The sequence below is a fragment of the Heliconius melpomene genome, chromosome 16 (genome assembly GCF_056956725.1).
Source record: "Heliconius melpomene rosina isolate 202511_hmr_F chromosome 16, ASM5695672v1, whole genome shotgun sequence".
NCBI lineage: Eukaryota > Metazoa > Arthropoda > Insecta > Lepidoptera > Nymphalidae > Heliconius > Heliconius melpomene.
In genome coordinates this window covers 10,636,831-10,708,919 of record NC_140404.1, presented here as the reverse complement: position 1 = coordinate 10,708,919, position 72,089 = coordinate 10,636,831, and the positions used below count along the sequence as shown (strand labels likewise).

The following is a 72,089-nucleotide window of genomic DNA, read 5'->3' as shown; positions in this document are numbered from 1 at the left end:
CGTGTAAAATAACACACGGTGCTGCTCGCCAGTTCTGAAACCCAGAACTTGGCACGCGCTACGCGCGTTTTAAATAGAAACGTATGAAATGTTTAAAATGTTGATATCTCTATTCTATATGATATAATCTATACTAATATAATAAAGCGGAAGAGTTTGTTTGTTTGTTTGTTTGTTTGTTTGTTTGTTTGTTTGAACGCTAAGATCTCTGGATCTACTGGTACGATTTTCATTGTTTTTGTTTTGTATGAAAGCTGCATTCTTCAGAAGTGCTATAGGCTATATAACATTACATTACACATATATACTAATATATTTTAAAGTACTTTCTAATTTGACATGCAATTTATTCTGCCATGTTAATAACAACCGTCGTTGCTACGCGACCGCTACCGCGACGTTTTGATATTCATCCTTATGAAAATAAATATAATAGTCACTTTTAGCAGATTGAAATTTTTTTTTTTATTTTTATTCTAGATTGAAATTATAGTTTACTGTATAACACACTAATAAATAATTAAGGAGATGTCACTGATTCCAAATGACCTAGCCACCTAGCGGGCGGCATAGTATGACCGACGCGAACGGGCAGATAACGTTGACGGTTTTATAAATTTTCATACATTTTCAAACTTTATTTGTTGTTTATAATTAATTTAAAATACACTTTGATTCTCTGCTTATTTTATTTGATATTGCCCGCTAAAATTATCCTGCTTAATAGAGAGAAATGTTTAGTTATTTCGTAGAGTCGATATCTATGTACGCACGAACGGAAAACTTTAGGTGCTTTTTCTAATATTAAGAATACCTATCCTTTAGTTACTTTTAATCCTTTTGTTAGTTCATTTCAATAACTCAGATAATTTTTTCTAATAATGTGTATCTACTTATTATTCTTTTTGATTATTTGAGCTTATATTTTCTTACTAATTCTATTGAGAATTGAAAATAATTTCATAAATATATTTAATAAATATTCTTATAGTTGATGCAGGCGTAGCCGCGTCCGGGTCCACTAGTAATATAATAAAGCGGAAGAGTTTGTTTGTTTGTTTGTTTGTTTGTTTGTTTGTTTGTTTGTTTGAACGCTAAGATCTCTGGATCTACTGGTCCGATTTACATTGTTTTTGTTTTGTATGAAAGCTGCATTCTTCAGAAGTGCTATAGGCTATATAATATTACATTACACATATATACTAATAAATTAAAATACTTTCTAATTTGACATGCAATTTATTTTGCCATGTTAATAACAACCGTCGTCGCTACGCGACCACGTTCGTTACCGCGTCATTTTGATATTCATCCTTATGAAAATAAATATAATAGTCACTTTTAGCATTTCATCTAGATTGAAATTATATTTCTATAGAAATTATATTCTTATTTTCAAGCAGGCGTAGCCGCGTCCGGGTCCGCTAGTGATATATAAAGAAATTGTAACCGATCGCTGTCTGTACGTAGAAGATAAATGAGAAAACTTAATTTTGGTGGGATTTTATTAATGAAATAGAACCCAAAATACTCTTTTTGTCTTTGAGTTTGTGCACGGTAATCTCAAAAGTAGCTTAACCGAATAAAGTGCAGTTAAACATTTAGTGTTTGTTTTTTTTTAACCGACTTCTGTAAAAAAAGGAGGTTATCAATTCGACTGTATTTTTTTTTTTTTTTTTTTTTTAATGTTTGTTACCTCATAACTTTTGACTGGGTGAACCGATTTTGAAATTTTTTTTTTATTTGAAAGGTGAAACTTCCCGAATGGTCCCATTTTTTTTTGGTCCATGTCTGACAATGGTATCCATGAGAAAATCACATAAGTCTTAAATTTGCATTAGGTATGTGCGCGACAAATAGCCGAATAACTCAATGTCACGCTAACCGATTTTGATGATTCTTTTATTTGAAAGGATACACTTCAAGGATAATTTGGTGAAAGTTTGGTTAGGTTCCGATTATGGAATCCGGTGAAAATTGAGAAAGTTTGTTTTTTTTTGGTAAAAAATTGATTATATTATAATAGTTACAAGCAAAAACTTTTTAAATTGATGTCAGAGGTGAGATTCCTGATCGTTGCATTTCTTTTCAACCAATCTCAAAAAAGAGAATGTTCTCATTTTCAACCAACTTCAAAAAAGAGAGGTTTCGAATTCACCCGAATACTTTTTATGTATGTTCTTGTCAATATACCAAAATGTAACTTTGCACAAAAATAATAGCTAATTAAATGAAGTTTTACATAGAATAATCACAACCACTCGTTGACAACCACTACCACCACCATCACCACTCGTTCAAGAAGCATCATTTTAAGATCTACCCATCACTAAAAATCGTAAAATAAATTAATTTTTAACAAAAAGAAAAACCGACTTCTAACAACGAACTAAAAAGTGAAAAATAATTATATAAAGATTTTGTAATTTTGAAGTCGGTGTCAAACTAATGCTACAACACCCTTACTACAATATCTAATTACGAAGCCTGTTTGTTTTACTTGGCACCGACTTGAAAATTACAAAATCTTTATATAATTATTTTTCACTTTTTAGTTCGTTGTTAGAAGTCGGTTTTTCTTTTTGTTAAAAATTAATTTATTAATCGATTCACTAATAAAAAAACATTTTATCGATATAAATTATTTTTTGACAAAATTCTTACAAGATAATTGTGTTATTGAATTGGCTGAAACTTTAGTTTTCAATATATATGGTTATCATCCATGTAAAATAATAATGATTATCAGAATACGAAAGTAAATCAAATTAGTAAACTAAAAAATAATAGTAGTGTAAGCGGGCGAAGCCGCCAGCGAGTGGCTAGCTGTTTATAATTTCTTACTTGTATTTATTTTTTCTTTCTTTTAATTAATTATACATATTAGTGTAATCTAATAAATAAATGTGTAGTGAAAGAATTACTTAAAACATTTTTCATCCATTACTAAAATTTAATAAATTATACATATTTGATACTTATTAAAAAAAGCAAAATAAGAATCCGTTGCCATATGCATTTTATACTAGCACCTAACGCTCTTTCTAACACTTATTATAATATTTGGCAAATATTCAAATGCGTGTACTACTGAACTATAACGACCTACACTTGGCCTTTCCTTTCTTATTTACAACTAGCTTTTGATTAAGATTTTGGCAGCGAGGTTACTGGGCCTAATAGAGCCTGTTTTTAAGGCTATTCCAAGCAAGGTTTTTATATTTCAACGATACTTATCTTTATAATGATGGATTATTGTAGCGTGTTTCACGTGTTTTGTCGTGTTAAGCATAGTTTACTTCCTTCTGGCCAATTTACATATATTGTTGTTTTTGTTGATGCAGAGAGTCAAGCCATTTATAACAAGATTCTAGACAGTGCATATGGAAAGGTTATACAAAAAAATATAATAAAAGACTATTTGGATTTTTTAAGATTTTTATTGGATTAGGATTATTGAACCACGTAATTTTTAATTAGGATTTAAAGTTTGGGAATTCTTCCTGTTGTTTTTTTTCCTCGCACTAATATAATCCCTAGGTTTGCCAGGGACAGTGTTTTAAAGCTGAATTAATTATAAAGACCAATTATTATTTTTTGATTATGCAAGTATCTCCAAACCCGGCGTTGAGTTCCGTCACTCCACATACATTGCTTTGAAAATTTCGGCGGAACGGATTTCGGTGGGGAACGGAGTGTTTTAACACTAGGTTCCCTCTGATTAACCTGCTGTAAGCGGGATACAGTGTAAAGTCGATTTAATTTAATTTTTTAGGTATCTCGTCGTCTTGTCCGTCGTCGTCTTGTCTATATCTACTCCAAGGTTCGCTGGTAGTGTATCCTCAGGCTGACGTTTACATTTCATTTTGGAATAAGTAATTTGATTAATTAAGCTTATATATAATTTGTTTAATTAATAAAAGCTAAATGAAGTTTTTTTTTTAGTAATTCCGCGGGAAGTGGCTAGCGGAAGTATCTTAACGGGAACAGAGTATCTTAACACTAGGTTCCATGGTTCCTTCTGTCATCCTGTTCTTTTATTTAGATATATATTTCTTAAAGCCCGAGTATTGAACCAAAACCACAGCCGTCGTATTTACTTACAGACAGATTCTGAGCCATTGAACTATGGGGACCTTAAAAAATATATCGACATAAATGAAGGATACCTATAAAAATATCTTATAATACCGTTAAATCCGTTCGGATTTTTAAAAAAACATAGTTAATGTATAGACAAAACAATATGACATTGATAAAAACTGACATGATGACCCGCCGCGCCGGTACGGTGACATTAGAATAAAATATAAATATCTCGCCTTATTCGAACCTGTTACCTCTCTATACTTATTTATTAGGTCTCGTGTGTATAAAGCCACGAAATTAATGTTAGAATTGAAATAATTTTATTCCATTTGCTTACAATATAAATAAATAAGTAAGACGAAATGAATGAAAATATTATTAAATAATAATTAATTCCCTCGAATGGTGATTGCGACCCGTACCGTTACAGTGACACTCTTGTACCACTGCGCCATGAGGGTCTTAACTCTTAATCGTACCATCGATAATGAAAGAACTGTTGAATTTCTTGCCGGCTCTTAACGGAACTGCCTTCCGAGCTGGTAGTAGATTTATGTTCATTTAACCGTGCTTATTATAATATTTTTTAATAAATCATACTTTAAAATTTGAATTTGTTACCAATTGACTAAAAAAGCAAAGATTTTCTTTTATTTTCTAGAAACAGTAGAGATCTATAAATCTTTATATAATAAATCACAATCGCTAATTTCATAGCCATATTTTTATAATATTGGCCAGTGTCGCCCAAACCCAGTGCATACGCGACTCTACGTCTCTAATACTATTTATATACAAACAGACCGAGAAACGTATTTAGTGTTATCAAGAATGTGAATGTGACATGTGCTTTACTGGATTATAATATATAAGGTAATTTTATTTAAATTTATTTTTCGATTTATTCTCCTGAGTGGGGATCGAACCCACAGTTCGTTATGATCTCGATGCATCACGGTAGCCTAATTTAATAATTTACTGAAAAATATATTGGTTTAATTTTTTTAGTAGTGTTAGGACACTCCGTTTCAATTAAGGCACTTCCGATCTTCTCTTTCCGTAGCATTCTGGAGGTATTTATATGAATATTAAAATATTTTTTTCAGAAATTATACTTTCTTATTCTACATATTATGTTATACCTTATTTGAATAACTATAATTATACTCACTTACGCGAGTTAATAATAATCAATAATTAGATCAATAATTTTAACGTTTTCTTAGTAAATTGAAAACAGAAATTATTTGTTTTTTAATAATTAATTTTTAAAATTGAAATTATTCAAATTACACATTTAATTTAGATATTATTATTTTTCTGATACTTTAATATTGAAAAAGGAAACAGATGGGTAACGGATAACATTTTCGAACCTATAACCAATTACGTTTCAGTAAGATATTACGCTACGGTGGCGTCCAATTTAATGATATAATTTATTACAATTTATTATATTTGTCGTTGTTGTTGAGTGGCGGAAATTAACGAAGCAAAGCACATCGTTAATTTCCGCCACTCAACACGTAATGTTTTCAGAATTCGGCGGAAAGTATTCTAATGGAAACGCAGTATCATAGCACCGGATTGCAAGGTTCCCTCTGCCTCCCCTACTAAATGCATACAGCGTGAAATTTATAAAAAAAAATATTATGCATTTATTTAAAATTATGGATATAATAGAAGGCCGACATGTATATGACGAAAGTACATTACATTCGATACAGACTAGTTTGTGTAATACATATTATATTATGCTAATTTTGAAATAATGTGAACTCGATATCGATTAACTATCTAATGACCTCAAAAACAAAAGGTCTAACATATGTACATATATATTTACTTAAATAAATTTCCATGGTAGAATAGAAATGTATATTGTACCGTATAAAGTAAAAAAAATCGGTCAAGTGCGAGTCGAAATCAGCCACCGAGGCTTACGTACGTTAGGATGGTAGGTCAACGGGAAGTACTGTGTAGAACTTATAAAAGTTGACACACTTAAGTTTGAGGGCATATGCAAGTGCATATATTTGTAAATACTTATTTTGTATGAATTAAATTACAAATATAGTTTTTAATATTTTTTTTCTAATGCTTTACACCTAGTAACTTGACAGCCTCACATACTTCTAAAAAATATTAACAAACTTTTCCACTCGCAGTTTTCGCACAACTCCCGAATAACTATTTCAAAATAATAATAATAATAATAATAGAAAATCCATCAAGAAGAATGCCAAAGGAAATAAAATACTTCGCACGCTAGATAGGTAAAGTTAACGTCCCAAAAAATTATGGCCATACCGTACCTTTACCTACTTGAGGTAAAAACGGTTTTTATGAAAACTTATTGTACACGTGCGCCGTTCGTGCTGAGATTTGGAACTAAATTGGGGTTAACAAAAAATAATGATGTATTTTTGGTGGGTATTTACATTTTTATAAGAATATTAGTAACCTGCTCATGTAATAAACATATTTATGTATGTATATTATGTATTTATGTAAAATAATATCCCATCAAAGCAGGGACACAAGCACGACTGTGAGCTCGACAGGTTGTGGGTTCGATTCCCACTTGGGAAAGGAAATGTTTCATATTTTCACTGCCTTTCTCTGGTAACGAGGCAAAACGCGGCAATACTTCCGGGATTGAGCAAGGAGCAGTGTGAAACAGGAGAGACAGTACGAAGTGTATTAATACGAGGGAACGTAACAACGTTCCCTTTGGCTACTCTTCTATGTGCGGGATGATGCTAAACAAAAGTGCATGGTTTATTTTAGGCAGTGACTGTAAACAATGTAGGTTCGATTCCCGCTCGAGGTAATTAATTATTTTCTTTTCCCTGCTCTGCCAAGATATTTTAAGATTCGATCCGGTGAGTTTTGACGCTAGGTTGCTTAATGCGAGATAAGACGTGAAAATATTATTAGATACATACACACTTCTTAAATAGTTGACTAAAACGTACGATTTTTTCTTTACAATTTTTACTTGTAAATCTATTTATATTAATCTTGTAGAAATTTATGTATGGAAATATGAAATAGAAGAATTTCTTGTTTTGTATCTGTAACCACACTCGGCACTTTCCTTTGATTAAAGGAAATCATGCTCCATTCTTTCATCCATACTGAATGTTAAAAAAGTAAAATAAATGATTGATTTTAAAATTTTCATTAATTAAATGGTATGTTGTAGTAAAAGGTATACTTTCTTTTAGGATAATAAATGTTATATTTATTTATGTTAGTTATTTATTCTAATAACTGCCAATTCATCTTCGAATCAACCATACCATCTTCCGTCCTTTGCACGACAACGACTAATGTCATTATCTACTTACATTGGCCTGATTAGAATTCCAAAAGGCAAATGAGATCTGACGTCCACCTCTAATCAAGGATTCTAGGAGCGGATTAAAATCTGATGAAATTTCCGTTAGGTCATCAACGGAAACCTATGAATATTTGTCGTTTAAGCTGAACGGTGATTGATGAAGATTAATTTGTGTGTATGTGATTTGAATGTATTAAATATTGTATAGCAATTTATAGCTCTACCAAGGGTATGTAGATGAGACGTAATGTTAAAACACTCCGTTCCCCATGCACCGACCAATTTTTAAGAATTTACTCTCTCTCTCATTTTCTCTCTTACAAGAGAGAAAATAATTCATTTCGCCGCTTGAGAATTGAACCCACAACCGTCTCTTTAACAGTGTTGTGTTACTGAGCCACGGCTTCATGGCCAATGTTTGTTAATATGACTAGTATAACATGGCTAGATCATGTTATGCCGGCGTACCTCAATGAGGCAAATTCTACGATGATGACGACATACTTACTTGGAATTTGAAAATTCTGATGAAAAAAGGAAGACAGACCGTCTACCCTGCCCTGTTATATGGAGGATATCGCATAAATCCGAAAAAAAAACCCTCTTTTCAAAAAGTTGGTTAAAATAAAGGTAGTACAGAGTTAAAACCATCAATCTGTCTCCATATAACCGGGTTTCAGGTGCGGCTTAATGAAGCCCGCGATAATTATCCGACAAGTGATTTGTTCCCGTTTTAATATGGGAAACAAATAGAAATACGTACGTTGGAACATTAACTTTAATGGCATGTAATATTACGAATTTATTTTATTTTAGTTGCATTATAAATGTATATTTATGTTATTTTATTTTTTCTTATCATTTTTCATGTGGAATGTGATGGTGTATGTGTCTATTAAGTCTAAATACGATTAACTTACATTATAAGGGAAAATCCGAAAAGGAAAAAAACAGAATCCATATTAAGTACTTTGCAAAAGAAGTGAGAACTTACAGTGCAAGTAGAAGGAAAGACCGTAAAATAATTGAAATTATTTTTATATTACAGAAAAAACTTTTGCAAACTTATAAATGTAGTTCATTTGAAGTAAAATAAGTATATATGTAAGCTTACTTAAGTTGGTCAGGTTCTATAGTGTCCTACAATCCTGTAATTGGTACGATGGCTGGCTCGATGAGCGAATCCTTCTCGCACTTGGCCGGTTTTTCTTAATAGAACAGTTATTTTAGAATAACCATAACATACATATATTATTAATGTAGTCACATAAATTATCTAACTTTATTCCCACCAGTCAAAAAACACTTTATCTATCTATATAATGTGTTCTACACTTTCTAAACATATCTTAAAGACAAGTCTACCTAAATAAAATATTCCACACTATATTTCCCCACAATACCAAACACACTCCACCAAGAAACAAAACGAATGTCGGCAAAACGTAGAAAATTTGGCCAAATTGAATAACAAGCGACGTCAGTTGTCACTTGTCAGTTGAACGGCGCGCCGCTTGAAGATGTCGAAAAATGTATGGAATTTTTCATTGAGTTCGAGTGGAATACAATTTTTATATGTAATGAGATAAATCACATCTTCCCACATCCTTTTATGTCAATCCTAGATAGGAACTGGTAAATCGCTGTGTTCAAGGTTCAAATCTGTTTGTTTGTATTGTTTTTTATTGTCTAAACGACACTTATCGACGATTCCTTTGCCTAAGGTTTGCGTCCTAAGTATAGACTGCAGGGGCTTCTGTACAATGCTTTAACTTACGCTTTTACAACTCGAGATAAATATAGTTAATCAATTAAATAAACAGTGTATATATTATATTCACCGTAAACCGTTACCCATTTGACCATTAGAGGATCAACTAAACTAAAATATATCTAAAACAAAATCTCTCAGCGGCGTTGAGACACTCAACACCGAACTTGAGGAATAAGTGTCTCAATAGGTACGAAGTGTCTAATTACACTAAGTTCCCAAATTCTCTCTATCTACCCTGCTATATGCGTGATACAACTTGAATATAAAAAATCTATTACTAGAATAGCATCTATTTATAGGTGCATGTGCCTGTGTGCACTCCCTCAACACTAAGTCTCCACGACAGACATCACTAACCTCATGATTTTTTATCAAATCTATTATCTTCATCTTTTTTAACCTTTAAAATGTCCGATATGATATCACCAGTAACCGGTTAAATTCAGTTTATGATCGATCTTAGAGTCTTCTTAAAATAATCTAGCTATCAGACTGCTGATTTATTGATTATTTGAAGAGGGCATGCAGGAAAAGCGTGATTATCACTAATCGGGTTACAGTTACACTAAAAAAATCTATTTTTGAAATGGATTTTTTTTGAATGCAGCAGAGGTAACCTAGTGTTAAGACACTCTATCCCCCATTTTTCGCCGCAATGTTCTGGAGGCATATGTTGAGTGGCGAAACTCAACGCCGCGCTTTGCTTCGACACCAGAGCGAAGTAGGAATCGAACTCACAACCTGTCGCATTTATAATCACACTTTGTTCCCCTGCACCATGACAGACCTCACTGGTATACTAATCATAATTCCTTTTTCAGATGTGGAGAAACATACTGGTGCTATTGCTAATAGCACATATTAACGCAGTCTTTAGCTTTCCAAGTCAATCTAAAACGTCCAAAAACTTGATCCCAGTGACTCACACCCACGAATCAACAGTTCACCATTCTATACCAACAAACAGAAAGAAGAAAGGACCCAACATACCTTTGTCTTTACAAACACAATATCAAATTTTAGTACCAAATTTACATGTTATACCCTTATCGAATGTCATTCCTGTACTAATACCTCACAATGCTCCAGTCCACGATTTGACAGTTATTCCCCTACATAAAGTGAGTGAGCCCATGATATCCTATAGGGTCCACAATGATGAGGAGGATAGGTATAGGAACCCTTTAGGAGGATATGGCGTTGGATGGCAGTTCGGAGGTCATGGTGCTGGCCATGGATACCATTATTCTTATGGTTAAAATAAGTCAATAAATTATTTTTGTATAGTTAATTTGTAATTTTATTTGTTAACCTTTGGTTTTATCAGTGAGTAATTTTTATCAGTGGCACTAATTAAGCATATGCTATTTGACCTTCAGCCTTCAGCATAGCTAATGTTTATTTTTTTTTTAAATTCACGCTGTATCCTACGCATAGTAGAGTAGGCAAAAGGAATATGAGAACCTAGTGACGAGATACTCCTTTCCCTTTATGACACTTCTGTTCCCCACTTTAAGCTTCGCCTCGTTACCAGGGCAAGAAAATTAAATATTTAAAAAAATAATTAACATTTCCTGTAGCAGGAATCGAACCCACAACCAGTCGTGTTTACAGTCACACATTTCTGCTCCTGCTTAACAACTGGCCAATTCAATGAAAATAAGTATAAAAGTGCATTTAATGGCTACGTTCTATATTTTATAAAAAAATATTTACATGTAGGTATATATTTAAAAAAAGATTTTTCATAATCTACTTTTAACGTGAGATGTTCATATGAGCCCGGAGTGACAAGATGCGTCGCAAATATAAAGCGCTTTTACGTCTTCACTAATGCACTTTTCTTTAAAGGCTTGTGCATATTATGAAGCGATACGAGTATTTTGTTTTAGTTTCACGTTTTATCCCGCATATAGTATGGTAGGCAGAAGGAACTATTGGGAACCTAATGTTAAGTCACTTCGTTTCCCATTAAGACCTTCAGTTTATATTAGATATTTCATTTCTCAGAGTGGGAAATGAACCTACCACATTCATGTTTAGAGTTCCTTTGAGCCATCGGGACACAACGAATCTAAATCCAAATGGGGATTATATATAAACCATTTAATTCCATGTTTTTAACAAAATTCTATATTTTTTTAGCTTCATACTTTATCTCTCACATAGCAATGTCGGCAGAGGAAGTCTAGTGTTAAGACACTCCGTTCCCCACATTCCGATTTCCTTTCCCTTCCTATCCTGCCACATGCGGGATAAAGCGGGAAAAGCTTTTTTTACAAATCATAATGTGTCCAAACCCTAAATCTGCAGTCTTCTCAGTACAGTCATGTACATACACGATACAGCTGAGACATGCTTAGGAATTCTTTTGATTAAATTTTCAACGTTAAATCTCTTTCTAGAAGACAACAGACATTTCGTTGCGCTTTAAAATATTCTGTCTTTTAGCTTCGGTCAATATCTGTCGAGAATTAAAATGTACGATTTGGGACTTGCCTGTCTTAAATTTTTAAGAACAAAAGCTTGGTTTACTTGTTGGAATGTAATTTTAAAATGTTTCAAACAGTTTCGTTTCATTTTAAACTTGCTTTGAAAGTCTTGGGATATATACGTCGTGGGATCAAGCTTAATATATTCTTAAAAATAAATAAAATATATCAGCTTCACACTGTATTCCGCAGGGAAAGCAGAGGGAATTTAGTAAGACACTCTGTTCCTAATTTTCCACCGAATTCTGGTGACAGGTTTCCGATGCTTCAAAGGGCACGGCAAGGTCATTAGCTTTGTGAATATGTTAATACATATTGTAATATATAATTACTTTGCGGTCACTCCCAACATAACTATATACAGTTTCAATAATTTGCTGAATTCTATATTATTATACTAAACGCTTACGAATGCAAGAATTAAAAGCTATAATTAATTATTTATTGGTCATTTTAATTACATATACGCTGATTCGATTTAGAATTACATACATATATTAGTAAATGGTATGCTAATTTAATAAAACTAAAAAAAATGTTTCGTTGAACTCACTAATCTCAGGAACTCTTGGAAAGAAAAAAAAAATTGTGCTGGATGGTTCATGTGAACTAAACCATGTTGTGGATTTCAATTCTTTACCCTATAAAATACATCATTTCGATATAACCCACTGTACTCCATGGTTGAGCCACTGCGCCACGAGGACCTCTAATAAGAACCATTTTTTTAAATAACCAAATTAAAACTATTTTCTATTAGTACAGTTTTATTAATAGTAAGTACTGCCTTTTTGTTTCTGTGTTAATTCAGTCCATTTATCGAGTAAGGTTATAAAGGCATTACATTAATCGTTCCCCTCCAGTAACCCGCTGTACCTTCAGAATTACCTCAGGCACTTACAATATATCACAATTCTATTAGTTATATCCTTTTGACTACGGCGCGGCGGCCGAACCACAGGTAAAAATGTTGTCATTAATATTTTAATAAGAAAAAAGAAATAAAAAATTATATAAATTCAGAAGATCATACAAAATAAATATTTTTTTCATATTAAATATTCCTTTCTATATATAGATAGATACGAAATCCATACATAAAGATAAAAGAAAATATTTAATCGACACCGTTTCAAAGTACCGTTGCATTACACTATAAATACACGAGCAAACGTAGTAACAGCTCTGTCGCTTAAGAGAATACACATTTCTGTCTTTTTTTAATAATTATTGTGTGAAATAATAGATTAATATATTATTATTATTATTAATAGGGTTTTATCATTGTTATATTAGTGTGTGTATTTATAGTGAATGTGAACTATATACATAATATTTGTGAGAGAAAGTCGATCTATTCGATAAAATATGTCATTTTTAGGGTTTAACATGTAAGTTGCATTTTATTTTTTAGTAATATAAGGTTTAAGTTTCATAAATATATTAAATAAAAAATTGTAATAATTCAATATATAATATAACACATACGACATTTTAAAACTAAAACTTTTTATACAAGTTTATTCGAAATAGTATTATTGTCTTTTTACGAGTGTTTCTCATAAAAATGTTTATATATAATTTTTTTGGACTTGTAAAGTTTATTCAACCAATAAACATAATATTGGACGGAGTGAATGATCACTAGATTATACATTTGGCTCAGACACTGTCTCCAGCCTACAAAATAGAAGACATAGGTATCGGTATATAAGAAGAAAACTCAAAATGTTATTATAATTACAAATATTTCGTAACACTAAAGATTATTGACCGACATCTAATCTAGAATAAGTCAAGGGTGGATGATAAGTTGTTATCAATATAAACTATATTCACGTTTAAATACACTAAGGTCATTTGTAGTAAAAACATAATATTGCAAGTTACAAAGAAGATTAAGTCCTAAATTACTTTGTTCTCTTACACATTTCTTATAAAGATATAAGAACATTTTCCACTGAAATATTTAATATAATAATTTTCATTTCTTCGCTCTAGTGAGGCAAAGCGCGGCTTTAAGTTCCGTCACTCAACACGCAATGCCTTCAGAATTAAATTACTTAATACAAGGTTCCCTCTGCTTACACTACAACGTATAATCATTTTCAACAAGTCATTTTGGAAACCTACAACCATCCCACTCGGCGTAATGAATTATTATTATTTCCTCGCTCCTGTAACAAGTCAAAACGCGATATTAAGTTCTGCTACTCAACACACAATGTCTCGAAAATTGTATGAAAAGTGGGGAATGAAATGTCTTAACAGTAGTATTACGCAAAGGAAATATTTTTTTAAATACTCAACAGAAAAGAATTAAAAAAAATAAGCAAAAAAACACAAAACTAGTGTTGCCCAAATGCAAGAACAAGACGAGACTTAGCCAGTCTTGGTCTTGCGCCAATACACCTGGTCTTGGTCTTGGTCTTGGTTTTGCGCTCCCAGTCTTGGTCTTGGTCTTGGTCTTGGTCTTGCAGCAAGAGTCTTGCAAGTCTTGCAATTACCTATTAGTCTATTACTATTTATTAAAGTTTACTTTAAATCTTAAAAAACGTATTAGAATTGGAACATTGTGAGCTTGAATTAACATAGCCATAGTAAAGATCAAGCAGATTAATAACTGAAGATTTGATAAGAAACTAACTACTCAGTGAAATAGCGCTAAGTCCTAGCTGCAAGACGCAAGAGCCTTGCAGGCTATGTCTTGTTCTTGCTCAAATCTTGCAAGGTCAGTCTTGGTCTTGGTCTTGCTAAAAATACGCGGTCTTGTTCTTGGTCTTGGTCTTGCAAAAACGCAAGAACAAGACCAAGACTGCAAGACCAAGACTGAATTTGGGCAACACTACACAAAACTCATTATATCCTCATTAAGTTACACGCTATTATCATAGAAATAAAAATAAAAGGGAACTCTGCAGTTTTGTCGTCTGATTGCAGGCGAGCTACGATTGTCACATTCTTTATTGCGCTGACCTGCATCCGATGCGAGGCTCCTGACGGTAAGTACTCTTGTACTGTTGACATGGCAATTTAGTTTAGTTTAGTTTAGTAGATATGTGTGTTAAAATTGTAAGTGACAGACTAAAATTAATAGTCGTAGTAGTAGTAAATGTAAACCTGAGAGTTTCGAGTTCGATTATAACTCGAGGAAATGAATTGTTTTCTTTTTCTTATTCTTGTAAAAAGACACGGCGTTTAAGACTTATTGTCTCAAAATTTCGTATTTCAAAATTTGAAAAGTGATTTGAAAAGTGAGTGATACAGTGTGCAGCTAATAAAACCTTAATTCAATTCAATTTTAGCTATTTTGTTGTAAATGTATTACAAAAAAGTATTTAAAAAAAACTTCGCTTCGATGAACTAAAAATAAATAATATATACTTATTTACTTTTAATTAATGCTAATATGTCACATTTACTTGTTGACGCTACTAGCTTGTTCGAAAATATCAAGTTCAGACTTTAAAGCGAACAAAACTAGTGATTTTAAAAGTATAGTACGCGTCGTTTATTCGCACTTTTTACTGCTCTCACTTTTAGCAGATACCTAATAAACACACTATCTTTACTATATTAGATTTTGCATTTATTTCAAGAATATCTTTAATAAGTAATTTATATCTGACATATAATAAAAAAATATTTTTTTTAGCTCCAAGCTGTCAGCCTGAATATAGCACGGTAGGCAGAGGGTACTTGGGAACCTGGTGTTAAGACACTCCGTTCCCATTTACATTTTTCCGTTACCCCCTTTCCGGGCGAATCAGTGATTTAACAATAATCTTGGAATTTTCTGATTATATTCCGGAAAAACTGGTGATGCGTTTCGTTTTTAAATACATTTAACACATACATCACAATTAGATAAGACTTCGTTCGATTGTTAAATATAGCGGTAAGATATATCGTTCCTCATTTTCCGCCTTTCAAGACTGCGTGGTGAGTAGCAGATCTCAACGCTGCACATTGTATTGTTACCAAGCATCGAACCCATAACCGCCATGTTTTCGCGCTGAATCACGACCTCAATATTTTTACTTCTTTCATAATATTTTTTTTATTTACCCCCAAATGTAAACGTGGCAATCATTTACGTATTTATACGAGTACGCTACAGCGACCATTATTTTTTTTAATTCTTTTATTAATAAAAAGAAACCTTAACCCTTTCAACATTTATATTTTCATAGTATAATTTTCATGAAATGAAAAAGTAATAATTTAGACGATCATAATATAAAATGGAGCTCAAGTCTCGTAAATTTCCAAAAGGCTTTTATTTAGTAGGTACTTGAATGTTTCTTTATATACCGTATTTTATGCTAAGCGCCCAATATAATTGTTAATTACTTATATTATATATCTAAATATTATTTTAAAGCATATAATCATGAATTCTTAAATAGCGTAAATAATTCGGTTTTTAATAACGTAAAAATATATTAAATCTGGTTGTTATTAATATTTATGGTGAAATTAATGATTAGTTTTCATTGCCTTGCTCTAGTAAGTATATCAAAATAATGAAAATATCATAATTTTATCTGCTGTTAAGAATTCTGAATATATTCCGATATATTTTTTATTTTTCCGCTATGGCCAAAATAAGTTATTTCTGTTTAGAAAGTAGATAAGAACATTTTCTTAGCTTTACGCGATATCTTGGTAAGCACATATCTGGATAGGCAGTGGGAATCTGGAAACCTAGTGTTATGATACTCCATTTCCTTTAAGACACTTCCGTTTTCCATTTATCGAAAAATTAAATTAAAAAAATTAAAGTATCTACACTATTTTTAATCTTAATGTAAATAATTTTGTATTTTAGGTTACATTGTAGATGAAGTCACAGGAATAGGCTACAAAATCATCTATCAATCACAAACGTGGTTGGTTGCGAAAGAAAGATGCGAAAGAGACGGTGCCACCCTTGCTGTACCTAAGTCTTTGGTAAGTTTTACTGAGAAATAATTCCATATTGAATATGTAAAATGGCTTAATTTTTTTTAAAATATAAAGAGCTAAATTCCATTTGAGGCCTTCGTGGTGCTGGCGACGATTGACGAGCTCGTAAACGCGACAGTTGTGGGTTCGATTTGCATTTGTGGGAGAGAATTATTTGACATATTCATTTTCTCGCTTTGATAATAAGACAGCGTAGTGATGAGTCCGCCACTTAACCCTAGGGGGGTTGTTTTATGGATATCAAATGAAAGGATATCAAAGAAATATAATTTAGGTACCATTAAAAATTTAGAAAGTGTTTCTATAAAATATATATTTTTTTAATTCATTTATGTCAAATATTTCAGTGACACTATACAAAAGTATAGAAACTAATGTTATATATTATTTTTATAGGAAGAATTCAAGTTCATGCAGAAGCTAGTGCGCGCGATGCACTTGCCTAGCATAGATAGCGATTTCAAACTGATTGTATGGTTGGGCATAAACAACTTGGACAACTATAAAGTATGGAGAAATATTTATGGTACGCACTTCACATTATTATTTTTTTATTTATTTTATATTATAGGCATTGCATATACTTATTATTAATTATTTGTTCACAGTTTAGTTTTTTTTTTCTTTAATGTGTAGAATTAGTTGAAACAGCCAAAGTAAAAATTTCGAGTCATTGTTGATTGACGGAACCTAACGAATCGAATACACATTTACATCTGTTCTTTTATGTTCTTTTCGAGTTCGAAAGTCCATTTATCGATGAATGCTATAGGTTTTATTAGGTAGGTATATCACGTCAGTTTCGGCGGAATAAAAAGTGTGAGGTTCTCCTGGTCAAAAGTTCTGAGGTAACAAACATAAAAAAATACAGTCGAATTGACAACCTCCTCCATACGGTACTTCCGTAGTAGTTCCGTAGTTAAAAAATATATTAAATACAAATTTACTTCGAAAATATATATATCAACAATCATTTTTAACTTAAAAAGTTAAAAGATTTCCCTGGATAATAACAAATCATTTTAATATCGCAACCGCCGTAGCAGCAGGTGGCAGATACACTTCAATTACAAAGTAATTTTTATTTGAACAACTTGTGCATAATTAATCAAATGTTACGACAGTAGTATTTTAGATGTAAATAAATATCTTAAAATTGTGTATTTTTTGTACTGAGATATGAGAATATTAAGAAAAGGAATGAGATGGTTGGAGAGTTCTATAAACAGAACAATCTTCTCTTCTTTTCCTTCTAATAGCTTATTAGTCATGTTCATTTAATTTGAATGGTTGTAGGTTCGATCCCCACTCGAGGAAGTGAAATATTTATTTACGTTTATATTTCCATTTCTTCGCTCTAGTGTCTAGACAAAGCGCGGCGTTGAGTTCAGCCACTCAACATGCAATGTCTCCAGAATTTTTACGTTTATCCAAACGAGGAAAGATCGTCTCGAAAGCAGGCGGAAAATGGGAGCAGAGTGTCTTACCTTAAGACTAGATTTTCTCAATTACGCAAATACAATTTTAGTATTATACTATGTACACTGTACATAGGTAACATATATGTATCAAAATAATAAAATATTTTGTATATTTTACACATATAAATAATAATTAATATCTATGATTTACAACCGATACGCCCCGAGCTCTTTTAAATTAAAGTGATTTATTTATTGTCTGGCACATTTTCAATGGTCCCTTCGGACTTCGCCGGTATCTGGTAAGCGGGCGCTATTTGTTATAATTACGTTAATTATGTTTTATATGATATGAGAATCTTTCACTTGGGGAATAATGAGGATAGGTTTGGCTCAGGGGTCCAACGTGTGGCTGTAGACGCGGCTGGTTGTAGGTTCAATTCTCATTCGAGGAAATGAAATGTTATCAAAAAACTAGCTATTTATTATCAAAAAGGAAAATAATAATTTCAATTGGTTAACTAAGTAAATTATTTTCAGGTGAAAATATAGACGAGACAGGATTTCACGAATGGAGTAATGGAAGCGGACACGGTTACAGGTAACCTAATATTAAGTTTGTCTACATAGATTATGAAAATTTATTTATTGATATCAAGATTGCTTACATAAAAAGAAGAGGTAAAATATATATATTTTTTTAATTTCGTGACGCTATGCCCACAGACTATTAAATGTTGAACCAAAAACACACACAAATTATTTTTGTTAATTATATTAAAGGCGTCGTGGCCACCACTCGGAGAAATTATTTATTTAATACAGGCTACACTCCCTAAGAATCATGAAGATAATTCCAAATTTCAACTTTCTAAGTCCAGTAGTAGCGTCTGTGCATTCTCTGTCTTCCACTCGACAAAGAGAGTTTTATATATAAGTACTAATATTTGGCTGTTTCACTTATATTTATAGTGATGAGCCTGCAGAACCACATTGCGCCGGAATGAGTGCCGTCAACTGGCTCCGAGATTTCTGGTGTCATCGACGACAGCCATATATCTGTCAGCTTAAATTAAAAATTGAATAATTTTAATTTAACCATGTATGTTATTAATTATATTTTAATGTAAGATAAGTTATTTATAAAAATAAATATTTTATAATTGGTAATCTAATTAACTTTTTTATTCATTCTTGAAACTTAAGATAATTTCATTATATTTTACTTCAATGTTATAATATATCAGATACATATTTTACTTTTCCTATATAAATATTACTAAATTGTGATGTAGATACATACATACGAAAGTATAAAAATAAATAAAATCAGTATCATCTTACTGCACGCGACAGTCGTGGGTTTTATTTGCAATGGAGAAATTAATTATTTTCATTTTCTCGCAATGGTTACAAGACATACGCGCCGTTGAGTTCCGCGACTGAACACGCCAGGTCTCGGAGACTGAGCATATGGAAAACAAAGTGTTTTAAAAGCATAAAGAAAAATAGGAACATATATTATTAAGTGGAAATATAATATCTATATAACACTGTGAAACTTTATAAAATAACATTTCTGAGTTAACTTCAAATTTTGGAATAATATTCAAGAGTACCGCACAATGTCAGTGCGAAAATTGTTAAGTGTTTTAGAACGAGTTTCTCTCTATCAATTTAAATTTCACGTCTTTGTGCCTTAAATTTTGCTTTTAGTTATAACAATAAATTTTGTTTGAAATTATTACTCATCAACTATATTTAATTACTAGTGACTCACTTGCGGCGTCGCCTGCTTGGAATACACAATTATTTAATTAACAACCTGGATTATTTTCTTTTAATAATATCAGTTTAAAGACAATATCTGTTCAATAAAAAAGTTTCAGCTAGTTCGAGAAAGCAGTTATTATACACCAATTTCGTCGAACTATATTTTATATTGATATAACTTAATATAATATTGTTAGAAAACGGAAGCGGTAAACGTTTTTAAAATAAACACGTAATACAAATAAAATAAAAATACATACCGTCTATATGTTTCCAACGTACTCGGACAGAGGTTCCACGTAATTACAATAAGTGACATGTATCACTCAATAACAACACTACACACTAGATACCTTCCAATCAGGACTTCCGCCTACAAGCAACTGTTCCCGTTTGACACAATTCCACTGCTTTTATTGTCTTCACTTAAATCTACCCATTTTTACACGAATATGCTAACAATATAATAACTTCTTCATTTGTGAGTCAATTGAAATAAACACTAAAAATTAAGGGAAGTTTTCCATAAAACAATAGTGAAAACTACATTTTACCGCCATTTCTTAGATTGGCGTGCACAAGCCCACAGATAAACAGACAAAAATCCTGTCAAGCCTGTTCAGAAGATACTAATAATAATGCGCTCGCAAGCGTGTAAATAGTATAGCATTTGTGAAGGATTGGAGCTCATAGACGCTTGCCGAAACTTGGCAAATGTGTAAATGTACCACAAAACTTGAACTAAACAACTTAAAAATAACAACGCTACCAAATGCGAAATATTTCAACAGTCCTAAATATTTCAATATAAATTTCCAAAAACACAAAATCCAATAATACCCGAGATATCAAAATACGTCTTCAAAGATTATGCTAAAACCGCCATATAAATCGTAAAGTATTTGGGCTCATAAAACTTGGAAGATTTAAGATGAAGTTTTAATTCAATCACACTGTATCAGCCACTCATCGTCTTATAACTTCTCGTTTTCAGGTAACATTTAAGTTGAACAAATTGTGAATTTTATTAACGAATTCTAGGGTAGTACCTACTTAACTACATATTAAAGAAAATATTTAATTTGTTCTAATGTGTAATTTAATTTTCGTAATATTAAATGTTTAGGTATACTTAATTTATTTTGGAGAAGTCTTCAAGGCTACTAGAAAATTTATTTTTAAAATATTTTCAGTGTTTAATAATAATAAAAAAAACGTTTTCATTAATTTTAGAGCATTTGATTTTTTTTTATTAATTCCTTGGCGTTATAAACACTATTTTTAAGCTGCACGCAATATTCCGCATATACTTAACAGAAATATTCTGTATTAATTTTAATTTATTTATTACATTGTAATACAACGGGATAAAGCTAGAGCCATCTATCGCTCAATAGCAATAGCAGTTAGACCATTCGACATTTGTTTCTAAAATATTATAAAGTAAATAAAGCATATCGTAATAACTATAAACAAGATATTCTACTAAAAAAGCCTCAAAGAATCTAAAATAAACTTTTTTAGAAAAGAAAAGAATTTTGATTTTTAACAAGTGAGTGAACTTTGTTAATGAACGACAACATCTTACGTCACACCAAATGTCAAAATACTTATTTTAGGTTATGTTATGATCAACATTACTTATTAGATTATTTTGAAAGTTTTTAACTTAAATAAAAACAAACAATTTCAAGGTATGTATATTATTATTCATAAGTGTTTGAATTCTTCAATATTTATTTCATTTTGATTTATTTATATAACCTTTTTTCATATTTTGGTTTCAGATGAATTTGCTTAGAAAAGGAATGTCTATGTTAACTATCGGACTTAAATCTCAATGTTCATCATATAGCGGTAAATAATATTATTTCTTTTTATGATAATTGAATAAGTCATTGTTAATTTCTTTATTCAATCATAGTGAAATTAGTCATAATATTTTACCATTCGCTCATATAAATTAATGGTTATGAATTATATTATTTATTTCTTTTTTCCTGTTACGCCGTATGAAGTTGACATATATTTTATTATGAGTATTGTTGTAGCTCTTTGTATAACATACTTTTCTTGTTACAATTCAGTTATCTAACATAAAAGATACTTGTCTTACAGTTTTATAACTAATTAATACTGAAAGGAGGCTGTGGTACATTGGCATGGATTCTGACTGGAAATCCAATTGTGTTATATTTCTCATAGGAATAAATTATTGTCATTATCTGTGCTGTTAAAAAGGCTGTTAAAAATAGCAAAGCAAAACATTGAGTTCCACTTCCACAAAATTCTGACACTCAACATGCAATGTCTTGAAAATTGGGTGGATAGTAGGAAGTTAAAAAAAGTGTTTGTATGTTATTATTGTTACTCCGCCAGTTGCATAGGGGTTCAAAATATTTTGTACTTTCAGTATTTTTTAAAGAATACTATCTTTAGATTTCAATCTAAATATAAGAATGTTTACATAGGTGTGGTAAGTAAATAATAACTGAAATAGAATGCTGAAATCTAGCTTTTGACTAATACTACTGTTAATCTTCCGACTGTAAGAAAGTAAAAACAATCCTAAACATCATAATATTGAAGGACTATAATGAATTTGTGTAAAACCTTTATATTTTAAAAAAATAAATGCATCTATACAAGCACTATACAAGACTTGGGAAAAAAGACAGAAAGATCTAGCGAAACACTCGATTTAAAACAGAACATCAATTACACATCCACACATGTGATAACACCTCCACATGTTCATGTAAAGCACTTGATCATACCTTTACACATTTTTTAAGTCTTTTTTTATGTAATTATTGGTAAAGTTTTTGTTTCTTTTGAAAATCTTTTTTTTCCACTGCAATATTTAACTCCATGACCATTCAGTTCTTAGTTAACAGAAGTGTCTTAATGGGTATGTAATATCTTAACATTAGGTTCCCCGTTTTCCTCTACATACCCTGCTATGTGTAGGATACAGCGTCAAGTAAAAGAAAAGATATCATCAATGACTTGCTCACAAATGACTGAATTAATTTTCGTTAGCTATTTTTTATTACTAGTAGTAACTTGTTTTTTTTAATGTTCATATGTAATAAAAATATTTAACGCATGTACATTATTGTGTATTGTACATAACTCTGCTTTGATTAGCTTATAATATATCCAAAAGTGACTTCTCCTGTATTTCAACAAAGAAATTAAATATATTATAACAATAACCTACACCCACATCTCACATATCATCTTATTTCTACATCTTATATTTCACAATAATTAGCGTCTCCAAATCCAAACAAAATAAATCCACCAGTAAATAGAAAACTCTATGTATGTATATAACTGTCAATTTGGTCAACATGTCATCTCCATCGACATCTGCATCAAATTTGGCAGCTGCGTACCAAATGTAAACTAAAATATTCTTTTGGGGTAAGAAAATAAAGAATATATTTGTTTGTTGAAATATTTTAATAATATTTGCTAGGGATTGCGATCGCGCCTGTCTTTTGCGTGGAACCCTTCCGCGTGGACCGGGATTATGTCCACTGGTCGTACAGTCAGCAAAATATTTAGTTTTTTGGTAATATTTTTCTTAATTATTAATTCTCTTAAATATTTGTTCAGTTACTATAGTTAGAACAAATCAATTGGTTCGTTTATTGTTTTTCACCAATTTCTGTAACTTATTTTTGACAAAATCCTTTCAGGATTTCAGCTTTAAGGAAGTTTTCCAATATTCTTATATTAATTCTCAAAACAATCTTCCAAAATAATATTATATTAATATTTATCAAAAACGTATTGTATGTTCGTCACACCTAATAGTATTAAAGAAATACGAGACTTAAATATTAAAATTATTGATGATTTTTACGATATTCCTAATAACAACTATTTTACAATAATTGTAACATTTTTTGTTAATAAATTATTATTCTATATTTTATTTTATCGCCTATTACGAAATAAAATATTAAAAACAAAACACACAACTTACGTTTTTGCGGCCACTACGTCGAAAATCCGTAAACAAGGGTTGAAAACGTGGCATGAGTCAGCGCTGACCACTGATGAAGATCTCATTCACACCCATCCTTTGTGCATATTGTCGCACTTTGCGTTACTTGCAAAAATATATTATTATATATGTACAAAACCACTGGACAAAGGCTTGGCCATTTCATTTTGAGATAAGCTAACAGAATGCTTGGAATTTCTTTCATTAAATTGACGTTGTGGTTTATTATGAAAAGTTATATTTTGTATTCGAAAAAAATCATATTCTTTCCAATATTTGAATTGTATGAAGTTTTTAATTTATATCGGCTGGCTGCTTTGGAAGCTATTAGGGTTTTGAAATAACTCAATATTTATTATTAAGTTTTTAGTTGAAGCTTTAGTGCAGGGGCAGTTTGGTACTGTAAAAAGCGACCGTTTTAAGACCATTTCTTTTTCGGAGGAATTAATTATTCAATGCCTCTAGGTTCCTTCTGCCTACCCCGCAATATGACTGCATACAGCGTAAAGCTAAAAAAGTTTTTAGTCATTTATAATTAAGTTGACCTAGACTTCTATCGATACCGTTATGTCGCAGAGGAACACCGTCGAACTGTAAAGGCGAATGTTATGAGTTTGGTGTCCACTCGTAGTAACGATTATATTTAATTTATTTCCATTTCTCCGTTCTGGTTCATAGATCAATGTCTGATCAATGAAAAGCTCAATTGAATGAAGTGTTTTGACACTAGGCACATAGCAGAGTATCTAGGGGATGACGTAAAACTGAAACACGCTCAACACGGAATCTCTCGAAATCTCTGCTTTAAAATCATAAATTGTAAAGAGTGACTTATTTCTACGCTGTCTCGGTCGACCCTACTATATGCAGATAAACTGTAAAAGTGGAAAAAAATATTAATATCCGACATAAGGAAAAACATATTAATCATTTACTTCTATTATAACGTAATATGTTATTGCTAACAGTTACATTTCTCCGCGTGGGACCTCCCCTGATCAAACTTTCTCATAGAAAGTATCAATTGTGTCAGTTTTGATCGCTTGGCCAGAGAAGCTTAATGGTTTTTTCTAAGTTTAAGACGCGGAAGCTTATTTCATGCTTAGCCTACTGAAAACTGGAAACCGGAAATATTTCTTTAATAATAGATCTTTTTCATTGCGTATAATCGTTTTACCAAAAAAGGTTTAGCAGTTCAACTTTTTTCAGTTTTTTTTTTATCATCATATCCCGAACATAGCAGAAGAAACAGAGAATCTAGAAACTTAGTGAATCTAGCAAATTGCTAAAACCTTCACATTGTACTGAAAGCAGAAGGAATCTAGTATTAAGATGGAGTAAGAAGTGAGTGGAGTAAGGAGTGAAAATGGAATATTCTCCACTTTCCGCCGAATTTTGAAAAGAGAAAAAGAAAATATAAATTTAAATTTAAGTAAATATTTCATTTGTCTCTAAGAACATGTTCTTCTAAGAAAGTATTATGTACCAAAAAAATATATTCCTGTCTTGGATTAGTCGATCTGATGATAATATGCAGTTATTTAAAGTAACCAGAATGCATTGTATAACATGAATTGCAACTGAAAAGATAAAATCTATCTGTGATATAGTTGTGCCATTTCATGTTATTCTTATACAAATATGATTTACAATGTTTCTGGGAACATTTCTATGTTCAACTCTTGCCTATTGAGTTTGCCAGTTTTTATATAGCATTGTATGGGAAACGTTGTCATAAAGGATAATTTTAAATCTCTGTGTCCGTCATCTGCGGACAATGCCCACTATTAGCGGGTTCTAATCCGCAAAAAGAGCAGGTACTGTTTCAGTGGAGTCGCGAGTTTCGTACTTCAGCGATTAGCGTTTTATTTATCTAGTTTCAAAAAGACTTTTTTAGCACGCTGTATCCTGCTTGAAGCAGGTCAGGCAGATAGAGACTAGTGTTAAAACACTGTGTCCCACTTTCCGTTGGATTCTGGAGGTTTTACATAGAATCTATGTCTATTAATACTATTTTTTTTAAACACAAAAGCTTCACCTTTATATAAATCTAGAGGTACTAAACATACGGTTGTTTCAAATTCAAATTCAAAATATTCTTTATTCAAATAAACTTATAATAAGCACTTTTGAATCGTCGAATGAACATATGAACAAAAAGCTACCACCGGTTCGGAAGGCAGTTCTGCTGAGAAGAGCCGGCAAGAAACTCTTCTACCAAACAGTTCTACCTCTACCTCTCAGTTTCTCAGTTTCTACCACTACATTAGCATTATCATATATACACTCTATCTTAACCCTAAAACCCAAAACGTATTCCCACTTATATCAATAGATAGAGAAAAAACCTATGGCTCCAGCTCCTCGCTTCGACCATACACTAAACACTCGCTTGCGCTAGACAGATGCAAGTCTCACGAGACACTTGGCGACGTTTATCTCAAACAATAACAGTCCAACGGACACTACGTGATGTCGCCCCTGTCCTAGGAATACGTTTATTATTTTAGTTGCTAGTCAAATAACACTAACTTCTGACTTTTTACTTCCTAGAAAATGTTGATTAGGTAGCTGCGGTATTTATTTTCTGTTGGTTGGTTTCAATTCGGTAGTATTCTTATGATAATTGAATGGGTTACTAAGCCGGTATGTGTGGGTGACGTCCAATTTGAGTTTTTTTTGTAGTTTCACGGTGTATTCTTCGCAGTAAAGTAAGAAGATCTTAGTTAGGCACTCCATTCCCCACTCTCTGTCTATTTCTGGATTCATTTTTATGAGTGGTAATTAAACTTAAAAATTAAAAATATGAAAAACATTTATAAAATTATTTAAAAATATAACACAATGGATTTAGACATTAAAATTAAATCCTTAAAGTGTTTCAAAAAGAGTATTACGTAACCTAAATCAAAAAATCTTCCACGCATTTCTGTCTTCACATTTCTGATACAAAAAAATGGAGGAGGTCTTCGATAATCAGCAAACATATGATATAAAACGTATTTTTTTCTGTCTTAAACTATAATCAACTCAAACTGTACCTACTTATCTGAAATAAAGGCTATTGTTATTATTATTAAATAAAAAAATATCTCTAAAAATAAAATAGATTTGATTGATTATATAATTTCTTTTGCAAAATTTTTATCGGTCCCAAGCGAGCACTAGGAAGCTACCAAAGGGTTTCCAACACCTTTACCAAAAACCCCTGTAGGTACCATAGGTACCATAACGGGACCACACTTGATGCTGCCACTGTATCAAATCGCACCTTGAACATGTCAATCACGTAAGTCCCGCTAAAGCGTGACGCCCGCGGTGATCGGCCACAATTGACACAATTGAAGGAAACGCCTTCAAACCTCGCTATTATAATATTGCAAAATAACGGATTCATCTAGCCCTTTAGGTAGCGTTTTGAAATTTTATGAATATTTCCCTTTTTAATCCCATGCCCCTTTTGGTATACCTATTCGAAATTTGTGAAAGATTACCCATCGACAGGATTATCTATAGTGTTTCTTTTAACACCTGCTGTTTTGGTCGTATTGTCCTTATTTGATACCGTTATATTTAACATTAGTTTCATTTCTCCTTATATTTGCAAATTAATTTCTAATTGTTATATAAAAATTTAGTTTAAAGATAGTATTATATTTTTTTAAGAATTGTTCAATAAATAAGCAAATAATAAAATGCTTATTATATTGCTTAGATTGATGAGGCATTCCTTTAGGCCTTTATTGAATATGAATAATCTAACTCTACAGTAGGTATTTTTTTAGCAGGGTAGGTAGAAAAAGCCTAGGAACCTAGTGCTGCACTTTCGTTTCCCATTTTCTACCGAGTTCTGGAGGCATCACGTGTTGAGTGGCAAAGCTCAAAGCCAAGCTTTGCCTCACTACCAGAGCTAATATTACAACGGCCATATTAAATTATACCTCTAAAAATGTACTACCAATAAAACTAAACTTTTTTTACAGCCATATCTACCACACCTTTGATCCGTCATCTAGCTCCTATTTCTAGTATTTTAAGCACAAATCTTCAAGTAACACCATCGTCAACAGTAATATCAAGAACAATGGCATCTCTCGCACAGATGCACAAAACTGGGCCACATATTAAGAAAAGAAAATCTAGGAACCCGCTAAATGGAAATCCCTTCGCTAAGGTATAATATAAGTTGAATATCAAATTTTCTTTTCAGTCAGTATCTTTAATATTTCTATTTTGTATCTTTTTAATTATTGAGTTTTCATTTTATCGAATATTAAGCCGAATATAGAAGTAGGTAGGTAAGTAGTTTATGCTGAACAAGCCAGGAGTTTAGACCACACAGCCAACTGCTCTAAATGTATTAAATTAACAGTTTTTGTCACACATATTGCAGAGTAGGGAGAGGAAACTTAATGATAAAACACTTTCCACTGAATAGTGAAGGCATTGCGTGTTAAGTAACGGAAATCAACGTCGCGCTTTCCCTCGTTACCAGAGCGATTAAATGGAAATATTAAACATACCATTTCCTCGAATGGCAATCGAACCCACAACTCGTCGCAGTCACACGATTATGCCCCTGGGCCACAAGTGAACAACAGTTTTAAAATTTCGAACCTAAAAAGTTTTTAAAACAGCCAATACCAATTCGACTTTATTCACTACATGGAGTTATCCGAAATGGCATTCATTTTCATTTGACGTTTAAATTTTTCAATTATTTTCAGGGTGTAGTACTGAAAACATTAATCAAAAAGCCGAAAAAGCCGAATTCAGCTAATCGCAAATGCGTACTCGCCCGCCTCTCCAACGGACGTGAGATGGTCGCGTACGTGCCCGGCATAGGGCACAACTTGCAGGAACATAACATAGTGCTGGTTAGGGTTGGCAGGTAAGATCTGTTTTTTTGTAGATATGCAGTTAATTAATTTATATTAATTACAAGGATTCAAGTGTATGGTAAATTTCAAAAGGAGTTAAAATTTCCATATCTCAATAGGTTCTTTCCGAGTCCAGTCCAGTCTTGTGGGGTAGCCCAAGTGTCCGATTGTAAACGCGTTAGTATTATATGACGAAAGCTAGTTTTTTTAACTCTACCCTACGCCTTACTTCGTTATCAGGGCGAAGAAATAAAAATATTTTATATCTCCTTTCTTCCTAGTGGGAATCGAACCTACAACCTTCGCGTTTACAATCGTAACTTTGTGTCCTTGGTTTCAAAAACGGTTTCAAAAATTAATGGAAATAGCGTCAATATAAACAAAATTAACAAAATAATTATTATTTTAATAAAATTTAGTAAGAGAACACTTATCAAGATTTAATATTTATTTAGTTATTTATATTTTTCTTTTTTTCTGTTTCAGAGTAAAAGATTGCCCCGGTGTAAAGCTGAAGTGTGTTAGAGGCAAGTTCGATCTACCTCACGTGGTCAAACCGAAAGCGTAATATTTATTAACGTACGTATCGTATACCTTTATGTATTTGTAGCGAAAATAAATTTAGTGTAAGTTAGTTTCATGTAGTTTTATTTATTCTATTAAATTTAATAGTTTATAATAGGTAATTATAAAATCATTTTTCCATTGTGGCAGAAGAAGGAACTTCGTTCAAATGTAATGACTTAATTTTATTTCCTAGCTATAGCATTGAGTTTCGCTACTTATCACCTAATGTCTCCAATCCGGGCGGAAAACAGAGAAAACAGTGCCTTGATACTCTTTGACTACCTTGCTATGCGGGAACACGCTTCAGGTTATGTCGGTTTCATGTCTTAGGTATATTTCAGAGTGCTTTTGGTACATTTTTAACAATTAAAATATATCTACTATTATTACGTAAACAATTCGAATGTCGCAATATTTGAACCGGCGCCTGTTGGATCATCTCATAAAACATTAAGAGACATTTCATTAATATTTTACGACAAAAGAATAGAAATAGAAATCTTTGAAAAAATAACCAATACTTATTTAAACTAGATTAGGTATACCTTAATCTTTCTTTAAGAATCCAAATATTTCCGCTAAAAACCCCCCTTTACATTCAACGTAAAAAGATTAAAAAACAAATTCGATTTGATTTACAGCCACTGTAAAACCGTATACGTTAATAGCCGTAATTGTGGAAGCTAGGATTACGATTGGTCGGCGCGATACAAAGCGCGTGCGCAGGCCGCGCCCCACTACCGCGCACTACACACTGTATTATGTATTTGTACCTACTGGTGACTGTAGAGATATATTTTATTTCATATATAATCGGTATCAAAAGATTGTTAACTATAAAATTTTATTTGTTTTGCATATTTTGTAGTTTATATTTTTAAGATAAATAATGAAAGAATTTGTATTGATTTGAAATATTTTACTATTTGCTTACTATTTAGATTAAAATTTAGTACTTTTTAAAGTTTTCGTCTGTAAACATTGTGTTGATTTTTGTTTGTGTAATATTAAAAATCGTGAAGGGATATATCCCTATTATAATAAAAATAAGATTAAAATTAAATTCATATCATTTATTTCATTTCATATTATAATAATTCGCTTACAAAAATTCATACAAAAATATAGATAATAAATTAACTAACTCTACATATTTACAACATTGCACGCTCACTTAAAACTAATGACTCGAAGTAATAAATAAGTGACAGATAAATAGTTAACAAAGACAAGACTGATGACATTTGATACAAGTGTTTGAGGCGAGCATTCCCTTCAGTTTGGACAATTCATTTTTCAAATAAGTAACTTTTAAAGCGAGATGAATCTCCCGCAGCTTCCTCCTATCCCGGCTCTGTTTCGCCGCAAAATTATTCCTCTCTCTCTGTTTTCTGTAAGAATCGTCAGCGTTTTGACTGGTTTGAACAGCGCGTCTCATTCTTGGGTTATTTCCAAGTAAAGTGCCACCGTTCTTCTCGGCCATGGCTCTTAATGCATCGCGCTCAAACGCCTGGAAGTCCGGATCATCAGATAGAGTGTCAACATCCATCATGTAGCTCGGGCGCTTCCTGTCGTTGATGGAAACTGGCGATTCCGGTGGCGAAATAACACCATTTCTTGGTGGACTGACTGGAGCATATCCTGAACATGATGATATAGGCGACGTTTCAGCCAAAGGCACGAACATCGGCTGGTATAGATACGGATATTGTACACTTTGGGGCACTGCATTCGGAAATTGGTAAGGCACTTCTGTATAGAACTGCTCGTTTTTACACTTCACTGATAAATCTAAGGCAGCGTCTTCTGCGTAAGGCGTCCACAAAGCCATGTTGTTGTCTTGTACAGAGATGGTGGGTAACTAATGGGGTTGGAAATGGCCCTTGTCTTTTTGTATGTATGCTAGGGGGCGTGGCCTGCTACCCTTCCCTTTGGGTAAGCTACCTGTCATAACGGGGTGAGTTGACAGGATTTTATTGCCTTTTTTGTTGAGATTGTTTATTCATTTGTTGTTTTTTAACACTTTTTATTGTTAGGTGTTTATGACTTGTGACGTAATTGTGATAGTTCAATTTTAGGTAGGTATCTACTACTGTGTATATATCAGTAAGGGAAACGCAACACGATTTTTCTGTTTAGGGTAGTTCCAATATAATGTTTTTTATAAACATCTATACCAATGATTTTTGACTATATTTTATATCATAAATAAAATATTGAACGAATGAAATTTCTATGATATTTTCTAAATCAATAATTATCAACAGAATAATTTTATAATTAAAGTTGGTTTCAACTTTGTACCTACATATACTTTCTATGTTACATATTGTGCTATTTTGTTGTTTGCATGAATATTTTTAAATTCTATTTATACAAAAAAATATGAATTTATAGAGTTATAATAAATTATATATACAAATATTTAATCTCATCATGAAAGTATCTTACTTAAGTTGAGGCCAGTCGTGGCGTGCTTTAAGCATTTGGCGGAAAGTAGGGAATACAAGTGTTGGGAACGGAGCAATGGGAACGGAGTGCCTTAACACTAGGTTCCCTCTGCCTGCTCCTGCTGTACCTATTCAGGATACAGCGTGATCCTCAAAAAATAAAACATCTTACGCATCGTAACAATCAAAACAAAACAATTAACATACCATCCATTAGGAATTGTAAAATTTAGAAAGAATTGAATGCAATAATATTTATTTTGCACTTAACTATATATCGTATATATAATTAAGCTAAGTTGTTTTCGAGATGAGGATTCATTAGATCATCTTTTGTTTATCATTTTGTTTTGAATCTGTGACATTAGTTAATGAAGGTTTATAATCTTCTCGTTTACGTATCTCATTTGTTCGTTACGATACATTTACATAGGTATATTATTCTAAAAGTTATTTGATAAGTAATGACGTCTCACATTTTGTCTAGTGGAGAAATATATTTTTAAGCTACGAGTATGCCGCTTAGAACAGAATAGGCACAAGGATCCTAGTGTTAAAACACTCCGTTTCCCATTTTCTGACTAATTTGAGTGGCGGAACTCAACGCCGCGCTTTGCTTTTTTACCAGATCGAAGACATTAAAATATTAATAAATAATAATCCATTCCCTTGATTGTTAACTGAAACAACAACCGTCGCGTTTACAGCCACATATTAGAGCCACTGCAAGAAATTAAGATAAATAATAAAGACATAAAAACAATTCCAATTTTAAGCATCATTCCAGAAATCTCGCTGACAATCATCCCCAATATTCCAAGATTACCTAACTCCACCACAACGGCTTCCCAAAACTATCTACTAGCAAAATCAAAAATTTAATACAAACACAAAAAAATCCCGTTCCGTTAAGCAGCTTAGCTAAAACAATAGTCTACGTAATCCCGTATAAGACTGGTGCTGTAACGCGCTGCCGCTGCGCAAGCTTTACGACGCCAATAAACGGCAGGTACGCGGCGCGTGTCTGTGGGATTAGATAGTCTTATACGGAAAGTTACATTTTAACGGTGAAAATGGGTTTTTTTATAAATAATAAGATGAAAAAAATTTTATATTTTAGGTTTGTAGAATTTTAGAGATACACATATAACTTCTATTTTTTGTAAAGAAAATGTTTTTAATTATATTTTGTAAAAGTTATAAGTACAATTGATGTGTTTTTCAGCTTTACGCTCTTTCTCGATCATAATCATAGTAAACAGAGAGACTCTCTCTCTGTTTACTATGATTATGAGAGAGAACGTAGCGCTTCGACAGTCCGTTTCTTACCTTCTATTCGATGCCTTCAAGCCGAAATTGAAAATAAATAGGCTAAATGCATCGCTAAGTACTACGTACAGATTTGATGGTATGTACCTACATATGTATGTAGGCACTTCTGTATAGAAAAATGTATATTTCTAGTATAAAATCTATATTATTACATAATTTTTTATAAAATAAACTTACTAATTTAATACCTAATATGAGAGACGAGGAACTATACCAGCTCCAGCTACGGAAGGTGACATTTGCTTCCTATAACCGCTTCACTGACTTCAATGAATGGCCCTACAAAATTATGCTCCATTATATACAGATGACTTATTTCAACAAATGTTACATGTAGAGGTTTGATACAAATTGTTCTATATCTACGAAACTTAAATATTGCAGGGCAGGGCTTTAAAAAATCAAATATTCCATTTCCTCGAGTGGGAATCGAACTCACAATGCCCTCTAAAAATTAAGAAACGGAATGAATAATTATTTAATCATTTGTCTAAAATACGAATATTGGATAGGGGGTAAAAAAAGGAACCTACTTATTATATTTTCAAGAAAAATCTCGAAATCTTATCTTATAATACTTAATATTAATCCTTCAAAAACCTAATAATAAAACTCATAGATTTGGTTACTTTATTGCCCTCATTTAAAAGATCTTTTAGGGATCTCTAAAGGATTAAGTAATATTTATATAACTTTTAATACCACTTGCGTGCCGCCGTACCCGCATATAACTAGATACGTTATTTAAAGAAAATATTAATAAAATTTTACCGAATTATATTCTGTATAGATATCATTAATTTAATAGAATTTATAAATAGTTTTATAGTACTATTTAAAAATTAAGAAAAAAAAAAAAAAAATAAAAAATTAATTTATAACTATAGAATTTAGTCTCGATTATGTTTTGTTTCATATCGTATTTAAATATTTATACATAGCTAAAGTCAATAGAAAAGGTTTTTAGTACCCTCATATTTGTCGATATAGTTCTTAAGTATTTTTTCCAAAATATTTACGACTGGGACGGATGTTGTTGACACTTACAACGGAGCCCAGTGAGTAGTAAACGGAGATTGATGAATTATATTCGCCACACACGAATAAACTCGTATTTATGAAAGTTGTAAGACGCTGCTAAATACTAAAATGTTATATTTTTTGTTGAGGCCGTCATACCGCAGTGGAACAGCTCCTGACTGCAAACGCGAGGGTCGTGGGTTCGATTTCCTACCGCGGAAATAATTAAATTAAAATTATTTACGCTCTGGTCGCTCTGGCAAGAAAAGCCTAGCGCTGAGTTCCTGCTGCCCATCTCGCTTTGCTCAAGTACCTATAAATAGTTGGTACTTACTATAAAAAGTACTTCTCACTTTAGAACTTTGGGAAATACGATAGTATATTCATACTCTACAAGAATAATCGCGGTTAAGTTGCGTCACGCGTTGCTTCGAATTCATTTACTATAGGTATTTCTTTGAATATCCATAGAGCATAGGCACTTCTATATAATTTTTCAGAGTATGCTCTATGTGTAATGGGAGGATTACACATAGATCACACTCTTAAAATTTAAATCCTTCCACATGTTAAAATAAAAAAAAAATCAATTCTTTTATATTTACTATGGCAAGTGACCAAAATGAAATTCTACGCCAATTTTCGTATTGTTGCACATTACGAGTATGTCCCAAATTTCAACGTGTAAACAGACAAACAGCTTTACCAAAAAGGGTGCTATGCAAATATTTTCTAAGAAATATCTAACGGTTCATCATAACTTTGGATCTTAAAAGATTAACATTGTTGACAGAATATTGCATTTTGTACAGTTTTTACTGTAACGAATTTGATAAGATTTGGTCTTTAAAAATTTTGTACTTAATCTTGGAGACCGTATAAATAGATTATCTTCTCATACATCGTAAAACTAAAAAAAAACTATTAATTTAACTTATTAATAAATAATAAAATTTGGAATAGAATAATTATTTTTTTGTTATAATTCAAGCAATATTTTTTGTTAAAAATTTCTACAAGACTTCAGAAACACTGAAAAATCACATAAAACTACAAATTTCTATATCAAACAAAACCTTACAAATTTAATATACCTATCCACAAAACATAACTTAGTTATCTAGCACGGTCGATATTACATAATAGAGAGAATGAGGGGTCGCACCCCTATTACATATGCACCGCCCATACCAACCCCAAGCCCCATATTAGAGACCCTCGCCTGCGCAAGTTTAGGCAAGGGGAGGATTTATACTATCGTAATAATTGAGATTTAGTGCTAAGCTAGATGGTTTGTACGGGTTTTGTCTGTATAAAAATATAATTTTATTTCATAAGTGTATTTTGCAAATATAGATTTTTGCTACATTTTCGGTAAAATGTAAGATGAAGTGGTGAGACAGTTTAAATGTTGAATAAAATTGGGTCTCTGAAACGACCTCATATTTAAATACTAGATACCTATACAATATCATAATTATCTGACTGAAACATATGGCGCTTATGAGATAGTATCTGGAATCTTGCTGAATAGGTGGTGGTGGTTCTAAGTTCGTTTTTCACTCGTGAGTATCATATTTATATTATTTACATTTCCGTGCTTTCACGTTAAATTCTAAGTAGAAATGTCTCAGAAAAGAAATAAAAAAGGAGAACGAATAACATAAACAAAAAAAAGCATATTAAAATATCGATGTAAGTTGATGAAAATATATGGTTTAGAGAGCTTGGATACAGATGCTTAATAAACCAAGAGACGTTCGAGTCTCACTACTGCCAATTTATACACGTGGCTTCTCTGCCTGTCCTGTTACCTAAATGCCAAAGGCGAAGAAAAAAACATTTATTCCTTACATAAAATCCGTCTGTAAATGTTTTTGGCCACAAACTCATGCAAGACAAGCTGCAATATAATCCTTTACCACATGTTCCAGTATCACACAGATCTCTGTTATCTTAATACTCCACGGTCCACGTGCCGTTTAAATGAGATCGATATCTTTCACAGTTTAACAAAATACAAAGGTTGATAATAATGTCAAAAGATTCATATATATTCTACTTCTTGTTGAGTAATAACTGTCGTAATTTGTACCTATAAAAGAATAATATGGACCGTTTATTTTGAGAGTGGTGTAAGTCCATTTTCTTTTCTATCGAGAAAATTAAAGGTTAGTGTGTTGATGATTATGCAATTTCATTTACCGACCGATTTTAAGTTGTTCAAAACATGGGTTTTTTTGAGAAATTAAACACGGACTAGTTATACCTATATAAAAAAATTACATTAAATTAAGCATGAATTACGTGATAGCTCATTTTTCTCAAAAATGGACTTACACCACTTTCAAAATAAACGGTCCATATGTTCTTATATATTACATTACGTATAGTACTTAAACTCAAGAGTAATTTAATAATTATGTTTTTTTTTAGTTCATAGATATACAGAGAGGCCGTTGTGGCGCAGTGGCACAACGACGGTATTGGGTTCAAAATCCTTACTGGGAAATGAATTATTTTCTTTTCCTAACTCTGGTTAGAAAACATGCACGACGTTTAGTTCCGCCACTCAATACACAGTGTCTAGAAAATTGGCAACGAAGTGACTTAAGCCTGGATTCCCTCGGTCCTTGTTATAAGCATTTCTTTGGTCTTATTAAGCTTATTTAAATATTGGTTATACCTAAACAAGATACTAAAAAGATAATTGACACTAAAATAACATATTATGTACCTATAAAAATATAACAGCCATGAGATCGTTATGAGCGAAGAAAAAAAAGAGCACGCGACGACACGCGTCGCTGTCAAGCTGTAACGGAAATACATGATCGAAACTTTTTTCTATGTAGATATTTATTTAACCCTTATATTTTTAATTTAAAGAAAATAGTTAAAAAATATTTTGAAATTTTTAATCTAAAAATGCTCAACACTGAAATATGATAGGTTAGATATTTGGGAAGATAGCGATATTTTTTACTTTTAAAATAACTAAATATTTAGTAAAACATTTTTAAATTTTAAAATAATTAACGATAGGTAGATCTATTACATCTAAAACAAATATAAAAGTATGAGAAATTAAGATTTTGTAGATATCTACATAATTGTGGAATTTAAGATAAAATATTTATTCATCGAACGACTATTACAGTAAGCTTATCTTTAGATCATTATCGTAATTGAGCCATGTAACGTTACTCAAAAACAACATAATTAACCGATCTAAAAAGTCACATGTATTGTGCTAGTAAACAAATTTGCTAAGTAATGACATATACCAGTTCAGTTTGTAATATTTCAAATTAATCCTTGTATTTTTTATATTTCACTTCAAAATAATAAAAAAAAACTATAGATAAATAATTGACATTTTTAAAATTTATTATTTGCATTAGAAATGCATCATGCATGCATCAATGCATAATCACAACCTTAAAAAAAATACATCATCAATACTTTTATATAAAAAGTGATAATATTTTAAAATTTAATAAAATTGTAAACATTATGGGCGCGGCCTGCGCACGCGCTTTTTTAAAAGCACCAATGAGAGCGTAATGGCGTTACGTGTGACTGAAACGCATTTAGAAAGATGATTTTAAACCACTACATGAATAAAATTTAGTTTTGAAATATTATTATTGTACACATTCTATTTATTATTAATATTAAACATCCAATTCTTAAGATTTTTTTTATATTCTATTAAAATTCTATAACTTATTTATATTCTGTTAACATCACGATGTAGTAACACACTGAAAACGTATTTTTAACTCAAAATATTTGCTATATTTCTTATTTTTGCAAAATATGTAAAAAAATGTGTATGTAAGGGTTTATGTAAAAAATACTTGAAAATGTCTACATAAAGGGTTATAAAAAGAAAAGCACACAATGTTCTTAATCATAAAATAATTTTATTAAAATTAATTGACACTATACAAATTATAAAATTAATTCTCCTCTGCTTTGATACATCTATACAAATCATATAATTTTCGAATTACGACAACTTAATTTCAATTAACATCGATTATAAATATTTGGCACAAAATATCACAACATTTAATTAACATCTACATTGCTGATGGCATCGTAAGCACACTCGTTCGTCTAACCTGGTCCTTAAGTCCGCGATCTTTTTCTTCAAATAAGTCACTTGGAAAGCGAGTCGAACTTCTCTTAATTTCCTTCTGTCTCTACTCTGTTTTGCTGCAAAATTATTTCTTTCCCTTTGCTTTCTATATGAATCGTCCGCGGCCTGGTTAGCTTGTACGGCGCGTCGCATTCTAGGATTATTTCCCAACAGCGTCCCGCCATTTTTCTCAGCCATCGCTCTTAATGCATCTCGCTCAAAAGATTGATATTCCACATCATCTGACAGAGAATCTGTTTCAAATGAGTCTGTAGAAGGAGGTGGTGATGGTACTTTTCTGTTCCAACTTTCCACTGGAGAAATCTGCGATGGTGGCACATTATATCCGTATACGTAATTATAACATCTGTCTTCTTCTGATTTATTATATTCCGTATATTTGTAATCAGGAACAACCATTTGTTCTTCCCGTTTATCATTTTTGGTTAAGTCCAAGGCTTCCTCCGCGTATGGAGTCCACAGAGCCATGGCGTGTGCTACTTGTGATGCTAAAACTATGATTGCAAAATTTTTGCAATGATTTATCCCAAAATATGGGCGGAGTCTTGCTGTAGTGGTAGGGTTAATCCGCTACCTGCGGTACTCATAACGGTACACAAGGCGACATCAATATTAAATTTCTTTTTAAACAATAGTATTATATTTCCGTATTCTGATCTTGTTGCGACTACGGATTTAGCAATATCCGTAAGATGAAGAAACAATAATATTTACTCTTTAAATTATAATACACCCGTATGTAAAATAAGAAGGGAATTAAATTTCTTTTGCAAATCTTATTTTTAAACATAGATGAATTAATAAAACTAGGATTATGACAAAATGTTTTATCTTTATTTTGGATTATTTCTCCGAATTTATCGGCCACTATCGATTGTTGTGTGCGTAATAAAATCAACTTAACGCCATGTCGTCCTATCAAACGAGGATGAATTTGTATATAATATAAATTTTATTAGACATGTATATATTTTTATAAATGAAATATATTAATAAATTTCACTTTAGTGATTAAAAGTAAAAAAATCTCATTCTTATATGTATTACAACATTGTAATGTTGTAATATTATTTTTGACCTAAAAACTAGAATAACGTAAAAAACTTACCATGCTATTCACCAAATAGTCTTAATTTTTTTCAATTCTACAATTTCCATTATTTCACATATTCACTTACAAGTAAGTAATTTAATTTATACTCGTATACCACATTGTAATCCTCAGGACAATAGCGATTTTATTCGACGAAAGCGTATAGACTCTAGGTAAATATAACTTGTTTGGCACCAAATTAAATCTGAAACCTTTGCGTCTCGTATACAATGCGACAGTGATGAGAGAAGTAAATAAAGATTGAATACTAGTAGTATTTTTTTGTGTTTCAACTTATTTATTCGTTATACCTAAGGTTATAAGTACTTCGGTACGTAATATGTACATACATATATAGAATTCCTTTTTTATCACCTACAATGTTAAGTTAAATACGTTAAATACTCATTTTACACTATTATTATTCGAACATGTGGATAAGTCATTATACACAATTCAATTAATATCTTAGACAATAAAAGCATAATTAATAACATATACCTACATCCTTGTGTATTTCTATTAATTCAAAAATAAAAATACAATCCACAAATTGAGAGTGTTAAAAGGAAAACAGTTTACAATTTTTCTCGAAGAGTACGGGAACGTAGTAATAAAGTGACGTAACTTAAAGCGAATATACGTCTGCTTATTATAAATAAAAAATATATAAATAAATAGAGCATCTCTATAATACAATAAAATGTTATATTTAGTATTAAAAATTAATATTAAAACAATTTTGAAAGCCTGTACCAATTTAGGACATTATCCTAAGACAATAGACTTAACTGGCCGCAAACTACTAATCCTACATGGGATGCTGCAGTATAATCCGTTAGAACTCGACAGAAACAAGAATACAATAGGTGCAATTTATTAGAGAACTACCTTCGCAATAAATATATTGAATATACTGTAGTAATTAGTCTTTTATTTTGGGGGTAATCTTCTTTGATATCTTCTGACTTTTATTTAATTATACATAAATAGAACGATATTATATATAGATCTTTATATATTATATATAGATTTTTATATATTTTTATATATATTATATATAGATTTTTATGTATAATAAACAACAAAAACAATTAGTGGTTAAGAATTAAGAACTAACAATTGCAAGTTAAAAGACGAAGGTCTCCTCCATTTTGTACAATAATGATTTAAGAAGAAATTAAAATTGAACATGAAAATTACAGAAATTGTAAAGACGACGTGATCATTATTAAAATTTGAATTTTCACATTTCCGAGTATACAAATACAAATGAAACGTATGACCATTACCGTTAAGAAGTACAAATTCATAAATAAAAAAAAGATACACAAAAAGACATATTATAAAACTGCATCTCAATTGAAATATAACTTTTCATGGTTTCGCTTAATCTATTCAGTAATTGTAGAAATGTCACTTGAAACGATTAAGGCATTATAACTCTTTCCTCAAAGGAGACCACCACCGGATATACTCTAGTGAGAATCGTAAGAATCGCAAGGATAGCCGGAAGCTCAACAATGCGCAAACGACAGTTGGTTTTGATGATGCTTCGATGATTTCTATGAAAGCACGCGCTGGACATCATTATATGTTGGAAAAAATCTATTTAGGTTACTTTGGATAATTTGAAATGGGACCCAAATTATAATTTAGATATTGAAATTTATTACGCTAGCTTAAGTAAATATGAATAGATTTGACGCAGTATGGCGTTTTAGAGGTAAAATCCAAATTACAATGTCATTTTATTTACTAAAAACACCTCCTATAGGCATAGATATACTTATATTTTACTGACATGTTAAGCTAACTTAAAATTTTGTTTTTCCATTACCGACGAACTTAATTTTTAAGTATCAACATTTATTTTGCTTGCAAAATATCAGTAAATATGTTTTAAACTTTATATCATCAAAAAATAACACAAGTATACAATTAGGTATTAAATATTAAGGCTTATAAAAACTTATTCGAGTTTGTAGAATATAATAATTATAATTTTATGTAAATTATAAACACTTTACAAATTCGTTGTATCTACACCATAGAATTGTCATATGGTGAAGTGAAGGTTTTATAATGTAACATGTGCCTACATCGAAATATTTTATTGTTACATTTATAACAACTGAACATTACCGCAAGCAAGAAATAACGGAAAATAAAATAGATATCAAACACCCATTATAGGAAACAGCTATATCATCCATCTTGAAATATGTCAACATTACAAACTGTCCCCGATTGGTTTCTAAAGGGTTAAAGCAAATGGCAGGCGCGTGGGCATTTAAATAAAATGTTGAACGACTTTAAGCCTTAATACAGCGAGTTAAAGCTTTAATTGTAATAAAAGTATGCATCAAATATATTATCTTTACAATGTATGTATAGTTTTAATTGTCAACAAAATGTTGGGTGTATTGCAGATGGTATTTCCGTATTGCAATTTTATAACTGTTCCATACAGCATTAGTTCGCAAGATGATTATATAATTTTATTTGTTCGTAAGCATTATAATTCTAAAGCACTGCCAGACTGACTTAACACTTACTTAGGATTTTTAATAAAAAAAGAACATAATTACGCCGCGAATATTAATTTATAAGAAAATATTTTTTAAAAGTTTGTTTGTTAATCCATAACGACAAATGATTAAGCGCAAAAATAAATAATAGAAATTCTACATTGAGCAGACATTTAGACATTTTTTTTGATGCTAAATAAATTGTGTACAACTAATTTTAAGAATATATTCTAAATCAGTTTCAGTTTTCACCTATGTAGTAACTAATATATACATAGGTATATAGATAGTTGAGGCCAGTCGTGGCTCAAAGGCCCTTACGTGCAATTGTCAACACGACAGGTCATAGATTCGATTTCCACTCAAGGAAATGAAATATCTAATATTTCCATTTCCCTTCCTCTGATGAGGAGATAAAGCACAATTTTGAGTTCAGCCACTCGTAGTGGGGAACGGAAGTGTCTTAATAGGAATGGAGTGTCTTAACAGTACGTTCTCTCTGCCGACACTACTATATGCGAGATACAGTGTAAAGCTAAAACAATAAGAGTTGTCCTATTAAGCTCATAAGTAAGTATAAGATCCTGCTAATTTAACTAACTTACTCGTATAGAACACATAATCATAATGATGCTCTAGTTACTCAGCAAGATGTTATAAATTAAACTAGAAGATTAAAAATCCATCTTTTCAGAGAAAAGTGAATTTCTAATACTATGTTTATTGTTAGCCGAACGTAATCTAGCCATAAATTCTGGACTTACAGGTCCATTGTTGGCTTCAGTTGCGGCAACTTGTGACTTATTACATTTATTATAGAGATTTTGGAGCAGCGTCGTAAAGGGAACGTGAATGGAAATGTTTCTTAAGTAATTAGCAAAGGAAACGGTTGTTCTGCTCTATGATGAAGTATCGTTTTATGTTAATTAATCGAACTCGTGACTCTAAAAGCGGGCAACGAATGCATCTTAATGGGAACAGAGTGTTTTAATACTAGGTTCTCTCTGCCTACAGTGCTGAGTGCAGGATGCAGCATGAAGCTATAAGATTGAAGTTAAAAATCATTTAATATCCGAATGTTTTGATTGGTTGAAAAGCTTTCATCTGTGCATGCGCACGCCCCGCCCATATGTGTAGGTGGAAGAAAATTTATTTCCCTTGCCTATGACTTATAAAACACTTAATAAATCCATAGCCACAATTTTTTTTCCCATAAAATTGGTATAAACTATATCCCACAGATTATTAACTGGTGTTATAAAAGAAATCGTTTATCTCTGTATTTATTAATTCTTTTATAATAAAAATATTATCTATAAATATACAGTGAAATTATAGATAAAATTTTATAATATACACTGTAAAATTTTAAATAACTAAATATACATATACATAGATCTATAATAGCATTTAAGTTAATTATTTAGATAACAATAAGTTTTATTGCATTTGGGTGTTTCACACGTGAATCTTGCAATAAAAACATTGGCACGGGGCCTTATAAAAATATTAGTGCACGAGCTCGTTTAAGTGATATAGAAAAGGGTAGCGTATTTAATAGAAAATGTGAATTGTTATTATTGTAACATGTATATGTATATCTTAAAATTTTATGAGTTTTTATAAATAATGTAGCTTAGACATTAGTGAGGATTTTTCTTTTTATACTTATGTGATTTCAGCAGCTTCCCTTTTATTCCTGCAATGGTTTATTAAGCTGATAAGACCTAGTCTTCCCGTCTCTTACTTTCCGCCTAATTTTCGAGATAATGTGTGTTGAATGACAGAACTCAAGGCTACGCTTTGTCTTCTAAAGCGGGAAAAAAGAAATCATTTATTTAAATATAATCATTTTCTCAAGTGGAGATCTTTACTTAAAAATTTTAAGTAACTGGTCCAAGATGATTTTAAAAATACAACGCAATTCACAATTTTCAACGCAACACATTGTATAATTTGCATCTCGATTGGCAACAAAGGGTTATACAGTTTTAAATAATACTTACATAGAACAAGCCCTACTTTCTCCCACTACAATGGGTTTTTCTTTTGTTTAATATTTCGCAATAACCCATAAAATCGGCGGGTGACAATATGAAACGATTTTGACAGTTACAGTTTTTTTTTATTGTTTCAAATTGACATTTACAAATGATTTGCTCTCTTCCGCCTTTCTCTGATGAGGCATTACACAATTAGGCTTTTGCCTCTTTGAAAAATATTTGCAATGTCATTTTAACTAGTCATTATTACTACAGATTGTTTTAGTGATGTAGTCTTCTGTCCTTCTCATCCGAAAATGTACCATAAAAACTTATTTACGGCGAAGTATTTTGTTTTGACACGATTTGTCGAAATATTTTCATATACTACATAATTTGAATGCCTTCGCCTCAGAATAATTAGCTCAATTTGTTTATTATTTTGAAAAGTACTAAAATGTATAATGGCGCATGATTCAAAAGCATTAGTAAAAATACAGCAGATTATTAGATACAATCGCATGGAATAATAGAGTCCACGAGTCTAGAGAGTCTAGAGAGTAGAGTCTAGAGTCCACGAGGAGTAAGCTCACTTTGCATTTGTATAAATTATTATAAAAAAGTAGAGCCGGAAGAACTTAAAATAAAGTTTATTATCAACAATTATTATTATTTTTTTAATATCCTTAAATATCATAAAAACTAAGGCCATTCGTGGCGGAGGGGCACAAAGTGTAACTGTAAACACGATACACGCGCGAGGAAATTAAATATTTATTAAAAAAAAATCTTCGCTCTGATGTCGAGGTTAAGCGCGGCGTTAAGCTCTACTACTCAACACTCAATGATTCAGAATTCGGCGGAAAGTGGAAAACGGATTGTCTTAACTCTGGGTTCCCTATGGTACCCGTCTGTGTGCGGGATAGAGTGTGAGGCATGAAATTTGCTGTACATAAATTTATTTATTAATCTGTACCTATTAATAAAAAATATTTTTGTTTAGAAAAGAAGTAGAATCAGATGTAATATAGGTACTTATAATAGGTATTTCAATAAACTTTTAATAAATACAACATTTACAACAGAATTTATCCTTACTATTATTTGCATACTTTTCAGACATAAAATAATAAACATGGACATTACATTTTGAAGACAACAATGCGAGACACTAATCCCCTTTTGAATGATGCAACTTACCTTTAAGCTCAAAAATATAAGAACAGAAATCTGCATACATTTTTTTAATCCATGAGTGGACAAGACCACCATGGATTTACGAAAAGGAAGACAATTGTACAATCTCAAAAGAAAAAGGGACACTAAGTTAATACTTTTGTCTGTAAAATTCGTTTAGCGCAAAAAAAAATCGTCATCAGGAATATAATAATGTTACGTTACCAATGACTTCTTAAATATACTTATATAAGGATGGATTACTTTACTTCTTTTATCTTATATTTTAAGAAGAAAATAAAGAAAAAGATTTTCTTCATGTTTTGATGAAGAAAATTTGATCATAATATACATAATATACGTAAAGAATACTATAATAATGTCTACTTGTGTTGTGATACATTAAATAAGAGTTTTTAGTTCTTGTTATTAATCATTTGAATTAAACAGTAAAATTTATATCTTATTTTTAACGGACTTCTGTAAGAAAAGGAGGTTATTCTATATTTTATTCTTAGCAAAATGTTTTGAGTTATTTAAAAATTTACGCCATCTGTTGTCAAGTAGAACATCTATTTCCCACTTCAAGGTTTTTACTCCCGCTTTTAAATATTGATATTCATATTTTACACGATATTTATAAGCTTATAATATATTAATAATAAAAAATAACAACAATAAAACTAAAATGAAAATTATAAAACTTTTGATTTTGACATATGTATTTTTTGTTTCTAATAATAATCTGTGGTCGGCCATTTTGGAACTTGATAATTTGACTGTCCGTCGAATAAGAGTTGATGTTATGTTTTCAATCTACCTGCAAAATTAATAGAAAAATTGCACATTTCACCAAAACGGACGCGTGGTCGCCATCGCCGACGCCTTTGTTCAAAACACAGATTTAGCGAGAACAATCAGCTGTTGAACACAAACAAATCTTATTTAGAAGGTGCTATGCTGTTGGCAAGATGAACGGGACATTTTACGAGCAGCTCGGGGGTGTGGCGGGTTTATTCGAGCAGTGGGGCACATGTGAGCGTACAGTAGTAGCATGTGCACTGGCTCGAAGAGTTCCGTGGCCAGGACTACGCCTGGTACAAAGGGCGGTGGAAGCGGCTCTGCAGCATCACGTTGAAGATGAAAGGCTAGAGATAGACGCTAATGATGAAACACTTTTAGCCAGCCTCCTAGCTGCTAGGGCTGATGACGATGACGAAGAAGGTATGTTTTAACCCATTATTTTTGAAATTAAATTTAAAAAAATATTATTGCCTAATAAAAATATATAGAAGTCAAGATACATATTATGGCCTTAAAATCATTTCAGGCAATCATTCTAGAAGCTAGAATCTTAGTCATCACTGAATTTCAGTTACACTTTGAAACTGCGGTCTGAGATGATAAGTGGATTCAATAACAAGAGGGCAACAGTTCCTCCAAATTATTATATTAATTTTCCAGAGTCAAATTCAAATTATAATTACTTAAATCAAATTATTATATTTTTGTACTGCAATCAAATTTTAGATTTCTGTTTTTATAAAAGAATATAGTAAAGTTCTGACAATATGTCTAATTATAATCACTATGGTTCTAATATCTAAAATTATTTAAATTAGTGAAACTTGTGTCTTTAAGGTATGCAGCATATTCTTTATAGATGTTAACTTTCTATTTAAACATTAAATACATAAGATCTTTCATCAAACAAAGTTCAACTCCTTTGTGTAGGACAAATCATCAATATCTGCTTTCTTGTATATATATTTATATATTTATTGCTATTCATAATAAGATTTATTATTAAAGCTTATGAATGAATGATTACTAACCAAGTACATTGAATAAAGCAATGTCATGCTTATGTCACTAGAAAATATGAGAAGGAAAAAACATATTTATGAATTTACTATTAATGCAATATAATGCAAGTTTTTTTTTTGCCTTCACGCACATTGCAGGGTAGGCAGAGGAATCCTGGGAACCTAGTGTTAAGACACTTAGTTCTAAATAAAACAGTTCCACTCCCCACTGTCCAACTCAACATCACAATTTGCCTTGACACCAGAGTAAAGTTCATTTCCGTAGCAATCAAACCCACAACCAGCAGCATTCACAGTTTTATCCCCATGTGCCTTAAATTAAGTTAAAAAAAATATATAAAAAGTAACCTATTTGAACTTTATTAGCATTGTATCCACCCACATTCAGTTCCATATCTTAAAATTATACACATATAAACACATATCAATGACCCCAAACGTGAGTAAGTTGTATGTATATTATTTCATAAATAAACATGCACAGAAACTTAAAAAGATTTATCAATCAATTTACAATATCTCATTGCATTGCCATGTTGAGTGGTAGAACTCAATATTGTTTGCTAGGTATAAGGGCAGAATAATCAAAATATGTTCAATATAACCATATCCCCAAGTGTGGTTGAACCCACAACCATCACATTTATATCCAGATACTGACCCACTGAGCCATAACAGCTTAATTTAGGATATTGTGTAACAATTTGATACAACTGATATATTAAGTAAAGAACAAGGTCAGCATTAATGTCTTTATATTTAAAAAAAGAGATAAGCTAACATTGATTAACTTAGATAGATATTATTATCTATTACAATAATTGTTTTGATGGGTTTTTTTGCATGGATGCATGGTGTTTTTATCTCAAGATGAATTAGCAAATCACTAGTATCATAAATTTCAATAAAAACACAAATTTCCTGTTCTATTTTTCCTCTGAGATTATCCAAATGCTAATTAAAAAATAATAATAGTTAAGCAATAAATTCTTATCATGTTACAATAAAATTTTGTTTGTTGCAATTTACTTTTTGTCGTGAGCATTTCTGTAAGGAGTTTTTAACAATATTCCATCCCAAACCCCACTTCATAATTTTTCCACATTACATGGACATTCTTTTCATCATATTCAGCTCAATATTTGTAATATTTATTGAGGGCTGGAATTCAACGCAGCTCTTTATCCAACGGAGTAGGCAATGGACATATTATTTTAGATTCACTCTTTTTCCCGCAATTAGTACAGTAGGCAGAGGGAACCTGGGAACCTCGTGTCAAAACACTCCATTCCCATTAAGACACTTCTGTTTCCCACTTTTGTAAGGAATTTTGGAAGCATTGAGTGCTTAGTAGCGGAACCCAACGAATGGAAATCGAACTTACAACCTGCCACGGTTACAATCGCACGCTTGTATCCCTGCGGCACGAGTAGCCACTAAAATATTTAAAAATATGACAAATATCCACTTCCAGATGGCGAACGCCTCCGCCAACTCCTGACCCTCCTCCCCCTATTACGTACCGACAACGAGCGTGCCAAGAATATCTACGTGACGGCGGCACCAGCGCTGGTGCAGCGGTGCGTGGACGCACCGCGGCGGACCATTGCACCTGACCTGTGTCGACAGCTGTTGTCGTATCTGCTGGTCCATCCTGCTCTTAGTATCCACGATCAGAGGTCAGTATTTTTTTTATTTATGTTTGAGATGGAAGTATTTTGGTTAGAAATACTTTTTTTCGTATCTATTGTCAATTCATAGTTTTTTTTTACAGCTTCACGTAGTATCTCGCATATAGTAAGGTAGGTAGAAAGAAACTAGTGTTAAGACACTCCATTCTCCGAATTTTTAAGCATTGCTTCTTGATTGGCGGAACTCAATGCCGCGCTTTTACCTTGGTACCAGAGCGAAGAAATGAAAATATTAATCAATAATAACTCATTTCATCGAGTGGGAATCTAACCCACAACCGTCGCGTCACATGCTTGAGTTTTCTATAAAAAGTCGGAAAGTTTTAGCATAAGTCTTTACTAGCATAATATTTTTTTATTATTATCAAGGCTCCAAGGTAGCATGTCTCTTGATTATTGGATTACTAATAAATACCATAAAATGAGATGAATGGGTGGAGACATTATATGCTTAATGTTTTGGTATGGATGGTTGAATACATAAATAATTATTTTTCGTCCACAATTTTTCCAGAACATTAACGCAATGGCTACGCTATCTAGAAAATCATATATCCGGAAACCGCAACACGGAATCCGTGTGGCAGCAAAGGATAGACCCGTGCCTTTTGCCCGACACAAATATTTGGGCTAACAATAACACATTCAGAAGGACAATCGGCAAAAATGTTGAATTTCGAGGAATATTGGATTCGGACCACTCGTCTTATACGGACATATTACAAGAGTCTTTCTCGAAAAATGGCCGCGACGTGGACTTAAGTTTGGACGAAATGCTCAATTTGGATGTAGCCATAACCCAGCCCAAATCGCAAAGATCTAATAGCTTAACACCTCCTTCAAGTAATTTCATGCAAATGTCTTCTTCAGCTGAGAATTTGAGCGATGAAGCGTTTGTACAGAAACCTAGGAGCTTTTCTCTATCGAGTGAACATAGTTTGAGTCAATTAAGACCCATAAGTATAATGTATGGGACGACGGGCAGTGAGACACGATTGGACGATCTTAGGTGTAATAATTATACGGAACACCCCGGTATGTCCACGGTGGCTCAGTGGTTGAAAAGTCTACGTCTGCACAAGTATGTGTGGTTGTTTACGAATGTAACGTATGAGCAGATGATGGCGATGGATGAAAAGTATTTGGAAAAATTAGGTGAGTGTATTACAATACTTAGTAGTGTATTACAATACTTAGTGTATTATAATTACTTTAGCTTTAGAAAGCTAAACAGTACAATACTTAGTCTATCTGAACAGTTTTTAATAAGGAAATTTGTTCTTTCCTCATTACCAGGTGTAACAAAAGGCGCACGCCACAAAATCCTACTCTCCATCAAAAAATTGAACGACCGCAATTCAGCGCTTGAAAGCGCTCGCTCTGAACTAGCAGCGGGTGGTGCAGTTTTACGGGCGCTGGAACGTGTGCGTGCAGCGCTTTTAGCACCGATGCCGCCTGTTTCTGATTTACCGGGAGCTATTGTGGAGGCTTTGGACCTTGGTCAGTGTTGAAGGAACCTTTTTGTTTTATTTTTTGTTTCCACTTGTTTGCACTTGAAAACACTTGATCCACACGTGCAGCAGGCGATCCAGGAGCTTATTTGGTTGAACACTATTTTTATGTATATGTCACATTTCAGCATCAAAGTGTCTGAGTAATAGCAACGGGGCGGGTGCGAGCGCGGTCGTCGACGGGGAACCTGAGCCCGTGGACCCCATGTCGTTACATTGTTGGCTTATTGAGAAGGTACTTTATATTTTTTTATTGTGTACTTTTGATTTGTTGAATGCTCTTTCTTTTTACTTTTACAGAGTGAAATAAAAAATATTTTTAATATTTCAGCATCCATAATGAAATATTTTTATAATAATGTTATTATACAGGATGGAATTGTCAGCGCCACTTTAAATGAAAGCACAGTTTTAACTACTCTATAAAAGCCTAATATAATTCGGAAAAAAAATAATTCTCAAAAATGAAAAAGTTTTTTTTTCAAACAAAATAAATAATAAAATTATCGTTTTAAAATAAAACGCCATTTGTAAAGTATTACATAGGCACGCACACACTTACCTGTCAAAGCGGCAACGTCGCATACGTATGTGTGCGTGACACGAAATACAGGTATGGATAAAAATCGTGAAATGAAAAAAAAATCCTACGTCCAAACCGTTGAGGTACCTTGATTATTTTTTTTAATTCGGGGCTTGAAATATTTTACCCTATATGCAGTTTCAGTAAAAGAAGCGCTGCCTCTTCCACCCTGTATATACATTTCCAATAATAAATTAAACATATTACTTGATTTTATTTTCGAGACTGCACAATAAGTGGCGGACCTCAACGCCGCACTTTTCGCCGAAATTGAATTATTTGCATTTCCTTGTTATAGTTAAAAGTTATCATAACAAGAAAATGCAAATAATTAATTTTCCCGAGCGACATCCAATCCACAACCAGCGTATATATGGTCAATAGCTACGACCCCCTATACCTTCAGGTCAGGTCTTTGTATCTAAAAATAATGACCATTATAAAGGTTTCGTTATTTTATTACCATAAAAACAATAACAAAAACACTATTATTTTCAGGCCCTCCATCACGAGGCTTTCAGCAGTCCAGAACTTCAATCGGCATTACGGAGACTACGTCATCGTTTGCCTCCGAGACAGTTCTTCCATTTGGTGGGAGATGCACCTCATAGACGGCTTAAACATAGGTAGATTTTTTTTCATATCACTACTGTTTTAAGGAGGCCGAGCAGTATTTGGGCGACCCAAAAATTTTACATAAACTAGACTCATATTGATGTTTATTGAAGACTTTTCTTTTGTTTTTCTTATTATTATATCAGTTTTAAGTCAAACTAGCAACCCGCTCGCAACTCTGTTTTAGCTAAACAATTATTTATCTACTTATCTAAATTATTTAAAAAAAAAAACGATATATATGAGTTTATCGGTACGGTGTACCATGTGATCTAAAATTCAATTTGTTCCATTCAATGTGCAATAAGGAGTGTTTATTGTTTTTATCTTCCAGATGGCGTGCCCCACAATGTCCGCGCCCGCGTCGCTGGGCGCCCCCCCCTCGGGGCAAGTCCCACTCGTACCCTCCGTTCCCCCCGGCGCACTGCCTACCACGACCCCCGCCTCCCCCCTCCGCCGACGACTACTCCAGCTTGGACGCGCTGTGCATGCAAATGACTGAGCAGGCTATTAATTAGACATACTCTAATGTATGGAATAAGGGAACAGTTTACCATTTCCCACTCCGTTTCCACTGTACCTGTTGTTAATGGTTAAAATAACTATATTATGTCCCATCCTTCCATCTCAGGACAAGTATTATATTCCTTCTTACCACCAGGATTATTGCAGTGTAGGTGATATGTGTGTGAAAGAGACTGAAACGGGCAATCAATTAGAATGTGCAATATGGAAAAAAGAAGGAATAGTCTTAAGTGCAAATTGTTGACTGTTCAACCATTCCCAGTGTTACTGGTTAACTTTAATGTTAACAAAAGAAAGGTGTATCATCTAAATTGTTCCCATTTTCTCTTACATACTCTCCCCCTTTTTCCCCTTAATTTTCCCGATGACTGCTTCAGCCTAGATGCGCTGTATGTACAAATGACTGAACAGGCTAATAATTAGTGGTGAAAAATTTACAGATTATTTAACCATAGAAAAATGTATACAGTTTACAGTATACCGTATACAAAAATAATCTATGAATAAAATAAAAGAAATTATCAAGAAAATCGAACCCACTAAACACCCACACAACAAAACAGTCACTTGCTAAGTGTATTATTGTTAACTGAAAGTTTACAAATCCCATGTGATATGGAATAATCAAAAATTATTGAAATTAGATAGGATATCTAATTAATATATTGACAAGAATTTTCTTATTCATATTGATTTCACGAAGTACACTTTTATTTAACTTGAAAATAAATATAAAGTTTTTTAAATATGCAATAAAATTTTAAGATAGCAGTTTGCACAATGACATTGCTTAATGAAATAAAAAAAATGAGCAATTATACTATCGGCAATTTGTGTTTTTTCGAAAAAATAATTAAAATGCATATTTGGAAATTATATGTTTATCACACATAAATGTATTGTTAATTAATATTATGTATGGACGTTATCTTTTTATTAATATTATTATTTATTTTAAAAGTTATTATCATTAAGTTATATGTTATATATTCATTTTATAATAAGGAAGCACATTTGTGAAAATATTGATAAGCTATAGACTAATAAGAAACATTGACATCGACTCTATCCGCCTCTGTCGAACATAGAAATAAATGGAGACGAAAAATGTTCATACATTTTAAGTTTACATAAAAAAAGGAATTCACTTTTTACGTGAATTGTAAATAAATATCCTAAGATTCTTTTAGCTAATTGTACAATTGCCTGTGTCCTAATTTGTTTGGTGCTAAGCATTTTTTTTTATTTAGTCATTAGTCGTAAAGCTAGGTCTAGATTTTAATTTACATTTAGAACACTGGGTAATATAGCAGAGCTTATAACGGGCACAAGTCGGCCTAACAATTAGCTGGAGGTTTTAATGTAGATTATATTTGTTGTCTGTGGAGTGTTTGTTGACATTTATTATCTGTTACAAATCACTCGTGAGTTAGAAATATAGGTGAAATGTTGACTGACTGCATAATTTATAATGTTAGCTAATTCATTTCCATAATATATTTATGATTTTTATTTCGTTTTTAAAATATTTATTATATAATATAATCGTGGCGCAGCGGCACAAGGGTGTGACTGTAATGCGACAATTGTGCGTTCGATCCCCACTCGAGGAAGCTAAATATTTATTTATGTTGGTATTTCTATTTCTTCGCTCTGGTGTCGAGGCAAAGCGCGGCGTTGAGTTCTGCCATTCCACACGCAATGCCTCCAGAATTCGGCAGAAAGTGGGGAACGGAGTGTCTTAACACTAGGTTCTCTCTGCCTACCCTGCTGTGTGCAGGATACAGCGTGAAGCTGACAATATGAAATCTTTGACTGGATCAAAAATTTTTGATTGTGCAATTTTTTTTTAAGGATTTTTGGTGTATCATAGACCAATATAAATAAACATACACAATACCAATGTACGTTTATTTTTTTTAACTTTAATGAAATTTGTGTTGACATAATTATGTATTAAGCATATTAAGAAGTGAAATGAAATAACCATTCACTAAACAAATTGTTTTATTTCTACTATTGTCTTTACTTTTTTCTTTTTCTTATATTTAACTGTAGTTTCATTGCTTTTTAACTTATTTTCTGTGATACCTAATGTACTGAAACACAGTACTGAAAATAAATATATAGATTGACAGTTGTTAATGTTTTATTCATTGACTAGTTTGGCCTTAAAATTATGTTTTATAAAAATTACCGTAACGGGATTTGAACTTGCGCTTTGTGCAATCCGAAAGCTTTACTTACTAATTTACTTTACTTTTGAATCAGCCATTTGTTGTTATTAAGTTATTAAGATAAAGGACTATTGAAGTAGCCCAAAAATAATATGGCTTATAAACTCACCACTACACTTTGTCATACCAAAGAGCAATAAAAAATTATTCATTCCTACAAATGGAGATTGAACCCACAATTATTAAATAATGAATTATATAGTATTTTTTTTAAAAGATCAGAATAGTTTTTTTTTACAGTTATGAGCTATCATTACCAGTAAATAAATAGTTTACATATAAAGAAATGGTTTTCACAACATATTCAGGAATTTCCTTGTTCTACAAGTATTAGAAACAAAAATAATAATCACAGTCTGCTTACTAAAAATTTAGTGTTAATAAATTTATTTTGAAATATGCAGTTTGCACAATGTTAATTATGATATAAAGAAAAGTTCCACATTTTTCATTACCAATGATCATAAAAAAACCCAAAATTACCGATTAAGAGAAATAAATTAAGTATTGTCACATACATAAAAAAAACAATTTGTCTCTAACATATAATTTTTCACAATATTATTTTTAAATAATAAAACATTAGATTAGTCTATAAGCCTTTCTTTGTGTGTTCCTGTCTTATGTCTAACTAAATCACTTTTTCTATAGAACCCCCTAGAACACTTATCACATTGAAATGGTTTCACAGTACTATGTAATTTTGCCACGTGAAAATCTAACATTGGCCGCGATGGAAACTTTAAAGGACACCCATCGAAAGTACATTTATACCTATCTGGTTGCTTGTGTCTAAAATTAATATGCCTAGCCAAAGAGTTTTGGTCGGAGAAGCTACTTGAACATAATTCACATTTTAGAGGCCTTTCCCCAGTATGTTTCCACATATGGACTTCCATATTAGATACATTTTTCACACATATATCACAATAACCTGATTTTGATGAATGCAACCTCTCTATATGCAATTTCAAATTACCTTTCATACTAAAATTACGACCACAATAGTTACAAATAAACTTATAATCTTCTGAGTGACTTCTCACATGTTTTCTTAAGTTATTTTTAAACTTAAAGAGAGCATTACAAATTGAACACATAAATTTTTTAATTGTTGAATGAACTGCAAAATGTGAATTTAACTCATCTTTAGTACAAAATTTTTTATGACATGTTAAGCATTTATGTGTTTTTACACCTGTGTGTCGGAACTGATGCCTTTGTAGGGCACTTATTTGTGTAAACCTTGCGGGGCAGTAAGCACAAGCATACGGAGTTTCTCCAGTGTGGACTCTCATATGAATTTTAACTTCATTTTTAGAAAAGAATCCTTTACCACAATTTTCACAAATAAAGTTGCGTTTCCTTTTATCTTTTAAGTGAGTACGCTCAGTATGCCTCTTAAGACTACCACTGTCTTTATAAGTCTTTTCACAGGAAGAACAAGCATATGGCCTTTCATTTGTATGAGATCTCATATGTATGACAAGTGTAGACGCATTTGGACAAATTCTTCCACATACATTACATTTTGAAATTGTTGAACTTTTTCGTTTCTTATATAGTTTTACCCTTTTCTTTTTTACAGTGTCTATCTTATCGTCGAATTCGTGTTTAATTTCTTCAGTAGGTGATTCATATGGAGTTCTAGTAACATCATCTATGCTTGAATTGTGATCGATTTCCGTTTCTGTTTTTATTTCAATTTTTGTATTACATTCTACATTTAAGTAAATAGGATGAGTAAAATGCAACTTTTTATCAGATTCTTCGCATTTTAATATAAAATCATAACACTTTTTAAGTTCACACTCACACAAGTTACAAATATACGATGGTAATCCGTCATTTTCTTCAATATTTATGTTGCTGCAGCAATATACAATTTTTTTATTTATTTGTGTTCCCTCACTGATACTATATATTGAAACTTCACCAGGGTTTTTAATGCATAAGCGGCAAGACCCGTTATTCATCTTAATACTTAATTCTTATTATTTATTTATTTTTTCTATATACATTATTCCTACATGATCTTTGTAATTTTCATTCAACTGTAGTGTTATTTTATAAAATTGTTATTCATATTCAACTTTATATGTACGAAATATAGATTCTTTCTAATTTGATGTTTTTTCTAAAGAAAATATAAACAATTAACCGAAAAAACGATACGATACAATAATGTCAATTTTTCAATTTCCTGACATGAAAAAAATACACAAAATATAAATGCAAATGACAGATCACAAGCAGTTTAGTAAGCCTTTTGAATAAGTTATTACAAATGTATTTTTGAACGGTTTTAATTTCTGGAATTTAACTTGGTTGTGTTTCTTTTGTAAGTAACGAGATAAATGTCAATTATTGTGAATATTATAATTATTACATGCATTTGAAAAAAAAAAACACTTCTTTTTACTTTTATCACATTTGACATTTTTTTGATTCCTGTCATGCGGCTGTCAAGTGGCCAATATTGTGAAAATTTGATGCTATCTATAAATTTACATATACAATGTTTGTTTATCATCCGAAATATATTCAATTGTACGTTTTTTATTAATTCATTTACAACTGGTAGTCATATAACATAAATGGAGTCACTAATCTGTAGAATTTGTCTAGATAAGTCCGGGACTGTATCTGTTTTTGAACATGAGCCGGATAATATACAATACAGCGCGAAGCTAATGCGTTTAGTGAACATAATGGTTTCAGAAGACGACGGACTACCCAGCATGATGTGCGACAGCTGTGCAAATGAACTGTCTTTGTCATATCAGTTTGTACAAAAGTGTGAAGCCTCGGATAAAGCTCTCAGGTGTTTAAGCGCTCCTATAGAACTTTACTCCGATTTGCACACAGATATCGATTTAAATATCAAGGAAGAAGACATTAAGCATGAGTTAGACGATTGTGATATTCAGAATGATAGTTTTACCAATAATTTCTTATTAGATGGATGTTCTAAAGAGTATTTTAAAGATAAAACTGAGAACCCTGTGGTACTAGATAATACCGGAACCAACATAACTATAGGAATTGAGAAAATTCCAGAATGCCTGACAGTTGAAAGTATCAATAACATTCAAATAGATCCTTGTGATAAGACTGATGATAAAGACTGTGAGGTAAATCCAAGAAAATTTCGCAGAAAAAAAATAAAAAGAGGGAAACTTGGGCCAATACAATGTGTTATTTGTGGGCATATGGCTTCAAGTCCCTCTGCCATGGAGATTCACATGAGGACACATACTGGAGAAAAACCTTTTGTATGCAACTTATGTGGCTCAAAATACCCTACAAAAGGTTCTCTTAAGAGGCACAATGAAACTTATCACTCGAATAGAGAGCGCAAATTCACTTGTGAGACGTGTGGCAGTAGTTTTTTCAGAAAAAATGATATAATAACACATTTGAGGGTCCACACTGACGAACGGCCATATGTTTGTTTGTATTGCTCAAAGAGGTTCCGTCAAGTCGCTTCTAGAAATAGACACCAAAAAGTCCATACTGGTGAAAAACCATACCCTTGCCCAATATGCAATAAAAAATTTGCTCATAAAAACCTAGTTAAGAAACATCAAAGTGTACACAGTGATGAGAGAAAATATACTTGTCATTTATGTAATAAGTCGGTTAAGTCCAGAACAGCTTTAAATGTTCACATAGGTCTTCATACTAATGAGAAACAAAATGTCTGCAGTTTTTGTGGCATGGCATTCGCAATGAAAGGGAACTTACAAACTCATATTCGTCGGATTCATTCAGAAAAGTCAGGTCAATGTTCTGTATGTTTAAAGACATTTTCGGACTTGGAAGTGCATATGCGTAAACACACAGGTGAAAAGCCTTATATATGTGGACTCTGTAATGCAGCGTTTGCCGTTAAGCGGAGTTTAGCCCATCACATGATGTTTAAACATGAAAATACTGGCAAATTCAAATGTTCTATTGGTGACTGTGTTAAAACTTTTCCCACAGCCACCATGTTGGAATTTCATTTATTAAAACAACACACTAATCATACACCCTATATTTGTCAGCATTGCCCTCGTCGATTTTTCCGCATGAGCGATCTTTCCCGCCATTTAAGGGCTAGTCACATGGATGTTACTTTTAAACCGACATTAAAAATGTTGAGGCCTTCGTGGCGCAGTGGCACAGCATCGGATTGTAAACGCGACGGTTGTGGATTCGATTCCCACTCAGTGGAATGAATGATTTTTAATTCTCCATTCTGGTAACAAGGCAAGACATGGTTAATGCTGTAACTCATAGCTATATAATCATCGCCAAATCTATAACTTATAGCTAAATCATAAAAAGTCTGAAAAGTAATTTGAAATACTAGTCATTAGTATTAAGAAATAAAATAACTGTAAGTTAGTATTATATTCGTTTAGACGTTAAAAAAACATCTAAAAGTAAAACAATCTAACGTTTTCTTCCAATATTAGGTATATTATCGACATCATAAGTATATTAACAATGTTTATGTAAATCATGGTATATACTTTGTAAGAATTAGCTATTTATCATTTAAAAATGTACAAAGTCCATTTTTTTATATATCGTAATGCATAGAACTCTCATAGAAAAATATTTATTAGCACATAAAATAAAAACACTGCCGATGAATCACGAACTTTTTATTGATTCATTAAACTTATCTTTATTTATTATTACTCAATAAAATTTTATTTAATAATTTTCCTATTATTTTTTAGATCATTTAGATAAAAAAATTCGTTGTAGAGAATTTGAACATAAGTATTTCTATAAAATGCAAGTTAAAGTACGTACCACCTACATTCAACATTTTAATTGTATAAGATATACGTAATTTGAAATTTAGTTATCATTTTGAACAGTGTTGATAGCATTTTGAAGTATTAAAATTTTAGTTCTTTTTTGTTTCGTCTCACCTGGTTTCATTTAACATCCCGAAACAGCCCTTTTCCCTTCCAAATTCACCGGCGCGTAATTCCGCGCTCGAGTTTCAAACGATGTCGGTAAAACAGTACTTCGAAGTTATCGTCGGTAAAGCAGTGTCAGGTGAGGTAAAAACTTTGCTATAGGTAAATTGTGTTGCCAATGTTAAGATTTTACCTTACACTTGGACAAATTAATGAAGCAAATATTTTGAGAACGAATCTTTTCTCTTATTAGATTTTGAGTTTACTTATTTATTTAAGGATAACTCAGGTGTCGAATGTTGATGCATATATACATGTATGTGTTGAGCGGCGGAACTCTGCGTTTGTCGTGTAAGTAATGAAGAAAAATGATTCCAGCATATTTTTTTATTTCATTCTGAATCCCGCACATAGTCAGATAGACAGAGGGGCCCCAGTGTTAAGATATTCCGTTTCCCACTATGATACTTCCTATCTGCACTTTCACAACGCTGAAGGCATCGCATTGACTGGCGCAACTCAACTGCATGCAATTATAGATTTTTTTATTCCCCTGGGCAACAATCAAACTCACAACCATCGCTTTACAGTCACACGTTTGCGCCCATGCGGCACGATGACATCAACAGTTCTTATTTTAATTGTATTAAGTTCCTTAAAAATAAAGTTTTATTATAATAGGCTATCATAGCATACCATATCTAGCAACACAACAGGTAACACTATCTCTTTCGCGCCAATTAACAAAACGTAGCAGAGGACATTAGCCCGCGAGCGGTTCTTGACGCGTTACTTATTTTATAATAAACTCCAATCGCTATACAATTTTAAAGCCGTGGCAAGAGATAAACTAGTGATGTGTGTGTAACCGTGGATATTTCGCTTTATCGGATTGTTAAAAAAGTTTTAATCATGGGCGAAGTAAGTATTTCAAAGATTTTAAGCAAAAACTTTAAAGTGTAACAAATGAGTTCGTAGGTCATCGTTCTGATGGTCACTAGGTGGCTCGTGTCGGATTTAATTACTTTCATACATATTTCATTTTCATTTAGGTATATTAATATGGCAAATAAATGTGCGAGTTTCGGAATGTTAGAAGCTAGAAAGCTTTTTTTTATGACCTCGAATTGTGATCGAGATTAGCCATTACTGTTATTCGTCTGATAACGTGTTATATCTTCGGTATTTCTTTTAGCTTCGCTCTGTATTCGCTAAGCAGGGCAGAGGGAATCTTGGAATCTAGTGTTATGATACTCCGTTCTTATTAAGACTTCCGTTCTCCACTTTTCGCTGAATTCTGGAAGCATTGCGTGTTGAGTGGCGCGGAGCTAGACGTCGCGTTTTGCCTCTACCAGATCGGGGAATGAAAATATTAAATATTTCTTTTCCTCGAGTAGGAATCGAACCTATACCTGTCGCACTTAGAGTCACACGCTTGTGCCCCTGCACCACGACTGGCCTTTATTAATTGTGCTATAAAATTGAGCGGACAATGTCTTGTCTTATCTTTCTTAACTAACGCTAATAATTTATAACGTGACTATCGATTGTTTCCATTTCACTTATCAAGACCACTTAACATTTTTCCAAGTAATATTGTATTCATATATACCTACGTAACAATATACATATATGATCAAACAACTGCATTTTTTTAAATATAAGAAAAATACATTTTACACAAGAAAATATACAGAAACTACATTAAAAAAACTCTTACTGTATTATATGTATGCGCCATCGACCGCCGTGGCGTAGTTAAGTTACTTTTTGCAATGGTTACAAGTTTAATACTATCATCAAATGTATGAAACTTCTAGAATCATAATTAATATAATATTTTCGCATGCAAATATTATTGGTCTCGTCCTTATTTTTGTTCGAACATGTTTACGTTTTTAATACTTACTTACGCTGCTATACAAATGTAATAATAAACTACCCACCAAATCTATAATATTCTTTATTGCACAAAATATACATAAGAAAACAATAAAATACATTTAATTCACAAAGGTGGACTTAACTCTATAAGAGTCTCTTCCAGCCAACTTGTGGAAGTGGATGAGTTACAAGTAGCGGGTAATCTAATTATTATTTACTAATTGTTGTAATTTTTTTTGGATAGTTTTTAGTGTTGTTTTATGTTTATAACTAACTCCGGGGCTACCACGACTCGTCGATTGTACTAAACATATACCTATATAAAAAATCGTAATTATTTTCCAAGGAACGCTCTTTAACGCAAACCTTGGATAAAAAGAATTAGATAAAGAAATAATTATTGTATTCAAAAAGAGCTATCAAATCACTTAATCAATTTAAAGGAAGGCTGTTTAATGTTTGTAACTGACCATTAAATTTCTATATAATATACGTTCTTGCCGTACGCGAGGCACGTTAATTAAATATTCGTTGTTTAGAAACAAATAAAATTGCTGGAACTATAGTTTATGTTTATTCTTAAAGAATAGACAAAATATGAAACTGAAAAAAAATATATAAAAAGGTTTTTTTTACCTATAAAGCTATATTTTTGCGATAAAGTAAATGTTAGTATCAAATGTAAAAATTTGCAAATTGATAAATATAATCTAATCTTATACTTTCTCATACATATATCTTAATGCATCTTGAATTGTATGAAGAAATATATAAAACGTAGTGAGAGTTAGACTTAGAGTTGTGTCTATAGGTCGATCTATAGGTCCTACTTCGATACATGGACTATCCAACAAAAAGAACAATTCAATTCTAACCAGTAGTTCCCGAGATTAGTGCGTTCAATCAAACAAACTCAACTTATATTATATTAGAATGTTTTTAATTTTAATATCATAATATTATCACTGAAGTAGACTTAAATAAGTAATCAAGAATCGGTCTTGTACATTTATAATTGATTTTTCAATAGCTGCTAGATATTTGATCTTATGCTTTAAAAGGAAAATAATGATTTTCCTTGTTTTACACTAAAGTATGAATTATGTATTTAAGTCTTTTGAATCTTAGTGCTGAATTATAGCTAAGAAGAGGAAGCCTAGTGTTAAAACACTTCGATCGTTACTTTCCGCCGGATAACTTCTAAGACTATGCTGAAGTGTAGTTAAATGAAGAATTTATAAGTTTACTATTTGACTGAGGCCGTCTTGGTGCAGGGGGCGCGCTGCTGTAAAAGTGTCGGTTGTAGGTTTGTTTCTCACTCGAGGAAAAAAAAATCAAATATTTAATTCTGGTAACGTGATAAAGCGCGGCGTTAAACTTTCAGCACTCAATGCCTCCAGAATTTGGAAAGTGGCGAACGAATGTTTCGTAATGGCAAGTGGAAGTGGCAAAACGAAGTGCCTTAACACTAGGTTCCCAAGTTCCCTCTGGCTACCTCGTCATAAATAAAATATCCGATTACATATGATCTATGGTCCAAATCACCCGACGCATTCTGTTTAAAAATATACATTTAATAATAATGTAGTTTACAGATAAAATATATTTTTTTATATGATTACTAAGTACGTAATAAAGTAATAAAAAATCGTGAGTGGAAAATATAATTCCGTATAGACGAAATGACTCATTATATTAATCATTTTCCAGAACAGATGTTCAAATTGTTTAAAATTGTTATGAAAATTTCATAATTACAAGTGTGTTAAATTAATATTTAATTGTAAACATTTTATGGGCACTTTAAAGTTATTTTAATACTACATATGTTATTAAATGTTAAATTGAGATTTTTTTATAGTTTTGTAAGTAACAGCGAATTGAAAATACGGTACAGGTAAAGCGAATTTATTTTTCCCTCACGAATATATTCATTTCTTAGTGAATATACATGTAGTATTTATTTTTTGAGGACATATTAGTGAAATTGGATAGCATCTAGCTAGCGTTTCAGCGGTGTTGAGTTCGGCCACTCTATACCAGAACAGGCAGAGAACTGCCAGACCTGCTATTTTCAGGATAGACTGTGAAACTAACCCTTTATACGAACCAATTATAGTTTAAATCTCTCAATCCGATCACCGTTTGGCATTTGCTAATTCGTTCTAAGTGAGCTGAGATTGAATATAAATAAGTCTTAATCATAATTACTCATCTATTACCTCTATGACGTCAGTTTCCACACTTCATGACCGTACAAATTAATAGCAACATAAAATGTATAATTATTCTTAGTTTTTATGAAATAGTTGCCAACGTAGATAAAACTGTTTTGCCCGATGTTATATGAAAATATAGGTATATTTAATTTCCTCGGATGGGGATCGAACTCACAAACTATCTATATATAGCTTTTACATTAATTAATGTCTATCTATATTAATATACACATGCATACATACATACATACATACATTTCATATAATTAATACCCCTATAAACTGCACTTATGGCCAACCCGAGACGGGTTCTTGTATTTGTGTCACCCAGTAAGGTCAATACAAACAAGTACAGCGTTAAAGGCGTTATATTGTATATATCTTAAAAAATATTACATACTCAATACCCACAAGTTACTTAACTAGGTTACGGACGAGTTTTGCGATGTTATTTTCATTTCTGTTCTGATAGTCAACTATGTTTTTTTATTACATTTGTTCTTTTTAGTCACGTTGCTCTTGTACCTAGATAGATTAAAAAAAGACTAATTCGAGGTATAAAAACCAGTTGTACTTATAGACGATGGCTATTTATCGCTATTTTAAAAATGTTTAAATTCCCTATAAAATGTGAACATGAATTCGTAGCTACCCCATTATTTCTAATTACTACACTTTACATTTCTTTTCGATGATTGTTGTCGATGCTAAAGTGTTCCAAATATCGAATTTTTAGAAATGTATAATGGAAACTAAGATATATTCGGTCGACCTTGTTAAAGTACTTTCATTTAAAATAAACTACCTAGGTATATCGTTATCACCCATTTCGTTTATAATAGAACAAATATATTCAGATTAAACCAACATTTTAATCACTGTTTTCAATTTTACAGTCAATGCTGAAGGAGGATCCTTTGTCCAGAATCCAAAGAGAAATAATCGAAGTGACAGAAAGGGAACGGGAATTCAAGGAGGGTCACTTCAGAGTCAATAGGCTGTTTTCCGAATCCACTATTGACGTGACAAAACAAAATGGCCATGTCAACGGAAACGCTGAAAGGCCAAAGACATTGAATAGGGCGGTCTCTACATCCCACTTACTAGGGCCTATCGCTCCTTCGCCTCCTCCTACGCCGACATTACTAAGCACTAATGGCTATACAAGGCGATTCACGCCCCAGACTGGTACAAAAGGAATAATGCAAAGGTTTATAGCTAACAAAGGCAAGTTGCCCGTCACCTCGCCAGGAGCTACTACTCCACCTGCAATAATACAGCAACCCATTGTTTTTACACCCAAAATTGAACCTATTATCGCCCCAGCGATCATAAGTCGCACACCAGAAGGTAAACCAGTACGCAAGGGCTACGTGCCTGTTGAAGAGAAAATACAGAAAGAATTGCAAGAGATGAAAGATAGAGAACACGAGTTAAAGAAGATGCGGAAGAAGCAGAAGCCTTTCGATATAGAACTAAGTGATACAGAAATAACCTCAGAGTCTGATGAAGAAGACATTCCTTTACCAGGAAAATTGAAAGCAACTAAATCTATAGGAGAATTATACGAGGCGTTGAATGATGATTTAAGATCGCCATCACCTAGGAACAGTTCTGGCCACGAATCTTTGGGTAGTTTGAAGCCAGCTAAGTCGTTGGCTGAACTTTGTGAACTAAGTCCAGGCCAAGAGTTCCTAGCACCAAGTTCAACGCGTCTTATAGCGCAATGGGAGTCAATTATCCAACAAAAGCAAGAGGCTGGAGCCGCTTAGTACCAACATAACGGATATAGTGTGACGTCAGTTCAAATCGCGAGTTAAGTGTAACGTCAGTGTGACGAGTGAACCGTTTTTGCATTACAACGGATAATTGGACGGATTTCAACGGACACTGAGCCCGCGTCCGATTGATTTGCGATCGTACGGAACGATAACGATTCGTATATTTAAATAGAATATGTTATACACTAACGGATGCAAGTTTAACAGCATGGGTACCGTTTTTATTTACTAATGAATTTTTATCACTATTTTAGCCATTTTGGATGCAAATTACTTAGTTTATTGTAGAGAAATATTGTCTTACATTTTTTTTATAACAATGCAACTAATGGTTACTTATCTCGTGGAAAGCGACACACGTGAGTAAAATTTCTTCCTATTGTCTAGATATTTGTTGAAATTGTGTTTTTTGCGGCACTCTCGCGTAGTTTAATTGATTCACACGTAGCTATTAATTTCCATGGGAAGCTGTATGGAAAGAGTATTTTTTTAGAGAAAAATCGATATCTAGAAACTTTATCTTAGTTTCCCTTATCGCGCTTTGTTTATCTTATTATCTTCTCTTGAAAAGTCATTCTTAAAATTCGACTGAATTTGTTTTAAGGTATTTATTTACGTTTTACAAAATAACTGCACTGCTTCTAGAGGTACTGTAGTGTTTAATTCTTTTTTCATTTTTTTAAACGTTTTTTTAATTAGATTTTTATAATGAATATTATTAAACGGTCAAATTAAATCAAGAAGTCTTGTTTTATCAAAACCTAGTTTCGCGTTTAGACTTTCGATTGCATTTAACTTACTGTCGGCTTCTTTAATTTAATTATTGAACTGTTATATTATATGTTAAAATAAAATGAAACTATTTTAATAACATTTGTAATATATTTCTTATTTATTCAAAATCATGGTTTTTTAAACAAAACTGTAAGTACAAAAGTACTTTTTAAATAAAATAACATTATTTACAAATTTCATTATTCTATACATAATATGTTAGATTTGATACAAAAATTGCATTTTAATCGAGGTTTTTTTTTAATTATCAATAAAATAAGTACATGAACGTGATTTATTTAAATATATATGAAAGGATTATTATCGAAGTTAGTATAGTCGCTTTTTGGTAGCCAAAGCTTATAAAATAATTCAAATTAATTTTCTCAATGTATTCTTGATGGTAGAGTTTGCCTTTTTAATACCAGAAACATTTATAGCTAACTACAAAATTAGTAAAATTACAAATAGTGTAGTTGAAAATTTGGTCGATCTATTTATATATCTATCTACAGTATCTGATAATATTTTTTAAAATTAATTTTAAGTTATTATATAATCTGTGAACTTATAAAATGAATTTTCCATATATCTATCGTTTTATTTAAATATTTCTTAAGAGCTGTTGCTGTTTCAGAAATATTATTTTTTTTATAATAATCTTTTAAAATAATTAAAAAAAACACTGGGGCACTTAGTGTTGTTTTGTATATAGTTGTTATATTACGCTTCATAACGTACTTAACCAATGATTTCATTTTTTAACCGACTCCAAAAAAAGAAGGTTCTATATATAGGTAATGTTATCGTTAGTGTCAATAGCATGTGCCTTATTGAAATAATTATTTTAAAGCACAATTTTAGATATATTTTATAATTACATACGTCTGTCACTAATTTTTTATATAATCTTATATACATTTATATGTTTATGTAAATGAAAAATTATTTTTATGTAAATACGTCTTTATAGTAAAAAATATTGTTATTATAACAAAAAAAAAACGAAATGAACAACTTCACTGTTTTAATTATGAAATCTTAAATGAAAGTTAATTTAAACACAATTAAAAAATACATACTAATAATTAATACTTATACAAGTAATTTTTAAAATATATGTACATGTAAAATTCGGGGAGGACGATTATATCTAAATTATTTACATTTGCCCGTTCTGATAGACAAGACGTAGCTTTAGGTTTCACCATTTAAAACGCAGTCTCGTAAATTAGTCGGAAAATAGAGAACGGAGTGTTTTTTTTTTTGTTTTTAATGCTAGACTCTTTTTCTTCTACCCTCCTAAATGCGAAATAGAGGATGAAGCTGCTTTCTCCCATACAAGAGACGTATTTACATAAACAAACTCTCAATTTAAGCATAATACAAAATATAGTCAAATTAATTATATTATGTAATTTTATACAATTATGAGATTAGTTGTTGCGGTTTAAGTGTACTTTAAGTTATTTTAGAACAGTGCCAGGGACATTGCCGTTATACTTGCAATAATACATTTATTTATACATGTTAGACATTTAATGTGTGTATAATATTGAGAAGGAACATTTTGTGTACTTGAATTGTATAAAGTCGCTTTGGTGGAGAAGAGAGTCAACCAACAACAAAAAAAAGAAGTTTGTCTATAATTTTAAAATTATAAATAAAAAATTTAATAAACGCGCTTTGTTTTCGTGGACTTTGATACAGAATGAGAAATCCTGTTTTTCCCTGTTTCTATAGAAATTTCGAGATATTTTTTCTTAGTTATATACCCTACCCTATCTACAGCATAATAATTTGCGATTAACGAAAGATTCTTCTCTGTCTCTCTTCACCACCAAAGAGATAAATTTTAAGTAAAAGTTCTAATTTCACCAATTTTAATGTTTTAATCAAATTTTTACTTTACTTACATAAACCTTATGGAAGAAAAGAGTTCTAAAAACCAATAATGTGATATGAGAAATGCCTTAAACAATTGTATTTTGTATATTTCGAAGATTCCTATTTAATTATAAATAAGAAACAAATATAAATATTTATAATATAATGATAGTTTATAGTTGGAATGTTAATTTGTTAAGATTTTCGCAATAAATAGATTGTCAAAGTACGTGCCTTGTTACTCATTTACGCAATTCCTATAGAGTTACTTGAAACTCATACCAAATATGTTTAGTTGTGACAAAATTTAAGTAAGTACCTAATGGACAATTTTTTTCCAATTATCATCCTTTATAATTGTTTTTGCGAGTTTTATTTAAGAAAAAAATAATAAGTTGAAGTCGAAGATGACATTTACATGTAGAAAAGGATAAAGTTAAATAAATTATAAATGTAAAATAATATTTATAATAAATGGCCGTAGGGGCGCAGCAGCACAGCATCTGGCTGTAAACCGATGGTTGTGTATTCGATCTCACTCGGAAAGGCCAATTATTTTATATTACTCTTTTAACACGACACTTTGCGGCGTTTACTACCGCCAGTCAACACGCATTATCTTCAAAGTAGTGGAAACGAAGACTTTTGCAAATAAGAATTATAGATACCATATAAAGAAAACAGATAAATCTCTATACGAGATTCAGCATTTGAGTATGCAATTAAACTGAAAACGAATAATCTATTTTTCAAGCAATTTGATTATACTTTATTATAGAAGTAATATGAAAAATGTCGTAAGTTTGCTTCAAATAAGCTTGTTAGCAAAGAATAAGCAATACGTGACAGCAGTGTCGGTCTACTTTCAACAATATTAGCACAAAAAATTGTCGTGTACACATTTACTTTTAATTTTGCATAGGAATGAATTATTTTTTATTTATTTATTTAGAAAAGTTTCATTATTAATTTAACTAATTCATTATATTTATGAGTAATTGCTTATTAACATAACATTTAAACTGCATTATGTAAATAAGTTAAGAACATATTCGTAGTCGTCGCGAACAACGTTACTTGAATTACAATTAGCAATTCTATTATCTTTTCAAACTAATTAAAAATAAACTTTGTAAGACAATTTATACATTAATTTCTTTGTAATATAGTTTTATTTTTTTTGTAATATTTATCTATTAATTTCATAATGAAAATTATATATTAATCTGCTTTTTTACTTGACTATGTCTTTGTGAATTAAGCTTTGTAGCTTAGTGTAATGATTATATTTTTTTTAGCTTCACACTGTATCCCGTATATAGCAGGATAAGTAGAGGGAAAATGGAAACCTAGCACTAAAACGTTTCCCATTGAGACATTCCGTTCCCCACTTTCCACCGAGTTCTGCATGCTAAGTGCTAGTGAGGCGAACGGGCACAAGCGTGTGACGGCAAACGCGCTGGTTGTGGGTTCGATTTTCTCTCAGGTAAGTAACGAGGCAAGCCCGGCGTTGAGTTTCGCCACTCAACACACAATGTTTATATTTCATATAATTTTAGCTGAGATTAAGGAGCTAGACAGTCAAAGTCCGACATACATATTATTATTTGAATAATATATAATATATTATATTATCGTCGTTTGAACGATAGTAGTGTAAAAGTAGATATGTATATACTCGTACTATATCTAGAAATCAATTAACAGTACTGATAACCTTCCAGCTAAGGGCTTAGATTGGAATGACCTTCAAAAATGCTTAAGTATTTCATATAATAATAACTATAATTTTATATCTTCACGTTTTATTCCTAGCGGGTTAGCTAGAGAGAACGGAGAGCCAAACGCGCGGTCTCCGCATATCTCTCTCGACTCTCCCACTGCCATCAATTTTTTCATACGTGCCCTCCGGGAGGAGCTCATGCTTTTTACATGACATTCCTCCGTAAAAATTTACATTGTAAATTATTTTTGTCTGTAGGTTACCCTTCGAAGACTGGTTATGTGTTCACAATATTTTATATTATAGTTATAAATTACGCAAGTATAAATATTTATTTAATTACTAAAAATTAACGCATTAATTGCAAAACATTTTTTTACATTTTATACTATGTGGATATCGTAAGAATAATTGAAGAACTCTTATCACCTATCACTATGTGTTTTCATAGATCCCAAAAAACCTGTTTTAGCGAATGTAAATGAAGTCGAAATAAAAGTGTATTAAAATTATGTATTATTTAGAACCATCTTCATAAAAAGTGTTTATTACTTTCACATGTATGTATGTATGTTGGAATTACATTATATATAAGGAGCTATAGGTACTTAATACTTCTTAAGTGTATGTATGTTAGTTTACAAATTTCTCGAAAACCAAAACTCATATCGATCGTATCCTTTTTTATGCAAGATGACATTGCCACTTTGTAAACAAACAGTAGGTCATCTGTCAATGTTATGTCATTATTTATGTATTCTTTACGCAAGGCAGGGTAAGGCTACGAATTTTGCATACTAAAACACTATAGCCCATACATATATGGCTAGTTAATTTATTGTCAGTTTCTTTAGCTTTTATGACAACATAGTGTTAAGACACTTCGTTCATCATATTCCGCACAATTTTTGAGTTATTTTTTTGTGTTAAATGGCGGACCTCAACGCCGCACTCTGTCTCGTTGCTAGAGCGAGGGAATGAAAATAATTCTCCCGAGTGGGAATCGAACCCACAACCGTTGGGGATGCAGTCAGACGCTAGGCGTATATCTTATCTTCAAACAAAATAATGGAAAATTTAAATTTCTTTCGACAATATAGAAATAATTACATTTTGACAACAATTTCAATCTTAAATGGAATTTGACATCACTACCACCTCATACTCACAATTTAACTGAGTCATGATGGTCTTGATAAGCATTTAAATTTTTGTCTACAAAAATATTTTTATGTGTTTAATATCTACATAAGCACTTTCTAATTCCATATGAATGTATATGAACACGAGTAGGTAAGTTTTTTATTTTTACAACGAATGCATATCAAATTTCATGCAACTAAATACATCCGATTTCTAATTCAAAAATATGAATTAATACGAATTTCTAATGTTTTAACGATATTATAAAACTGAGTTGGTTTCATTTATTTATCAGTATTGTAATTTTGGTGAAAAATATTTTTTTTGTGTTAAAAGCCGCAGTAGGGAAAGTTTTTAGGTTCAATTCCGAAATAGAATTAGTTATTTTCATTGCAGGCCATTACGGAATGCTAGAATTTGGACGGAAATTGGGGAACACTAGGCAGAGAAAAACTGGTATTTACACCTAGTTAACACCTAGTTACAAAGCTAAGATAGGGCAAATATAATGTTAAGATTCTCAGTTCTCTATATATTATTATTACATTAGGTTTTGACGTGATGCAGAGATAGAGATAAGGAGATGGCTGTGAGTTCAATACCAGCACTTGAGAAAATGATATATTTTTATTTCCTCGCTTAATACTAGGTTCCCAGGCTCCCTTTGCCTACCCTGCCAGGTGAAGGATCTCTAATATATTAGAAAGAAATGGAGAGAAACGGAATTTTATATCTTAAAAGTTCACACAAACAAAGCTAAGGGCAACTAATAGTATATAAAACACAATATTGCTATATACTGGTAGCTGGGTAAATGGGCCGCAAAAGGGCTCGGCTGTGACCGACCTCGACCTATATAGGGTAAAACCTTTGCAATATCTGCAATGTCTTATACAGGTAGTAGGTATTTAGTGTCTTGCGGTATATGACATCATTGTGGGGGGATTTTTATACTTTATAGATATATAAGGAAAATTGTATCGTAGTAAATGTATGTATGTGTTAATAATATACCTACTTATGAATTTTCTTAGCCTTGTAACTAGTTTTTTTAAATTTGATAACGACAAGATTTTTTTTTGTTAATGTTTATATAAGTGTCACTCTCTGTTGTTACCATAACGAGAAAATGTAACTATTAAATATTTTATTTTCTTGATTTGAATTTACCTAAGCATCACGGTAACTATGGTTGTGCGTTCGATATCCACTCTAAAAAATGAATTAATTTCATATTTCTCCACTTGGAGAAATGATTATATTTAAATTCCTCCCGGCTTAGGTAAAATTATCCACCAGTTAACATGCAACGTTTCGAGTTCGGACGGAAAGTAGAGTAGGGAGTGCTTTGGAAGAATTTTAGACTTTGTCTATACTGTTGAAAAAAGGAAGAATAAATAAGACTGTAAATGAATTATTTACGTCGATTTGTTAAACAAACCCTTCTGTTCCATTTCTTCTTTTTGTAATGTTGTATTTATTATCACACAAATGGTCTTAATATTATAAGTATATTTCATGTTTTCATTAAAGGTGTTAATGTTCAATTCTGCTTAGAAGACTTTCAGTGTGGAAGTCCCACGTGAGAGACCCACAGGAAAGGAAAGGAAATACAAGTAATATTAACATTATTAAGAATACAAAAAGGAAAGGAAATAACTATCACATCACGAAAAGACCATATCAAA

General features: G+C 31.8%; 8 protein-coding genes across 8 annotated transcripts; 5 read left to right on the top strand and 3 right to left on the bottom strand.

Moving 5' to 3' along the window:
- Nucleotides 1-12,859: 12,859 nt before the first annotated feature.
- On the top strand, nucleotides 12,860-19,265 carry LOC146531053 (hemolymph lipopolysaccharide-binding protein-like). The gene is made up of 6 exons (XM_085199570.1): nucleotides 12,860-13,092; nucleotides 14,642-14,703; nucleotides 16,533-16,654; nucleotides 17,066-17,195; nucleotides 18,631-18,691; nucleotides 19,063-19,265. The coding sequence occupies exons 1-6, from the start codon at nucleotides 13,070-13,072 to the stop codon at nucleotides 19,175-19,177; spliced, it is 513 nt and encodes a 170-aa protein (XP_085055696.1). The 5' UTR covers nucleotides 12,860-13,069; the 3' UTR covers nucleotides 19,178-19,265.
- Nucleotides 19,266-21,422: 2,157 nt separating this feature from the next.
- tko (30S ribosomal protein S12 technical knockout) lies at nucleotides 21,423-29,395 on the top strand. Its single transcript, XM_085199335.1, has 5 exons — nucleotides 21,423-21,557; nucleotides 21,651-21,720; nucleotides 27,865-28,055; nucleotides 28,609-28,772; nucleotides 29,248-29,395. The coding sequence occupies exons 2-5, from the start codon at nucleotides 21,651-21,653 to the stop codon at nucleotides 29,327-29,329; spliced, it is 507 nt and encodes a 168-aa protein (XP_085055461.1). The 5' UTR covers nucleotides 21,423-21,557; the 3' UTR covers nucleotides 29,330-29,395.
- A 1,036-nt stretch (nucleotides 29,396-30,431) lies between these two features.
- Nucleotides 30,432-31,406, bottom strand: LOC146531051 (uncharacterized). Its single transcript, XM_085199480.1, has one exon. It carries the CDS (start codon nucleotides 31,157-31,159, stop codon nucleotides 30,548-30,550), a length of 612 nt encoding a protein of 203 aa, XP_085055606.1. The 5' UTR covers nucleotides 31,160-31,406; the 3' UTR covers nucleotides 30,432-30,547.
- Nucleotides 31,407-38,048: 6,642 nt separating this feature from the next.
- LOC146531050 (uncharacterized) lies at nucleotides 38,049-38,929 on the bottom strand. The gene has a single exon (XM_085199600.1). It carries the CDS (start codon nucleotides 38,764-38,766, stop codon nucleotides 38,212-38,214), a length of 555 nt encoding a protein of 184 aa, XP_085055726.1. The 5' UTR covers nucleotides 38,767-38,929; the 3' UTR covers nucleotides 38,049-38,211.
- A 6,912-nt stretch (nucleotides 38,930-45,841) lies between these two features.
- On the top strand, nucleotides 45,842-56,295 carry smg (sterile alpha motif domain containing protein 4 smaug). Its single transcript, XM_085199803.1, has 7 exons — nucleotides 45,842-46,304; nucleotides 48,381-48,585; nucleotides 49,112-49,752; nucleotides 49,894-50,097; nucleotides 50,237-50,343; nucleotides 51,190-51,317; nucleotides 51,641-56,295. Exons 1-7 carry the CDS (start codon nucleotides 46,052-46,054, stop codon nucleotides 51,822-51,824), a joined length of 1,722 nt encoding a protein of 573 aa, XP_085055929.1. The 5' UTR covers nucleotides 45,842-46,051; the 3' UTR covers nucleotides 51,825-56,295.
- LOC146531049 (uncharacterized) lies at nucleotides 53,821-56,044 on the bottom strand. Its single transcript, XM_085199810.1, has one exon. The coding sequence runs from the start codon at nucleotides 56,042-56,044 to the stop codon at nucleotides 54,656-54,658; it is 1,389 nt and encodes a 462-aa protein (XP_085055936.1). The 3' UTR covers nucleotides 53,821-54,655.
- Nucleotides 56,296-56,525: 230 nt separating the features above from the next.
- On the top strand, nucleotides 56,526-58,995 carry LOC146531047 (uncharacterized). Its single transcript, XM_085199806.1, has one exon. It carries the CDS (start codon nucleotides 56,666-56,668, stop codon nucleotides 58,289-58,291), a length of 1,626 nt encoding a protein of 541 aa, XP_085055932.1. The 5' UTR covers nucleotides 56,526-56,665; the 3' UTR covers nucleotides 58,292-58,995.
- A 729-nt stretch (nucleotides 58,996-59,724) lies between these two features.
- Nucleotides 59,725-67,762, top strand: mdu (mitotic spindle positioning protein meduse). Its single transcript, XM_085199821.1, has 2 exons — nucleotides 59,725-59,911; nucleotides 63,990-67,762. The coding sequence occupies exons 1-2, from the start codon at nucleotides 59,903-59,905 to the stop codon at nucleotides 64,863-64,865; spliced, it is 885 nt and encodes a 294-aa protein (XP_085055947.1). The 5' UTR covers nucleotides 59,725-59,902; the 3' UTR covers nucleotides 64,866-67,762.
- Nucleotides 67,763-72,089: the final 4,327 nt, after the last annotated feature.

What these genes read in the sequence shown, in the direction of transcription:
- LOC146531053 (XM_085199570.1), top strand. Translation starts at nt 13,070, where the DNA reads ATGTCATTTTTAGGGTTTAACAT. An exon ending in TCATTTTTAGGGTTTAACAT is followed by an intron (nt 13,093 to 14,641) that starts GTAAGTTGCATT and finishes GTCTGATTGCAG; the next exon opens with GCGAGCTACGATTGTCACAT. An exon ending in AGTATGGAGAAATATTTATG is followed by an intron (nt 17,196 to 18,630) that starts GTACGCACTTCA and finishes AATTATTTTCAG; the next exon opens with GTGAAAATATAGACGAGACA.
- tko (XM_085199335.1), top strand. Translation starts at nt 21,651, where the DNA reads ATGAATTTGCTTAGAAAAGGAATGTCTATGTTAACTATCGGACTTAAA. An exon ending in ATGGAAATCCCTTCGCTAAG is followed by an intron (nt 28,056 to 28,608) that starts GTATAATATAAG and finishes AATTATTTTCAG; the next exon opens with GGTGTAGTACTGAAAACATT. An exon ending in GTGCTGGTTAGGGTTGGCAG is followed by an intron (nt 28,773 to 29,247) that starts GTAAGATCTGTT and finishes TTTCTGTTTCAG; the next exon opens with AGTAAAAGATTGCCCCGGTG.
- LOC146531051 (XM_085199480.1), bottom strand. Translation starts at nt 31,159, where the DNA reads ATGGCTTTGTGGACGCCTTACGCAGAAGACGCTGCCTTAGATTTATCA.
- LOC146531050 (XM_085199600.1), bottom strand. Translation starts at nt 38,766, where the DNA reads ATGGCTCTGTGGACTCCATACGCGGAGGAAGCCTTGGACTTAACCAAA.
- smg (XM_085199803.1), top strand. Translation starts at nt 46,052, where the DNA reads ATGAACGGGACATTTTACGAGCAGCTCGGGGGTGTGGCGGGTTTATTC. An exon ending in TGTGGAGGCTTTGGACCTTG is followed by an intron (nt 50,098 to 50,236) that starts GTCAGTGTTGAA and finishes GTCACATTTCAG; the next exon opens with CATCAAAGTGTCTGAGTAAT. An exon ending in ATTGTTGGCTTATTGAGAAG is followed by an intron (nt 50,344 to 51,189) that starts GTACTTTATATT and finishes TATTATTTTCAG; the next exon opens with GCCCTCCATCACGAGGCTTT.
- LOC146531049 (XM_085199810.1), bottom strand. Translation starts at nt 56,044, where the DNA reads ATGAATAACGGGTCTTGCCGCTTATGCATTAAAAACCCTGGTGAAGTT.
- LOC146531047 (XM_085199806.1), top strand. Translation starts at nt 56,666, where the DNA reads ATGGAGTCACTAATCTGTAGAATTTGTCTAGATAAGTCCGGGACTGTA.